A 72,089-nucleotide genomic window follows, 5' to 3' on the forward strand; every position below is an offset into this window, starting at 1 on the left:
ATCATTAGAACAGAATAGAGGTCCCAGATGTAAGTCTGTGTAGCTACAGCCACATGATCTTTGACAAAAATACCAAAAATACTCACTGGAGAAAAGACAGCTTCTTCAAGAAATGGTGCTGGGAAAAATGGATATCTATATGTAGAAGGATGAAAATAGATCTTTATCTCTCTCCATGCATAAGAATTAAGTCCAAATGGATCAAAGACCATAATATCAGACCTCAAACTCTGAAACTGTTAGATGAAAACATAGAGGAAACCCTTCAACATATTGGTATATGCAAAGACTTTCTGAATATAACCCCAGTTGCTCAGGAAATAAAACTGCTGGGACCTCATGAAATTACAAAGCTTTTGTAAGCAAAGGTCACTGTGAATAGAGCAAAGAGGGAACCTACAGAAGGGGAGAAAATCTTTGCCAGCTATACATCTGACAGAGTATTAATATCCTGAATAGACAAAGGGTTCCCCCCCCCGAAAACTAAATAAGAAATCAAACAACCCAATTAAATAGTGGGTTTGGAACTAAATAGAGAGTGCTCAAAAGGAGAAATACAGATGACATATAAACTTCTAAAAAATGTTCTGGGCTGGAGAGATGGCGTAGCGGTTAAGCGCTTGCCTGTGAAGCCTAAGGACCCCGGTTCGAGGCTCAGTTCCCCAGGTCCCACGTTAGCCAGATGCACAAGGTGGCGCACGCGTCTGGAGTTCGTTTGCAGAGGCTGGAAGCCCTGGCGCGCCCATTCTCTCTCTCTCCCTCTATCTGTCTTTCTCTTTGTGTCTGTCGCTCTCAAATAAATAAATAAATAAAAATAAAAAATAAAAAATGTTCTACATCCTTAGCCATCAGGGAAATGCAAATTAAAACTACTTTGAGATTCCATCTCACTCCTGTCAAACTGGCTACCTTTGCAGTCAGGTTCCCATTGCTGGCAGAAATCACCTGACCAAGAGCAGCTTGTGGGGAAAAAGGTTTATTTTGGCTTACAGCCTCGAAGGGAAGCTCCATGATGACAGGGGAAAACGATGGCATGAGCACAGGGTGGACAACAACAACAGGAGAGTGTGTTAAACACTGGCAAGGGGAAACTGGCTATAACACCCATAACCCTGCCCCTAATACACTGCCTCCAAGAGGCACGATTTCCCAAATCTACACCAGCTGGGAACCTAGCATTTGGAACACTTAAGTTTATGGGTGACACCTGAATCAAATGACCACAGCTCCCATCATGAAAACAAATGGCAATAAATTCTGGGGAGCATGCAGAAAAAGAGGAACCCTTCTATACTCTTGGTGGGAATGCAATCTGGTCCAGCCATTATGGAAATCAGTGTGAGGTTCCTGAGACAGCTAGAGTTACCATATGACCCAGTTATAGCACTTCTACACATATATCCTAAGGACTTGTCTCACTACCTTAGAGATACTTGCTCAACCATGTTTGTTGCTACTCTATTCACAATAGCTAGGAAATGGAACCAGCCTAGATGTCCTTCAACTGATGAGTGCATAATGAAGATGTGGCACATTTATACAATGGAGTTCTACTCAGTGGTAAAGAAAAATGAAGTTATGAAATTTGAAGGCAAATGGATGGATCTGGACAGGATTATACTTAGTGAGGTAACCCAGGCCTAGAAAGCCAAGTGTTGCATGTTCTCTCTCATATGTGGATCCTACCTACAGATTATTGGACTTCTACATGAGTAGGAGTAAAACTCAGAGGCAGGGGCCCGTAAGCTAGAAAGGGGATGTAACGGGAATAGAAAGGGAGATGGGGAGGCTTAATAGATGGTAGTATATATGTATATATGTAAGTAGAAGAACATATTAATGGGGGTAAAAAGGCTTAAGTAAAGTCAGGGGAAGAGGTTGAGTAAAGAAAAAGGTGTGTGTGTAGGGGGGTAATCAAAATCTAAGAGGGTGTTGCAGTCAGGTTCACATTGCTGACAGAAATCACCCAACCAAGAGCAGCTTTTGGGGGAAAAAGGGTTTATTTTGGCTTATAGATTTGAGGGGAAGCTCCATGATGGCAGGGGAAAATGATGGCATGAACAGAGGGTGGACATACCCCCCCTGGCCAACATCAGGTGGACAATAGTAACAGGAGATTGTGCCAAACACTGGTAAGGGGAAACTAATACCCATAAGCCCGGTCCCAAAATACAGCGCCCAAAATACAGCGCCTCCAGGAGGCTTTAATTCCTAAATCTCAGTCAGCTGGGAACCTAGCATTCAGAACACCTGTGTTTATGGGGAACTCCTGAATCAAATCACCACATTCCACCCCAGTCCCCCACAAACTGATAACCATACATGATAGAAAATACAATGCATTCAGTCCAACTTTCAAAGTCCCCACATTTTTAATGAATCCTAATGATGTTCAAACATCTCTGTATTAGTCAGGGTTCTCCAGAGGAACAGAATGAGTGGAATTAATTGCATTAAAAGGGAATTTATTGGATTAGTTTATGGCAGTCCAACAGTAGCAGGTTGCAGGCCTGAGAGTCAAGGAACCCGAGGTAGCTGCTCAGTCCACAAGGCCTCATGCTTTAGCAGTCCTAATCTTGCACTGAAGGCCTGGAGGCATCCTGAGGAGATGCTGCTCTTTAGTCCACGCTGGTCTTCAGTCCACACTAGAAAGCAGCAAGCAGCACTGGCAGCCAGGTGGGAGGAGGGGATCCTTTCCTTCCTAGAGCTTCTTTAGAGAAAGCTCCCCTCCCCCAAGAGGGGCTTCCCACTCTGGCAGAAGGGCTCATTTGTGGTAAGGATTCCTCCTAGAAGCAACCCCACTTATGAGGAATGCCTGTGGATTCCTAAACAGATCAAGTTGACACAAACTTAACCATCACAAGTCCACCCCTTGACACCAAACCCTATCTCCTGATATCATACTTAATTTCCAAATGAAGACAGTAATAAGGCCATCATTCTGCCTAACATGATATAGTTATCCCCCATACAACCAGAAACTCATAATCTCCCCCGCCCCATACTAAGAAAGGTTCCTTGAGGAAGGCTTAGTCTCTACTATAATAAGTCAAATATAAATTCAACAGTGGATAACTAGCTATATGATATTAATCAGTATTAATTACCTAATAGAGAAATAGAGGAAGAACAAAAGCATCTTAATATTGGTGTAGATATATACAAACACTCTTAACAAGGTAGGACAGAAACATGGCAATTACAGTCCTCAGTTTTGTAACTGGTCACATGGCCTTAGCTGGTATTTGTAACTATCATCTTCTACTACTCATTCTGCATTTCCTCCACCTTCAGCAAGCACCTCAGCAGGTCTTGGTTTTTTTCCTGGAGGGGAGACCCATGCCTACATTCCTGAAGGATCTGGGCCATTTATCACACTGCCTTGTTCATTGACTTTGATAACAGGGCATGGTAACACCAAGAGACGCCCTAAAGGATCTCTTGCACTCCACACATACTCTTCCTTACCTCCATTGTGGAGGAGCAGTCCAATTTCTCCCTGGTAGTTGGGATCAATCACTCCTGCTACCACTGTAACTCCTTTCTCAGCCTGTTCTCTCAAGGGCATCAGGATCCCAAAGTGGACAGGAAGAAGTCTTAGCTTCCAGTTCAATGGAATGTTCTCTGTGCCTCCTGGCAAAAGCACTCCCCCCTCTAGAACCAAGACCTCTAGGCCAGCAGAGCATAAGGTTGTGAGAACAGGAAGTAAAAATTTAGCTAATAGGTCACTTGGGGTGATGGTAAGCAGGAGCATTCCCATTTCCACCCCTTGATTCCTGGACCTGTGAATCTGGGCTATAGGAGAAACAGTACCATATGTAAGATGCTGATTCAGAGCATATATAGCCGGCTGGAGGACATTCCCGCAGCTGTCCAAGATATTGCCACCTAGTTGGCACTGTAGCTGTTTTTTTTTAAAAGAACATTCCACTGTTCCATCAAGCCAGCTGCTTCAGGGTGGTGAGACACATGGTAAGACCAGTGAATTCCATGATCATGAGCCCCCTGCCTTACATCCTTGGCTGTGAAGTGAGTTCCTTGTTCAGAAGCAATGCTGTGTGCAATACAATGATGGTGGATAAGGCATTCTGTAAGCCCACAGATAGTAGTTTTGGCAGAGACATTACGTGCAGGAAAAGCAAATGCATACCCAGAATAAGTGTCTATTCCAGTAAGGACAAAACGCTGCTCTTTCCCTGATGGAAGAGGTCTAATGTAGTCAACTTGCCACCAAGTTGCTGGCTTGTCACCCCAAGGAATGCTACAATATTGGGGACTCAGAGTTGGTCTCTGCTGCTGGCAGATTTGTTTCGCAGCAGCAGCCATAGCCAGGTCAGCCTTAGTTAGTGGCAGTCCATGTTTTTGGGCCCATGTATAACCTGCATCCCTGCCACCATGGCCACTTTGTTCATGGACCCACTGGGCAATGACAGGGATGGCTGAGGAAAGAGGTTGATCACTATTCACAGAATGGGTCAGCTTATCTACTTGATTATTAATGTCACTTTCTGATGAGGTCGCCTTCTGATGAGCATTAACATGGGACACAAGTATCTTTATATCCTTTGCCCATTCAGAGAGTTCTAGCCACATACACCTTCCCCAAATGTCCATCTCACCAATTTTCCAACTGTGCTCCTTCCAAGTCCTGGGCCATCCAGCCAAAACATTGGCCACAGCCCATGAATCAGTGTATAACTGCACATCTGGCCATTTTTTCTTCAAAGTAAAATTCACAACGTGTGTACTGCCTATAGTTCTGCCCATTGTGAAGACTTCCCTTCACCACAGTCCTTCAGAGTTGTCCCCAAAAGGGCTGTAATGCTGCAGCTGTCCACTTCTGGGAGGTACCTGCATAATATGCTGAATCATCTGTAATCCATGTCCCAATCCTCTCCTCAATCAGTTGATCATAGGACACATCTCATGATGCCATAGGGGCATGCTTGGAGACAGAAAGCATTATAACAGAAGTAGCAACCATAGGCATTTGGGCAACTTCCTCATGTAATTTACTTGTACCTTCAGGGCCTGCTCAAGCCTGATTATGGGTATACCACTTCCAGTTGATGATGGACTGCTGCTATGCACATCCAACTTTATGGCCTGGTGGATCAGATGATACCCAGCTCATAATAGGCAGCTCGGGTCACCTAGTAACTTGATGGCTCATTGTCAAGTGTTCAGTTTCTACTAAGGCCCAATAGCAAGCCAAGAGCTGTCTCTCAAAGGGAGAATAATTGTCTGCAGATGATAGCAGGGCCTTGCTCCAGAATCCCAAGGGCCTCTGCTGTGATTCATCTATTAGGGGCCTGCCAAAGGCTCCAAATAGCATCCCTCTTTGCCACTGACACCTTAAGAACCATCAGATCTCCTGGGTCATATGGCGAAAGTGGTGGAGCAGCCTGCACAGCAGCCTGGACCTATTGAAGAGCCTTTTCTTGTTCTGGACCCCACTGAAAACTAGTAGATTTTGGAGCCTCTTGGTATATGGGACAGAGTAACACACCCAAGTGAGGAATGTGCTGTTTTCAAAATCCAAATAGGCCCATTAGACATTGTGCTTCTTTTGTAGTGGTAGGAAGGGCCAGGTGTAACAACTTATCTTTCACCTTGGAATATCCCTGCATACCCCACACCACTGAACTCCTAGAAACTTCACCGAGGTGGAAGGTTCTTGAATTTTGGATGGACTTATTTCCCATCCCCTGATGTGCATGTGCTGTACCAGCAACTCCATAGTGGCTGCCACCTCCTGCTCATTCAATCCAAGCATAATGTCATTGATATAATGGACCAATGTGACACCTTGTGGAAGGGACAGGCGATCAAGATCCCTGTGAACTAAGCTATGACACAGGGCTGGAGAGTTAATATAACCTTGAGTTAAAACAGCAAAGGTGTACTGCTAACCTTTCCAGCTGAAGGCAAATTGCTCATGGTGGCCCTTATGGACAGGTATGGAGAAGAAGGCATTTTCAAGATCAATAGCTGCAAACCAGGTGCCAGGAGACATGTTAATCTGCTCAAGTAAAGAAACCACATCTGGTACAGCAGCTGCAATTGGAGTCACCATCTGATTAAGTTTCTGATAATCCACTATCATTCTCCAGGATCTGTCTATCTTCTGAACAGGCCAAATAGAAGAGTTAAAGGGAGATGTGGTGGGAACCACCACCCCTGCAGCCTTCAAGTCATTTATGATGGCATTAATTTCTGCAATTCTTCCAGGGATGTGATACTGCTTTCGGTTCACTATTTTCCCTGGTGGAGGGAACTCCAATGGCTTCTGTTTGGCCTTTCCAATCATCATAACCCCCACACTACAAGTCAGGGGACCAATGTGGGGGTTCTGTCAACTCCTAAGTATATCTATCTCAATTATGCATTCTGAGACTGGGGAAATAACCACAAGCTGAGTTTGGGGACCCACTGGACCCACTGTGAGTCTAGCATTTGCCAAAACTCCATTGATCACCTGATCTCCATAAGCATCTACTTTAACTGGAGGGCCACGGTGCTGTTTGGGGTTTCCTGGAATCAATGTCAACTCAGAGCCAATGTCCAGTAAGCCCTAAAAGGTGTGATTATTTCCTTTCCACCAATGTACAGTTACCCTAGCAAAAGGCCAGAGATCCATCTGAGGAAGGATAGGACTAAGCTTAATATTGAAACTTTTGGGGACTGTGGGAGGGTCCTTCCTTCAACAATCTGTATTAGTCAGGGGTCTCTAGAGGAACAGAACCAATAAGAATGAATGGTATTAAAAAGAAATTTATTAGATTAGCTTATGGCTATTGCAGGTTGCAAGTCTGAGAGTCAAGGTAACTGCTCAGTCCACAAGGCTGGATATTTTAGCAGTCTTAATCCAGCACTGAAGGCCTGGAGGCATCCTGGAGAGATGCTGCTCTTCAGTCCACTCTAGAAAACAGCAAGCAGCACTGGCAGTCAGGTGGGAGGAGGGGACCCTTTCTTTCCCAGAGCTTCTTTAGATAAAATCTCCCCCCAAGAGGGGCCACCCACTTTGGGTGAAGGGGTCACCCTGGGGGAAGGATTCCTCCTTTAGTTAATCCTTCCTGGAAGCAACCTCAGAGACCCATTTATGAAGAATGTCTGTGGATTCCTAAACAGATCAAGTTGACACAAACTTAACCATCACAATCCTCATAATCCAATGTCTTTTAGCTGATCCATAATACCAAAAAATCCCCAAACAATCCATAATGGTACAAAATAAACATTCACACTGCAAAAGATGGCATTGGGCATAGCAAAGAAATATTCAACCAATACAAGATTTAAAACAACCAGGAAAAACATCAAACTCTGTATATCCAAAACCAACACCTCTAGTAAATGACAAATCTCTAAGTCCAATAATTCTAACCAGCAACAAGTCTCTGGAGTTCCAATTTCTTCCCTCAAGCTAGGCTTCTCACAGTCCTGGAAAACTTTATCCGTTGCCTGCAGCTTTCCTTAGCAGTCATCTCATGGTCCTGACATCTCCACTGGAGCTCCACTGAAATCCATGGTTCACCCTCATGGCTCCATCTGGCCTCCATGGAGACAATCCTGCTTCACACTGCACATGGCCATTTCCAAAACACAAGACCACATTGCAAACTCAATGAGCCTCTCTTTCCTACATTTCTTATACTCCACAATACCAGGTATGGTGCCAATTTGTTAATCCGGGGGTGAGGAGGGAATAAAGCAGACTTTGAAAAACCGGATATTCCTTGAGTACTCAGGCCCCTTAGAAAGAGTCTACATTCTTCCTGTTGCCCAGTGCAGATCAGCTGGCCCAATCTCAAAGACTGTAATCTCTCAATTGCAGCTGAATGGGCAGCAGCTCACTCAAAGATTTCTTTCTCTGCCATATCATTCCAATCCATTTCTATGCAAAGCAACCCTGCACAGCTTTTCAGGACATGGCCATAGCAGCAAGCTTCTCACACAAACTGCCTCTAACCCAGTCCAGGCAAAGCTCCTTTTCACTCTCAGAAGCCAAACCTCAGTCCATAGTTCTTATTGCATTCAGGTTTTGCAACTCTGACCAGAAGAATCTACCAAGCTGTACTTATAGCACTGCAAGTTGTCTCTTAGGCTAAGGTTTCAAATCCTTCCACATTCCTCTTGAAAATCAGCTCCAAAAGGCCAAAGCCACACAGTCATGTGTCTAGCAGTAACCCCACTCTTGGTACCCACCTTACTGTTGCAGTCAGGTTCATGTTGCTGGTAGAAACCACCCAGCCAAGAACAGCTTTTTGGAAAAAAGGATTTATTTTGGCTTATAGACTTGAGGGGAAGCTCCATGATGGCAGGGGAAAATAATGGCATGAGCAGAGGGTAGACATCACCCCCTGGCCAACGTCAGGTGGACAATAGCAACAGGAGAGTGTGGCAAACAATGGCAATGGGAAACTGGCTATAATTACCCATAATCCCACTGCCAACAATACACTGCCTCCAGCAGGCTTTAATTCCCAAATCTCTATCAGCTGGGAACCTAGCATTCAAAACACCTATGTTTAGGGGGGGGACACCTGAATCAAACCACAACAGAGGGTATGAAGAAGTCATATGGAAACCTACTTTTTTGGACAATGGCACACACAGAAGCCATAGATTGTTACTAGAAAATTTTCAGTGCCAGGGATGGGATACCTTCCAGGAAGTTGTTGGCCAGGGAGGTCCTTGATGCCCTCCAAACAATACAGACCATTGCTGAGGCTCTTAGTTTCTCACCAGGAATATATGGCAAGACCCATTGCTGAAGACTCCACATACTTGTACCACAAGGTCACTGAGAAATCCTGCTGGGACTGAGCTAAAAACTTCCTCTGTATAAACCAGCTGACAGAAAGCTGGAGAAAGCTATGCTGCATGCAGGTCCATGGAAGAGAGAGAAATCATTAGTGTAGATAAACAACACTGGACACTGCAAGCTTTAAATTTGGCCAGCCAGGCCAAATGAGCCAATGGGTGCAATAGTGGCATGTCTGTTATGGGAGAAACTAACCACTCTCTTATTGTACTGGAGGCCTGATCCAGAGGAGGGAATACATGCTTGATACTGAAATCCTATGATGGGGAAGTCATGAGCCCTTGGGGTGTAACGTCTGTTGGTGTCTGCCTAAATGTATATACTATGCTCACCAAACTGCCCAGTAAGCACTTCTCTTAATGTTCATACCCATATATTAATGCTACTCTCATTTTTGGTTAGAGCTTCTCTTATCAGATGTCACTGACCCCTGGGATAACTCAGAAGGCGCCATGCTGCAGAGTAGAAGTGACAGAGGAGTGCTTAGCACTGAAACATCTCTTTTAAAAATATTTTTGGTTATTTTTATTTATTTGAGAGTGACAGAGAGAAAAGAGAGAGAGTGAGAGAGAGAGAAAGAGGCAGAGATAGAGAATGGGCATGCCAGGGTCTCCAGCCACTGCAAATGAACTCTGGACGCGTGCGCCCCCTTGTGCATCTGGCTAACATGGGTCCTGGGGAATCGAGCCTTGAACTGGGGTCCTTAGGCTTTACAGGCAAGCACTTAACCACTAAGACATCTCTCCAGCACACTGAAACATCTCTTGTGAGTTTGTTTGGAGGTTCTAGCAGGGGAGTGCAGCTACTTGTATACCCTTGACCAAAGATCAGTCCTCCCCTTTTTGGGGAAGGTCTTCCTCTTTGACCAAGCATGCAGCTTTGGGAGGGAATGCGCATGGAGTGGTGAGGGAGGAAGGGGACACCTGCCTAGCCAGCCATATCAGCTGAATCAACCATGGTAATCAATGGGATGACAGATGTTGCAGCCAGATCACCCTCACATCCCATTGAAACATCTTTATCACACCTTCCAAGGCTCAGGGTCCATTGCAGAAAAGGTGGCAGAAAGTGTGTAATTTCCAGAGGAAGGGCAGGACTGCTTACAATGCAATCTTCCAGACACAAAATGGCCTGGTTATCCATGACCTAGCAGTGCCTGATACTACCTACACAAGACCATCATAATAGGAGGAAAAGACGATTACATAAAAATAAAAGTGATACTAACTGAGAGGGGGAGGGTATATGATGGAGAATGGAGTTGCAAAGGGAAAGTGATGAGGGAGGGAATTACCATGGTTTATTGTCTATAATTATGGAAGCTGTCAACAAAAAATAATGAAACAAAAGAAGTAGTAACAGACAAAAATATTTTTATTGGGCTCTCTCAAATAAATAAATGAAAATTAAAAAAGTAAAAATTACTTTTATTTATTTGAGAAGGGTGGGGAAAGAGAGAGAGAAGGAATGGGCATGCAAAGTCCTTTTGCTGCTGCAAACAAACTCGAGACACTTGTGCCACTTTGTGCATCTGGCTTTATGTGGGTAACTGAGGAACTGAACATGGGCTGACAGACTTTGTAAGCAAACACCTTTAACTGCTGAACTATCTCCCCAGACCTCCAATATTGTTTTAAATAGGTTTTCTTGAGCTGGAGAGATGGCTTACAGGTTAAGGAACTTGCCTGTGAAGCCTAGGGTTCCAGGTTTGATTCCCCAGAACCCACATAAGCCAGATGCACATGGTGGCACATGTAGCTGGAGTTTGTTAGCAGTGGCTAGAGGCCCTGGCATGCCCATTCTCTCCCTACCTCCTTCCTTCCCTGTCTAGCTCTCTCTAATAAATAAGAAATTGAAAAAAATATTTTTATTTATTTATTTAGTTAGTTTTTCAAGGTAGGGTCTTGCTCTAGCTCAGGCTGGCCTGGAATTCACTATGTAGGATGGCCCCGAACTCACAGCAATCCTCCTATCTCTGCCTCCAGAGTGCTCAATTAAAGGCATGCGCCACCATGCCAGGCCTTGAAAACATTTTTTATAAGAACAGGAAATGCAAGTCTAAAGGATATATATATATATATATATATATATATATATATATATATATATATATATAGGTCTTGGCATCACAGGTGATTATTCTCCAAAGTTTTTGCAAGAAATATGCATTATTTTTGTACCCAGGTGGAACAAAAATGTTACAAGAGAGGCTGTTATCTCCAGAGTAATCAATTTTTGCTCATCGTTCTGTGCATTGCAAATTGTCCATTAGACTATAACTATCATGTGGGCAGAAATTAGTTTTTTTTTTTAAATTTCCCTTGGCACTTTCTGCTACATAGTGTTCTGCATTCAATAAATGTTGACTAACTCCACTCGTGCATATGCATACATATAAGCCTATGTACCTATGTGGGCATGCATATTTAACTATGACAACCTCTTTCTCATCAGTAATGAGAAAAAAAGTGAAAGGCAGATTTTTTGAAAAGTACTATCCACCTTTTGATGCCCGTTGTGTGTGTGTGTGTGGGGGGGGTTGGTCAGTGCTCTGTTTGACAAGGTTAAGGGTACAGAGTGACCAGTACAAATTTGGGGATCACACCAGTCAAATTTGTCCATTTCAACCAACACACTAATTTTCTTGTATTACCTCTGGGTGATCTTGGGTCTAGTTCTTCTCTGGTTATATTAATTAGCCTACCTAGGCCCTTGGCTGAAAAGGTTTAGTGGCTGTACACCACTGCAAGTGGTAAATGGGCTGTCAGTACTCACTCTGGGCTAGTTGTTGCAGCCAGTGTTTAATCAGCTGAAGCTACAAGGACCTGGTCCCATTTAGAGGCTGGCAAGCCAGGTAGGTTCATAGGTCTTTAAACACGTCTCATTTACTGTTTTCAGAATTCCATACTCTTCATCAAAACTGAGATAAGGGTACAAAGTTTGTACTTTAGGTTATCAGCAGGTACCTAAGAGAGAATGAGTGTAAAAACCCTCAGATCACTAAATTATTAAAAAGCCCTTTTCAGAATCAGACAGCAGAGCTGAAGGATTTACACATTTGATATCAGAAATAGGACAGGATAAAGACCCAATTTGAGCCCTTGATGATTTGACTTTTTAAAATAGTTGCAGCTGTGCAGGGAAGGCATGGAAAGTGGAGGACATTTTAAAGGCAGATTATGGCTTATCCTTAATTGTGGCTGCTGCTGAGCTGAGAAGATGGGTTGGGGCCTGACGGTGACTTCGCCTTCCCTAAGAGACCCAGCAAACACTAGGTAGCGCTTCTTTTGATTCCTCAAAGCCTCTGATGAGGAATTATTGATTCTGAAATCTCCTGTAGGAAATTTTTACACAGTAAATGGAGGAGTTTAGAAATGTGGGCAGATTGGCAAACTGTGAATTTATACTGCCTCATTATGTTAACCCATTGGAGGCTGCATCTGGGGACACACTAGTGCCACTGTCTTCTTACATATTTATTGGGCTGTCAAGGCATAAAATGCCACCATCCAAATCAAAAGCACTATTCAGCAGACCTTGACTTAATATTCCCTCTGCTAATCAGGAAGGCCTCTATGTCTCTCAGACCAAAGTCCTTGCAGTAGTATCTCCACACTCAGTAAAGATTGATTAGAGTGCACCAGTGTGCCCTCCAGTGGCCCAACTTTACTTGCATTTCAAATTTACCAGAAAGTATCATTTGTAAATCACTAAAAGTCTAACCAACTTTGAGATCACTCAACCACATCAGATCCTACCTTGTTAGTGACATCAGCAAAAACAAAACAAAACAAAACAAAAACATTTCTACTTTGTATTTTGTGGGGAGCTGCAAAAAGTACTCTTGGGATGAAGAAAAGGGAGTGACAAAAAAAGTCATGAAGTCTAGGAAGTTGTTTTTTTCTTTTTTGAGTTAGGGCCTCATGTAGCCCAGGCTGGCCTCAAACTGGTTATGCAGCTGAAGATGACTGTGAATTTCTGATCATCCTGCCTCTCCTCCTGAATGCTGGGAATACAAGCAAGTGCTACCTTGCCTGGTTTATGCAGAGCAGGCAATTGAACCCAGGGCTTTGTGCATGTTAAAAAAAATCCTCTTCCAAGTGAGCTCGTTATATCCACAGCTCTGAGAAGTCTAGAATTTCTTAAAAATACATTTACAAGTAAAAAAATTACTTTCTAGTTTGGATGGGGTCAGGGGAGAGGAGTGGAGGAGAGGAAGAGGTGAGGAAAAGGTTAACTAAAACTAAAGACATTATGGAAAAGCCATATGGAAACCTACTTCTTTGTTAGCTAATCCAAAAAATACAATTAAACAAAGAGAGGGCTGGAGAGAGGGCTTAGTGGTTAAGGCACTTGCTGGCAAAGCCAAAGGACCAAGGTTTGATTCCCCACTTCCCATGTAAACCAGATGCACAAGGTGTTACGTGCATCTGCAGTTTGTTTGCAGAGGATAGAGGCCCTGGTGTGCAGATTCTCTGTGTGTCTCTTTCTCTCTCTCTCAAATAAATAAATAAAAATATTTTTAAGCCAAGCCTGGTGGCGCACACCTTTAATCCTAGCACTAGAGAGGCAGAAGTAGGAGGATCGCCATGAGTTAGAGGCCATCCTAAAATTACATAGTGAATTGCAGGTCATCCTGGACTAGAGTGAAACCCTACCTCAAAAAACAACAAAAAAATTGTTTTAAAATAAGAGAGAGAATTACCCCACAGATGTGGGTAATACTGCTCTCAGAAGCCATAGGTTGTTATAGGAAAGTCCCAGTGCCAGGGGTGGAATACCTACCTCCCAATGATTAGTAGATCCCCTCCCCAACAATATATGGTATTGCTCTTGGTCATTAGCCAGAACTAGATGGTAAGATCCTGCTGCTGAAGACACCGCATGCTTTGGTTGTAGGACATAGTGGCAGCAGTGGACCCTGTGAGCTATACAAATGATATATCTGGCAAGATAGGCTCATTGAAACAATAGCAGTATGACTGTTATGAAGGCAATCACCTGCTCTCTGATTGGGATTTGAGGCCCATTCTATGGGCCACAATTCATGCTTGTTACTGAAAATCTAATCAAAAGCCCATGGCGAGAAAGGCTATAGGCCCTAGGAGAGAAGCTGCTCCTGTTGTTGGGCTAAATGGATGTGTGGAATCCATCAAATTGTCCTCTAAATATTTATGTCTATACTAATAGATTAGTGCTGCTCTCACCTTTGGTCAGACATGGGGCAAATATTATGCAGGTCGTATGCAGGTAATGATGGTGGCTCATAAATAAAATGGTTTCTTCATGTCCAGAAGTCAGTATTTCAAAGCACTCCTCCTCATTCTGACGTTTACATTCTTTCAGCACTCTCTTCCACAATGTTCCCAGAGACTTGAAGAGCATGTTAGACATTTCTCATTTAGCACTGAGCACTCGACAGTCACTTATTCTCAGCATTTTGATGAGTTTTGAGTCTCCCCAGTAGTCACCACCATGTGCACAAATGAAGCTTCTCAGCCACCTAAGCATCTTGTCATAGCTATTGTTATTTCTTAATTGTAAATAAATTATTCAGTAAGGAAGGGATTTTCTTTTACCTCATGAGTTAAATAAATTATATAATTTTGTATTCCATATATGCTACCCACTGGAGCTGGCTCAAAATAATCCCTCAAGGGATGTCAGGTAAGTGATGCTCAAGTTTGGTAGAGACAAAGAGATGTCATATGGATGTCAAATTTAAATTGACCTGGAAAATTCCACAATACTTCTGCCTTTAAGATTGTGAGTCTAGAGAGAGAGAGCCCTGTGGTAGAATGCTTAACTAGTATATGCCAGATCTTGGGTTTGATTTCTAGCACCATAAAAAAGATTTCAAAGGAAAAAATTCTCTTAAGTGCTAGGATTATAGGCATATACGAGCATGCCTTGCCTAAAGGCTATTGTTTGTTTCTTTTTTTTTTTTAATTTTTTTTTAAATTTATTTATTTGAGAGCGACAGACACAGAGAGAAAGACAGAGGGAGAGAGAGAGAATGGGCGCGCCAGGGCTTCCAGCCTCTGCAAACGAACTCCAGACGCGTGCGCCCCCTTGTGCATCTGGCTAACGTGGGACCTGGGGAACCAAGCCTCGAACCGGGGTCCTTAGGCTTCACAGGCAAGCGCTTAACTGCTAAGCCATCTCCCCAGCCCTGTTTGTTTCTTTATTATTGTGATGCTGAGATCAATCCCAGGGCCTTGCATATGCTAGGCAAAACCTCTAGTACTAAGCCACACCTCCCCAGGCCCCTCTCTTTCATATATATTTTTTCTTTTTCTTTTCTTTTTTTTTTTTTTTGAGACAATCTCACTATGCAGCCTAGGCTGGCATGGGATTTGATAAGTGGGCCTCACAACCATGATTCTCCTATCTCAGAATCTTGACTCTTAGAATTGTGGGCATGTGCCACCACACCCTGCCTGTGACTTTCATTTCTAACACAAAACTGAAAGTATAGAGAAACAAATGAGTCCATCTTCTTCTCTTTCAATCCCATCCCTTAGATTTATGATAGCTTTTTCATTTTTCTTTTCTCCAGTTTTCAAAGATATAATTATATATTATATATACCTACATATATTATATACATAATATTATATATATTATATATAATTACTTTCCTGTCAAAGGCATTCTAGAAAATTTGGCAAGTACAGAAAAGTATATATAAAAACTAAACTATCCATTATTCATCCACCAAGTGGCCACAAGAAGCAATAGCAACAGTGATAAAGAAGTGCTATGCTAGTTGCGGGTGTTGAGAAACCAACTACTTGTCTCTCCATCCTACATTCATTGATCAGCCTGGTAATTACAAGCTAATTTCATTTCCATATGCATTACAGTCATGTGGGAGGGAGAGAAGAATAAAGGAATGGGGGAAGGAGGAAGGAAGGGAGAGAGATACAAAATGATCAAGGGATGAACAATGAATGAGAAGGGTTCTATGACACGTTTTAAGTAGATACTAGAAAACAATTATTAGTGATGTTGGTTTCAGAGAAAAACCCCATTTTACCTAACTTCTAGTGTTACTTGACAATGTCATAGATGGGGTTAGTCCTATAAGCCTAGGACTAGGGTATACTAGCTATTTTTTTTTTTTCTTCTGGTTGCTGTAACAGAATACCTAGCAGGAACAAATTAGGCAGAAAAGATTTATCATGGTTCACAGTTTCGAAGATTACAGTCCATCATGGGAGGGAAGTTTTGGCAGCAGGAATGTGAGGCTGTTGGCTCAAATCTGGTAGGATCAGAAAGCAGCAAAGGAGACATTTTCCTTTTTATTCAGTTTAGGACCCCAGCCCTTGGGATGATACTGCCCACATTTAAGGTAGGCCTTACCCTCTCAACTAGTCTTCTCTACAAATGTATTGACAGATACAATCAGAGGTGTGCCTCACTAATGACCAACTGTCAGTTCAACTGACAATCAAAATCAAACATTACATAGGGCATTGGTTTATTTTTTTATTTTCCAAGGTAGCATCTCATTCTAGCCCAGGCTGACCTGAAATTCACTATGTAGTCTCAGGGTGGCCTTGAAATCATGGTGATCCTCCTACCTCTGCCTCCTGAGTGCTGGGATTAAAGGCATGTGCCACCATGCTAAGCTCTGTGCATGGTTATTTTTGGTGGTAATAACTTGATTTTATGGGCAAGAACTGAGGAGTATATACTTATTCCTGTTGCCTTTCCCATGGAAGGTTGACAGAACATACACACAAAGGCAATGGATGGATAGAAATCAAAATACCGCTTTGTGGGACCTGGAGAAGTTGCTCAATGGGATCCATTTGCATTGAATTTAATTCCCCAGTGCCCACGTAAAGAGCTAGGTAGGGAGACTAGAGAATTGTTTATGCCCACTGGTCAGGCAGTATAACTGAAATCAGCAGGACAGGGTTCAGGAAGAGACTCCTCAAGGAAATGAAACAGAAAGGTGCCTGAAATTTTTCTGTGACCTCTGCACACATACACATGTATACACTACATATACACATACCACACCAAACCACACATACTATACATATACATGCTACAAGAAAAAAGAAAACATTTCTCCAGTGCAAAGTTCTCTATAAAAAGTTAGGTATCAGTGAATAACTAACTCAGTGTCAAGGTCCAAAAAAAAAATTGTTACCTCTGTAATAGTTGGGAATTTTGTTTATCTAGATAGCTCAGGTTGGCTTTGAACTGATGAAGATCCTCCCTTCTCATCCTCCCCAGTGCTGGGATTATAAGCATGGACCACCACACCTGGCTATACTTTCAATTTTGAGTGTCCTCTAAGGGCCCATGTGGTAAAGGCTTTATCCTCAAGGTGGCGTTATTAGGAAGTGGTGGGGCCCTGTGAAAGTCTATTAGGTCATTGTATGTATATGTGTGTATGCATGCCAGGGTCTGTTATTGCATGCCACCACACATGGCTGTCACTGCAAATGAATACCAGATATTTGCACTACTTTATGTGGGTACTGGGGAATTGAACTTGGGCTGGCAGGCTTTGCTAGCAAGTGCCTTTAGCCACTGAGTAAACTCTAACTATCATATTTTTTTCTTTTCAAATCTTTTTAAATAACAACTTCCATGATTATAAAAAATATTCCATGATAATACCCTCCATCCCCCCACTTTCCCCTTTGAAACTCCATTCTCCATGATATCCCCTCCCCATCTCAATCAGTCCCCCTTTTATTTTGATGTCATGATCTTTTTCTCCTATTATGATGGTCTTGTGTAGGCAGTGTCAGGCACTGTGAGGTCATGGATATCCAGGCCATTTTGTGTCGGGGGTGGAGGAGCACTTTGTAAGGAGTCCTACTCTTCCTTTTACTCTTATATACTTTCTGCCACCTCTTCCACATAGACCCTGAGCCTTGGAAGCTGTGATAGAGATATTGCAGTACTGAGCACTCCTGTTACTTCTTACCAGCACCATATGCCTTCTGAGTCATGCCAAGGTCACTGCCATCTGAAAAGAGAAGATTCTCTACCCAAAGTGGAGAGTAGCATTAATATAAGGGTATGAACATTAAGCAAAGTGCTTACTGGGCAGTTTGATAAGCATAGTATATTCATTTAGCCAGACAGCAGCAAACATTACAACCCTAGGGCTCCTGACTACCTCTGTTTTAAGTTTTCAGTATCAGGGATGTATTCCCTCCCATGGAGTGGGCCTCCAATCCAATTAGAGGACAGTTGGATTCCACCATGACAGATGTACCGCTATTGCAATTGTTGGCTCATTTGGCCTGGCTGGCCAAATATAAGGCTTGCAGTGTCCACTGTTGAGTATCTTCACTGGTGATTTCTCTCTCTCCCTTTGAACTGCATGCAGAAGGACTATTTCCAGATTTCTTTCAGCTGGTCTACATGGAGGAGGTTATCAGCTCAGTTCCAGCAGGATTTCTCAGTGGTTTTGCAGCCCAAGTATGTTGAGTATTCAGCAATAGGGTCTTATCGTCTATTCCTCGTGAGAAACCAAGGGCCTTGGCAATGGCCTATAATGTTTTGGGGGCATCAGGGACCTCTCTGTCCAGCAACTCACTGGAAGGTATCCATACCTGACACTGAAAATTTTTTAGCAAAAATATATGGCTCCTGAATGTTCCTTTGTCCAAAAAAGTAGGTTTCCATATGATTTATTTATATCCTCTTAGATTTTGATTAGCCCTCCCTCCACCTTTCCTTGACCTCACTTTGGGCTTTTCACCCCCATTAATCTATTCTTCTACTTATGTATATATGATACCGTACTATTAAGTACCCCCTTATCTTCCTTTCTCTTCCTTTATATCTCTTTTCTAGATTACTGGCCTTTGCTACTGAGTTTTCTTCCTACTCACACAGAGGTCCAATCATCTGTAGCTAGGATTCACATATGAGAGAGAACATGCGACGCTTGGCTTTCTGGGCCTAGGTGACCTCACTTAGTATAATACTTTCCAGATACATCCATTTTCCTGTAAATTTCATAGCTTCATTTTTCTCTACCACTGAGAAGAACTCCATTGTATAAATGTGCCATATCTTCATTATCCACTCATCAGTTGAGGGACATCTAGTCTGGTTCCATTTCACAGCTATTGTGAATTGAGCGGCAATAAACAAGGTTGAGCAAGTATCTCTAAGGTAATGAGATGAGCCCTTAAGATATATGCTGAGGAGTGTTATAGCTGGGTCATATGGTAAATCTATTTTTAGCTGCCTTAGGAACTTCCACACTGATTTTCACAAAGGCTGGACTGGATTGCATTCCCATCAACAGTTTAGAAGGGTTCCTCTCTTTCCACATCCTCACCAGCATTTATGGTCATTTGTTTTCATTATGGTAGCCAATCTCACAGGAGTGAGATGGAATCTCAATGTACTTTTAATCTGCATTTCCCTGATGACTAGGGATTTTGAATACTTTTTTAGATGCTTATATGCCATTCATATTTCTTCTTTTGAGAACTCTCTATTTAGCTCCATAGCCAATTTTTTATTTGGCTTGTTTGATTTCTTATTTAATTTTTCAAGTTTTTTACATATCCTAGATATTAATCCTCTATCATCTGGCAAAGATTTTTTCCCATTCTGTAGGTTGCCTCTTTGCTTTATTCACAGTATCTTTTGCAGTACAAAATCTTTGTAATTTCATGAGGTCCCAAAGGATAATCTGTGGTTTTATTGCCAGAGAAATTGGAGTTAAATTTAGGAAGTCTGTGCCAAAACCAATATGTTGAAGGGTTTCCCCTACTTTTTCCTCTAGCAGTTTCAGAGTTTCAGGTCTGATATTAAGGTCTTCAATCCATTTGGACCTAATTCTTGTGCATGGTGAGAGAGAAGAATCTATTTTTATCCTCCTACAGATACATATCCAGTTTTCCCAGAACCATTTGCTAAAGAGGTTATCTTTTCTCCAATGAGTATTTTTGGCATTTTTATCGAATATCAGGTGGCTATAGCTACCCGGGCTTACATCTGGGTCCTTATTCTGTTCCATTGATATACATGTCAGCTTTGTGCCAGTACCATGCTGGTTTTGTATCTATGGCTCTGTAGTATAGGTTGGAATCAGGTATGGTGATACCACCAGCCTTATTTTTGTTGCTTAGTGTTGTTTTACATATTCAAGATTTTTTTTGTGATCCCAAATGAATTTCTATATCCATGAAGAATGCCATTGGTATTTTGGTGGAGATTGCATTAAATGTGTAGATTGCTTTTGGTATGATTTCCATTTTCACAATATTTACTCTTGCCATCCAGGAACAAGGAATGTTTCTCCACTTCCTAGTGCCTTCTGCAATTTCTCACTTGAGTGTTTTAAACTTTTCATTGTAGAGGTCCTTCACTTCTTTGGTTACATTTATTCCAAGGTACTTTATTTTCTTTGATGCAATTGTGAATGGGAGTGATTCTTTGATTTCATCCTCTTGTCTGTTTGTTGTTAGCATATAAGAAGGCTAATGATTTCTGTGTATTTATTTTGTATCCTGCTACATGGCTGTAGGTGTTTATTAGTTCTAACAGTTTGCTGCTAGAGTCTTTAGGGTCCTTTATGTATAGAATCATGTCATCTGCAAATAATGATAACTTAATCTCTTCTTTTCTAATTTGTATCTCTTTTATGTGCATTTCTTGCCTTATTGCTATGGCTAAGACTTCCAGTACTATATTAAATAAAAGTGGGGACAGGGGCCACCCTTATCTTGTTCCTGATTTTAGTGGAAAAGCTTCCAGATTTTCCCGATTTAGTAATATGTTGGCTGTAGGCTTGTCATAAGTAGCCTTTATTATATTGAGATATGTTCCTTCTATTCCAAGTCTCTGTAGGACTTTTATCATGAAGGGATGTTGGATTTTGTCAAATGCTTTCTCTGCATCTAATAAGATGATCATGTGATTTTTGTCCTTCAGTCCATCTATATAATGCATTACATTTATTTTTCATGTATGTTGAACCAACCTTGCATCTCTGGGATAAAGCCTAGTTGGTTAGGGTGAATGATCTTTCTGATATATTATTGTATTCTGTTTGCAAATATTTTGTTGGGAATTTGTGCATCTATGTTCATGAGGGAGATTGGTCTGTAATTGTCTTTTTTTGTTCTATCTTTGCCTGGTTTTGGTATCACGGTGATGCTGGCTTCATAGAAGGAGTTTGGTGGAATTCCTTCTTTTTCTATTTTATGGAAAAGCTTAAGAAGCAATGGTGTTAGTACTTCCCTGAAGGTCTGGTAAAAGTCAGCAGTGAATCCATCTGGGAGTGAGCTTTTTTTTAGTTGGGAGATTTTTGATAACTGTTCGGATTTCCATGATTGTTATAGGTCTATTTAAGTGATTAATCTCATCTTGATTTAATTTAGGTAGGTCATATAAATCAAGGAAATCATCCATTTCTTTCAGATTTTCATACATAGTGGAGTATATGTTTTTATAGTATGTCCCTATGATTTTTTGAATGTCTCTGGAATCTGTTGTGATGTTGCCTTTTTCATCTCTAATTTTATTAATTTGTGTCTCTTCTCTCTTTCTTTTAGTCAGATTTGCTAAGGGTTTATCAATATTGTTTATCCTTTCAAAGAACCAACTTTTTGTTTCATTGATTCTTTGGACTGTTTTTTTTTTTGTTGTTGTTTCTATTTCATTATTTTCTGCCCTAATATTTATTATTTCTTCCCATCTACTGATTTTTGGTTTGCATTTTTCTTCCTTTTCCAAGCCTTTAAGGTGAAGCATTAGGTCGTTTACCTGTGACCTTTCTAATTTCTTATTATAGGCACTTAGAGCTATAAATTTACCTCTTAGGACTGCCTTCATTGTGTCCCAAAGGTTTTGGTATGTTGTGTTCTCATTATCATTTGACTCTAGTTATTTTTAAAAAAATTTTTTGTTAATTTTTTATTTATTTGAGAATAACAGTCAGAGAGAAAGAGACAGATATATTTATAGAGAGAGAATAGGCATGCCAGGGCCTCCAGCCACTGCAGAAGAACTCCAGACAAGTGCGCCCCCTTGTGCATCTGGCTAACATGGGTCCTGGGGAATTGAGCCTCGAACCGGGGTCCTTAGGCTTCACAGGCAAGCGCTTAACTGCTAAGCAATCTCTCTGGTCCTGACTCTATGTATTTTTTGATATCTTTCTTGATTTCTTCATTGACCCATTCATCATTTAGTAGTGTATTGTTTAATTTCCATGATTTTGTGTATGCTCTATAGCTTTTCTTGGTGTTGATATGTATAGTTTGATTCCATTATTGTCAGATAGAATGCAAGGAATTATTTCAATTTTTCTGTATTTGTTAAGATTTACTTTGTGTTCTAATATATGGTCCCTTTTAGAGAGTGTTCATGTGCTTCCAAAAAGAATGTGTATTCTGCAGCATTTGGATGAAATATCCTATATATATCTGTTAGGTCCCTTTCTTCTATGACCTCCTTTAATCCAGATGCCTTTCTGTTTATTTTTTGCTGGGATGACCTGTGAATTGATGAGAGTGGTGTGTTGAAGTCACCCACCACCACTGTGTTTGGTGTTATCTGTGACCTTATTTCTAATAGCATTTGTTTGAAGAAGTTGGGAGTCCCCATGTTAGGTGCATATATGTTTAGGATTGTAATATCCTCCTGTTGGAGTGTGCCCTTAATCAATATAAAGTGACCTTCCTTATCTTTCCTAACTAATGTTGGACTGAAGTCTACCTTGTCAGATATGAGGATAGCAACCCCTGCTTGTTTTCTAGTCCCATTTTCTTGAAACACCATTTTCCACCCTAAGATAGTGTCCATCCTTTATAGAATGGTGAGTTTCTTGGAGGCAACAACCTGAAGGATCCTGATTTTTTGACGCAGTCTGCAAGCTTATGTTTTTTGGTTGAGGGATTGAGGCCATTGATATTAAGAGATGTTATTGAAAGGTGTGTGTTTATTTTTTGCCATTTTTTTGTAGTTCTTCCCGTTTTACCTTTGCTTTCTTGTATTAACTAGTATTTGAGTATGGCTTGCTTTTTTCAGGTTCCTTTTATGTGTGCTTTTCTTTCTCTTCAGCATGGAGGATTCTTTCAATTATTTTCTGTAGAGCTGGTTTTGTCTTCAAATATTCCTTTAGCCTGCTTTTCTTGTTGAATGTCCTTATTTCTCCATCTATTTGAATGTATACCTTTGCAGGATAAATTAACCTTGTTTAGCAGTTATTATCTTTCAGAACTTGGAATACATTACTCCAAGCCCTTCTGGCTTTAAAAGTTTGTGTTGATTAATTTGCTGTGATTCTGATGGGCTTGCCTTTGTAGGTAACTTGATTTTTCTCTCTAACTGCTTTCAATATATTTTCTCTGGTTTGTATGTTTGGTAGTTTAATTGTAATATGACGTGGAGAGGTTCTTTCCAGGTTTTGTCTGGTTGATGTTCTAAAGGATTCCTGTATCTGCATTTGCATCTCTTTCCCAATTTGGGTGAAGTTTTTTTTCTATGATTTTGTTGAAAATGCCTACTATGCCTTTAGAGTGAAATTCTTCTCCTTCTACTATATCCTGAATTCTTATGTTTGATCTTTTCATAGTGTCCTGAATATCTTGAAATTCCCATTCATTCTTTCTTATTAGTTTGTCCTTCTTTTTGTTGGACTATATTAGATCTGTCACCTGGTCTTCTAGTTTAGATATTCTGTCCTCTTCTTCATCCATTCTGCTGTTGAGATTTTCTACAGAGTTTTTTTTTTTTTATTTCATTAACTGTGTTCTTCATTGCTAGTAATTCTGACTGGTTTTTCTTTATTATTTTTCTTTCCTTATTTATGTCTGGTGTTGCTTTCTTTATTTCATTAAATCCTGTGTCTTCTTTGTATCCTTTGATTTCCTCTTTGACTTCTTTGAGCATATTTATAATCATTCTTTTGAAATCTTTCTCAGGCATTTCCTCTAACTCATTCTCACAGAGTGTCATTTCTGAAGCATTAATACTTTTTGGTGGGTTTATATTTTGTTGATTTTTGGTGTTTCTTGTGTTATAATGTATATATTTTTGAATCTTGGGTTAATGTAATGCTTGGATTTTCTAGTTAGCTGCAGTATTATTAGATGTATCAATCAATCTGATGTTATATTTCTTCAGGATAGGAGCTTAAGGTGCTAGGTTTGGCTCTCAAGACTCTCATTGTATTTACAAAAGTGACCCTAGGTGTTGGGTTTGCCTGCTATGAGAGTATTCACGTAGGCTGAGTGGAACAATATATAGGCAGATTCTAAAATTTAACTAAACAATGTACATTTTCAGTGAAAAACAGCACAGAGTATTTATGCAAGAGTAGGTATTATGACAACTAGATCCTCTAACAATATCACTATTCCTTAGGGCGTGTGGTGCCCCACATCCTTAATCCTGCCAACAAGGAGGAAGATTTCTGGTCTATTGAGGGTTCCAAGTTAGTTCGTGACCAAATGAGACACTTCCCTAATGCACAACAAAAGAGGAAGCAAAGTTACTATAAATCAAGAAGCAACAAATAACAAGCCCAAAATATAGCTTATTTAAGAATTGCAAATCCAACTATTCATCAGATTTAACATATAATTTATCCTGATATGGAAGGTGCAATTAGCACTTCCAGTTCAGGTATATATACCAGGCTTATTTGGTGGGTACTGACCTGATATAATCCCAGTTACCTTTTGGGATGATTTTGGTCTCAGTTATTCTGCGCTCCTGCTTGGGTCCCTCTTTGGTACACTGTGGGTTCAAGTAGGCTGGCTGGGTCATTGGATTGCTGCTTTGGTCGCTGGTGTTGGGTGCTGTGACTCCCTTCCCCTGGTCTCTGGTGCTTGCTGGTGCTTGTGCTGGCAGTGGGGGAGGGAAGGCTGTGCATGGTGGTTTTAGTTCTCCTGCTGGTCCACTTTACCTCATGATCTGCTCCTTCGTTGTTCTTTGTGGTTCTCCGCATTTCTTGAGTTTGCCAAGAGCTCCAGTGTGAGTGGAAAATCCCTCACTTGGCTTTTCATGTGGTTCAAGCTGAACCTTGCAGCTGTGGCCCCACGGATCTGGTGCCACTACTGCTGGAGCCACTTCTGCCTGCCTATGTGCACTCTGGGTGCTCTGGATCTCTCTTACTTCTCTCCTGCCATTGGTAATTTCTTATACACCTCACTTTTTAGTAGATGAGTGCATTTTGCTGTTTTTTTTTCCTTTTTTCTCCCCTAGGCTGCTTTGGCATAGTTCCTATGCCACCATCTTCACCAGTGTTTCTTTCTTTCTTTCTTTTTTAACAGCAAGGGAAAGCTAAGCAACACAGAAAACTGGTAATGATATGCAAAGTCATTGATATAACTATATATGTGACAACATAATGGAGCTTTTGGAATTGGTTTACACAGAGTTTGGAGGAGCGTGGTAGAAAATTGTACAATGCTATCAGTAGAGTATTGTAATCATCTGTACATTACTGAAAACATCCAACCAGACACATTTTATGGAAGGAGTGGATTTATTTCAGACTCACAGTGTCTAGGAGAGCACCATGAATGGCAGAAGAAACTGGCTCCCTTTAATAGATTCAAGCAGAAACAGCAGTTAGTGCTACCAGCAAGCAAGAACTTTGGGGCTTGAATTCAGATCTGCCCTCAAACACGCCTTAGGGCTGTAATTTAAGATCAGCAGCCAGTGGCATTCCCCCCCACACCACCCCACCAAGCAGGAATCTACCTGCTAGGTGCTGAAGTTTCAAGCCCAATTTTAATAAAACACTGGGTCTATGGGGTTATATATTCAAAATATCATATTCAAACTACCATATAGAGTTTAATGATTCTAATGGGGGCTCAGAAGATAAGAACGCTGATGAGATGATAAGTGAAGTCCATATCAATGAAGTTTCAGATGGAAGTTAAGATTGTGTTTCTAATTGGACTAGAGGCCAAGCTTGTTAAACCATGGCAAAAAATCTGCCTTCGTCTATGACCTAAGACTCTATAGGAGGCTAACCTTAAAAGTGATAGATTAGTCTACCTTGTGAGGGGATTTGAAGGCAGTAAAACACATAGGTTTCTGCATGAATATTGCTATCTGCTTTTAGACAAATTCACAGTATGAATTGGCAACAAAAAAAGTAGAGAAGAAATATTTGAAAATTTTATAAGTTGACCAGAAAAGGAGCATATAATAAAGGTATAGCCAAAGAGGGTTAGGTTGTTAGCACTGATAAAATAAGCCCAGTTCTTTTTACTGGGACAAATAAAAAAGGTACTTCTAGAAATGGTATCACACACCTTGAATCTCAGCATTCAGGAGTCTGAGGGAGGAAGATCACCATTTGTTTGAAGCCAGCCTTGGCTACATAGTGAGTTCCAGGTCAGCCTTGGCTAGAGCCAGACCTTGCCTCAAAATAACAAAACCAAGCCAAAAAGGTCCCCCTAGAGGTCATCTCAGGAATTGGTACAGCCTTAGCCATCACAAACTCAGAGATGTGGAAATGCAAACTTGTTTCAAAGATAGTCCAGGTCAGAATCACTGGTTGTATTTCTGTTATAGTCCTAGTGTGCTCTGCATGCCTGGAAATGCCTACAGAATAATTTCCCATGTCCAGTGGTCATTGCAGCCATAGTTCAAGCAAGCTCTTCCTCTTGGCAGACCACATGATTCTGGTTTAGGGGGCATGCAGAATGCAAAGGTTATAGAGTCATGGAGGCTTCCATTGAGATTTCAAATCCAAACCTGAGAGGTTAGGCAGTGTGTCCCTAGAAGCACTTCTGACAGGGCGAAAAATGGAATGAAGCTGAAGCATAATGAGACCTGAGGATGCCTGCAATGTACAATGCCTGGTGAAGGAAGCTGCAGCTAGTATAGAAAGCCAGCCCAAGAGTGTGGCCACATTATGCACAGTCAGCAAAGTCACAGTTGCAGCCCCTTTCCCCTTATAGTGTTCCCATATCCCAAACATGGAGTTGTAAGATGTAATGTTTGTCAGACTAAACTTCACTTTCTTTCAGTCAGTCTTTTTTTTCTATTTTCCTATTCCTCCCTTTTGGATTAGAAATGCTTACTTTATGCCTAGCTCAACATTGTATCATGCAAGTATGTAATTATTTTACTGTATTTCTTTTTCAATTTTATTTTCTTTTTGATATTTTCATATATGTATATAATGTATTTTGTCCATATTCACCTCCATTATCTTTTCTTGTCACCTCCTTCTCCCATGAAAACTTTTTTCTTCCCAACCAGTCCCTCTTCTATTTATTTTTATATTTTATTTATGTATTTATTTGAGAGAGAGAGAGAGAGGAGGAGGCAGAGAGAATGGGCACGCCAGGGCCTCCAGCCATTGCAAAGGAACTCCAGATGCATGAGCCCACTTGTGCATCTGGCTTCGTGGGTCCTGGGGAATCAAACTGGGATTCTTAGGTTTCACAGATAAACGCCTTAACCACTAAGCCATTTCTTCAGCCTCCTCTTCTATTTTGATGTCTCTTTTTGTGATCCACTGAGGCTAATTAGGGTTGTTTGCATAAGCAGTGTGGGGTGGTGTTATTTATTAGAGCATGAGAAATTTATCAGTCGCTACACCACTAAAAAAGTCTTTTCCAAAAAAGACCCCCTAAAATTAAAAAAAATGAGCCAGATGTGGTGGCACACACTTTTAATCCCAGCACTTGGGTGGCAGAGGTAGGATGATCACCATGAGTTTGAGGTCAGCCTGAAACAACATGGTGAATTCCAGGTCAGCTTGGGTTAAAATGAAACCCTACTTCAAAAAAAAAAAAAATAGCTGGGCGTGGTGGTGCACACCTTTAATCCCAGCACTCGGGAGGCAGAGGTAGGAGGATTGCCATGAGTTCGAGGCCACCCTGAGACTCCATAGTGAATTCCAGGTCAGCCTGGGCTATAGTGAGACCCTACCTCGAAAAATCAAAAAAACAAAACAAACAAACAAAAAAACCACAAGTCTTCTCCCCCAGCAACCACTACCCTCAGGGAGGGGTAGAGCCTCTTGAGCACCTTCCCTATCCATGATAGAATGTTGTCAGGTTCGGTCTTGTGAGTTCATGAGTGCAATGTCATGTCATGTCCAGAAGACAGTGGACAGTGTACTATATAGCACTCTGCTCCCCATCCTCTGACTTTTAAATTCTTTCCACTCTCTCTTCTGTCATGTTTCCTGAGTCTTGCAGAGGTTGGTATAGATGATCCACTAAGGGCTGCACTTTTAAATTAATTAACCACTTAATTAATTTATTTGTGTTGACTTTATTTTTAAATTTATAACCTCTATACATATATACAATGTATCTTGATAATAATCTCTCACCATAATTCTACATCTCCCCTCTCCCAGCCCCCTCCACTGAACCCCTTCTTTCCAACTAGTCCCTCTTCTCTTTTGATGACTTTTTTTTTCTTTCTGTTTTGGGAGGTAAGGTCTTACTATAGCCCAGGCTGACCTGGAATTCATTCTGTCGTCCGAGGCTGACCTTGAACTCACAGTGATCCTCCTACCTCTGTTTCCCAAGTACTAGGATTAAAGGTACATGCCACCATGCCCAGCTCGATGATATTTTTTTACTCTCCTCGATCATCCATGACATGTTCATAAGCCCAATATTATGCAGGACTTGTGTAGGTAATGATAGTCATTGTGAAGTTACAAATGCATTGGCAATTTTGTGTCTGGATGACACTGTTCCAAATACTCCTATCCATCCTTTGGCTCTTACAATCCTTCTGCTACTCCTTACAATGGTCCCTGAGCCTTGGAAAGTGTGCTAGAGATATTTTATTTAGTGCCGAATATTTAACTATCACTTATTCTCAGCGCCTTGATGAGCTTTGAGTCTCCCCAGAAGTCATTGAATTAAACATTTCTAACTAAAAGAGAGAACTGCACTAATATTTGGGCATAAATAGAAATATTTAGGGGGCAAATTGGCAGGCATAATATATACATTTAACCAAACAATAGTAGTAGCTTCCACTCTAGGGCTTACAAACTTCCCAGTTATAGGCTTTTAACTAGATTCTCAGTACCAGGCATGAATTCCTTCCTGTGGAGCAGATGTCAAATCTAGTCAGAGAGCAGTTGGTTACCCACATAAAATACATATTTCTATTGTACTAGTGTGTACATCTTGTCTGTCTTGCTAGTTGAACAACTCACAGGGTTCACTGCCTGGTAAGACTGTTGATGACTTGTATGATGGTTTGAATGGATGTCCCCTAATTGATTTATGAATTTATTAAAAACTTGTAGTTTGGAACCCTAGCCTCCTGGTTGTGTCACTGTGGGCAGGTCTTAGGGTCCAGCCCTAATGTGTGGGGGTGGATTTGGGATTCCAGTCTAAAGATATGTAAAGTGCTTAGATTTTGCTTGGAATCCCTGAAGTGTGTTTGCTTGTGCTGGTGTGTTGGTGATGGTTTTTCTCTCTCTCTGCTTGGTCCTGTAAAAGGGGGGCAACTTCTGCCATTATGGAATTTCCCCTGGATCTGTAAACTTCAAATAAATTTCCTTCCTCCCATAACTATGTCTGGTTTGGAAGTTCATTCCAGGGACGTGAGGCTATCTACTACAACTTGTCTCCGCTGGCAGGCTATACAGCACTTTCCAGTACTGTGACAGCTAATCAATAAGGAGGAGGTTTGCAGCTCAGTCTCAGCTTGATTTCTCAGTTCAAGCATATAGTGCCTACAGAAATAGAGTCCTACCATCTAGTTCTGGTAGTGTAAGCCTTTAATCCCAGCACTCAGGAGACAGAGGTAGGAGGATCACCATGAGTTCACCAAGAGCCTTGGCAATAGTCTGCATTGGTTGGGAGGGGGGAACCTCAGGGGGTTCCATATTCAACAACACTCTGGGAGGTATCCCACCCCTTGCACTGGTATTTTTCTTTAATAACCTATGGTTTCTGGGTGCATCATTATCCACATCACAAGCTACTTCTGTTTCAGTTCCTTTTTTCCCCCATATTTATTTCCTAAGGTCCTATGTCTTTTATACCTGTGGAAGGTTAACACTATATGCTGGTTCACACTGTGTTTTGTAACTTCTTTTTCTTCTTTCTTTCTTGCTTTGTAGCACTGAAATTTGTTTTCTTGACACTATCCTACAAGTTTTGTCATATGGACTCCTTCTCTTGGTGAGTGCTATAAGAAAAGAAACTCAAGGACTACTGAAAGCATCCACTTATTCTAATAAAACATCTTTACCTATTTTTACATTTCTATGTGGGGCAATTTCTTCTGGGAGATTTCTGCATCATTCTATCATGTAACCCAGACCAGACCCACATTTGTTAAGATCATGTTTTAGTGAGTTTCTTTTTCTCTCTCCTTCTCTTTGGGGTCCAAATTCTCTATGTCATAGATATATTTTCACTCCTGGCCCAGGTTGTCTTGCTTCCCAAATGACAATTACTATATAACCTGAAACTTACCAATAATGCCTGGCTTATCTTAAGCTGCTCATCATGACTATCTCCCCTTTTCTTTCTAAATGTTTTGTAATCAGTCAACAAGAGAAGTATGGTAATTTGCTATTATGATTACTATTTTTTTTTGTTTTGGAGACAGAGTCTCATGTAGCTCAGGCTGGTTTCAAACTCACTATGTAGCCAAGGATGGCCTTGAGCTCTGAACCTTCCTGCCTCCACCCACAACATACAGGTCATTGCCACCACACTTGGCAATGCTCTTTTTAATGGCACCTTTTTTCTTGTAGTTTACAGAGGTCACCTAAGTAGCTTTCTGTATCTGGGTTTCCTTATGGGAAGAGGTGGGACAGTGAGAAGTCATTTTAGTTTATATTCATATATTTTCCTTTTCCATTATGTCTGAGTCTCAGTTACCTTCGTGGGATTAATAATAGAAAATATACTCTTCTTTTTCCTAGTTCCTATCAAAACATCATTTGTAGGCCTTAAACAAAACAAATATATTTAAATCTGTAGTAAATGTATTTATAATCACATAGCAAATGTAATAACAATCTCAGTATACACACCACTGTTTTTAGGATTAGAGCTATCTTTAGGGGTACATCCCCCTATCCTCTTTCATGTAGTGAGAGTTTGACTTCTAACATCTTAAGCTTTTTCTACCTTTATTGCCAGATAATCCTTTGGTTTGCCCTGTGACATCTCTAAAACAAAAAGACAGTTTCCTGGGCTGTGGTTCTCTGTTCATTAAAACATACTATAGTTGCTCTGCCTTCTGCCAAGGTCCTTACACTGTTGCTGTGCCAACCAGATTCTCAAGGCCAAGGTATTATTGCCACAGTCCTGTTTAGTGCAATTTTTTTATTCTAACATTTTCCTTTAGATTAGCTGTAATTTTTTTTTTTTGGTTCTTTTTCTGTCACTTCAATCCTAGAAGCAGCCACATTCCCCCACGTATTCAGGGCTTTCAAGCTTCTTGATCTGGTTTCTAATAAAATCTGTCACCTTTTGGGTCTTTAGATCTACAGCTTGAATCAAGGTCTACCTGAGGACCTTGATTCAGACTGATTCAAGAGGTTGTAGTAGGAGAAAGAGGGCCTTAGAAGCAAGGCAAACAAGCCGGCCACATCTCCAAGTGAGTCACACTATATTACCCTCTTTGACAGTGAATGTTTTTCAGGATAAAGTAAAGAACAACATAATATGGGCAGCTAGTGCCACTTGGTTAACACTTAAGCACTAATAAGCTCCTTATCCATCAAAACTCAATCTGCATCCACAATAGAAGTAGAAATAGAAGTAAGATGGTAAGAGGCGGGGGGAAATAAGCTGTGGTATGTGAAATCATGTTACTGTATTAAAGAGGTAGGTGTGTTTTTACAGATTCAGCTTAATAGAAAAAATGGAAAGATAAATTGTTAGATTTTATTACATGGAAAGTTTCTCAGCAAAAAATCCTGGTTAAACAGTCTTTTAGGGTTCAACATTTTTGGCAAGAATATTTCATAGATATTGTAGTATACATCATGTTGTATCACATAAAGGAACGTCATAATGTAAGGCTCTCCTAATGACTGCTGGCAACTTTGATCATTTGGTTAATATTTGTCCAGGAACAAAAATACCTTTCCTGGGCTGGAGAGATGGCTTAGAGGTAAAGGCGCTTACCTGTGAAGTCTAAGAACCAAGGTTCAATTCTCCAGGTCCCACATAAGCCAGATGCACATAGTGGCACATGCATCTGGAGTTAGTTTGCAGTGGCTGGAGGTCCTGGCATGCCCATTCATTCTCTCTCTCGTTAAAAAATAAATTTAGCCGGGCATGGTGGGACATGCCTTTAATCCCAGCACTCGGGAGGCAGAGGTAGGAGGATTGCCATGAGTTCAAGGCCACCCTGAGACTCCATAGTGAATTCCAGATCAACCTGGGCTAGAGTGAGGCCCTACCTCGAAAAAGCAAAAATAAATAAATAAATAAAAATAAATAAATAAATTTAAAAAGAATACCCTTCCTCTTACAATCAGTATATTCATGGGGTGAAACTTGGAGACTTTATTCTACCTTTTTTCTCTAATAAATTTTCATCCAATAATTTTGATGATCCTAACCTAAGTAACTATTACATTGGATTGAAACAAAATGATTATTTTTTAAACCTATTATTCTTCTTCATGTCTTAGCTACCATTTATCCTGAAAAGAACTTTCCTTTGAAAGTGTTTTTGCGAATTGAGTCATTCTTAAGGAATTAGCAATATACAAATATTTGCATGCTATTACACTGTTTTACAATCGTTTTTAAAATTTTTATTAACATTTTCCATGATTATAAAAAAAATATATCATGCTAATTCCCTCCCTCCCAACCCCACACTTTCCCCTTTGAAATTCCATTCTCCATCATATTACCGCCCCATCTCAATCATTACTTACATATATACAATATCAACCTATTAAGTACCCTCTTCCCTTCCTTTCTCTTCCCTTTATATCTCCTTTTTTAAAATTTTTATTAGCATTTTCCATGATTATAAAAAAAATACCCCATGGTAATCCCCCCCCAAACTTTCCCCTTTGAAACTCCATTCTCCATCATTTTACTGCCCCATCACAATCATTGTACTTACATATATACAATATCAACCTATTAAGTACCCTCCTCCCTTCCTTTCTCTTCCCTTTATGTATCCTTTTTAACTTAATGGCCTCTGCTACTAAGTATTTTCCTCCTCACGCAGAAGCCCAGTCATCTGTAGCTAGGATCCACATATGAGAGAGAACATGTGGCGCTTGGCTCTCTGGGCCTGGGTTACCTCACTTAGTATAATCCTTTCCAGGTCCATCCATTTTTCTGCAAATTTCATAACTTCATTTTTCTTAACTGCTGAGTAGAACTCCATTGTATAAATGTGCCACATCTTCATTATCCACTCATCAGTTGAGGGACATTTAGGCTGGTTCCATTTCCCAGCTATTATAAATTGAGCAGCAATAAACATGGTTGAGCATGTACGTCTAAGGAAATGAGATGATTCCTTGGATATATGCCTAAGAGTGCTACAGCTGGGTCATATGGTAGATAAATCTTTAGCTGTTTTAGGAACCTCCACACTGATTTCCACAATGGCTGGACCAGATTGCATTCCCACCAAGAGTGTAGAAGGGTTCCTCTTTTTTGACATCCCCACAAACATTTATGATCCTTTGTTTTCATGATGGTAGCCAATCTGACAGGAGTGAGATGGAATCTCAGTGTAGTTTTACTCTGCATTTCCCTGATGACTAGTGACGTAGAACATTTTTTTAGATGCTTATATGCCATTTGTATTTCTTCCCTTGAGAATGTTCTATTTAGCTCCATAGCCCATTTTTTGATTGGCTTGTTTGATTCCTTATTATTTAACTTTTTGAGTTCTTTGTATATCCTAGATATTAATCCTCTATCACATATATAGCTGGCAAAGATTTTTTCCCATTCTGTAGGTTGCCTCTTTGCTTTTTTCACTGTGTCCTTTGCAGTGCAAAATCTTTGTAATTTCATGAGGTCCCAGTGATTAATCTATGGTTTTATTGCCTGAGCAATTAGGGTTGTATTTAGAAAGTCTTTGCCAAGACCAATATGTTGAAGGGTTTCCCCTGCTTTTTCCTCTAGCAGTTGCAGAGTTTCTGGTCTGATGTTAAGGTCTCTAACCCATTCGGACTTAATTCTTGTGCATGGCAAGAGAGAAGAATCTATTTTCATCCTTCTGCAGATATATATCCAGTTTTCCCAACACCATTTGCTGAAGAGGCTGTCTGTTCTCCAATGAGTATTTTTGGCATTTTTATCGAATATCAGGTGGCTATAGCTACTTGGGCTTACATCTGGGTCCTCTATTCTGTTCCACTGATCTACATGTCGGTTTTTGTGCCAGTACCACGCTATTTTTGTTACTATGGCTCTGTAGCATAGGTTAAAATCAGGTATGGTGATACCACCAGCCTTATTTTTGTTGCTCAGTATTATTTTAGATATTCAAGGTTTTTTGTGATTCCAAATGAATTTTTGGATTGTTTTTTCTATTTCCATGAAGAATGCTTGATTTTTCTCTCTAACTGCTTTTAATATATATATATATATATTTCGTTTGTGTGTTTGGAAGTTTGATTGTAATATGGCGAGGAGAGGTTATTTCCAGGTTTTGTCTGGCTGGGGTTCTAAAGGCTTCCTGTATCTGCATTGGCACCTCTTTCGTAATTTGGGGGCTTAACTTTTCTTCTATGATTTTGTTGAAGACGCCTACCATGCCTTTGGAGTGGAATTCTTCTCCTACTATGCCCTGAATTCTTACATTTGATCTTTTCATAGTGTCCCAAATATCTTGAAATTCCCACTCATACTTTTCTATAATTTTGTCTTTCTCTTTGTTGGACTGTATTAGATCTGCCACCTGGTCTTCTAGCTTAGATATTCTGTCCTCTCCTTCATCCATTCTACTGGTGAGATTATCTACAGAGTTTTTTATTTCATTAACTGTGTTCTTCATTGCTAGTAATTCTGCCTGGTTTCTCTTTATTATTTCTGTTTCCTTATTTATGTCTTGTATTGCCTTCTTTATTTCATTAAATTGGTGTCCTGCATCTTCTTTGATTCCTTTGATTTCCTCTTTGATTTTTTCTTTGATTCCTTTGATTTCTTCTGTGACCTCTTTGAACATATTTACAATCATTCTTTTGAAATCTTTCTCAGGCATTTTCTCTAACTTGTTCTCACTGGAGGTCATTTCTGATGCATTAATACTTTTAGGTGGATTTATATCATCTTGATTTTTAGTGTTTCTTGTGTTATAATGTATATATTTTTGCATCTTGGATTAAGTTAAAACTTGGATTTTCTAGTTATCTAGGTATTCTTAGCTGTATCAATTGATTTGATGTTATATATTTTCAGGGTAGGAGCTTAAGGTGTTAGGTGTGGCTCTTAAGACTCTCAGAGTATCTACAAAGGGTGTTCCTAGGGGTTGAGTTTCCCTGCTATGGGAGTATTCAAGTAGGCTGAATATAATAAAATACAGGTAGATTCTAAAGGTTAACTAAACACTGTACATATTCAATCAAAAACAGCCCCAAGTATGTATGCAAGAGTAGTTATTATAATGACCAGATCCTCTATCAACAAAGAGGTTAAGATTTCTGGTCTGTTGAGGGATCCAAGTCAGCTTGTGACCAAGTGAGACCCTTCCCTGGTGCAATCCCAGTTACCTTGGATGAGTTTGGTCTCAGTCAAGTTGCTGCCTGGGTCATCAGGCTGCTGTTCTGATTTCTGGAGCTGGACACTGGCTTTTCCTGTGGGGCAAACCGAGCCTGGCAACTGTGGCTCTGCAGATCAGCACATCTGCTGCTGGAACTGCTGCTGCTAAAGCTGCCGCTACTGGGTCTGTTGCCGCTGCTGCTGAAGCTGCTCCTTCTGGGTCCACCACCGCTCCTGCCACTGAGGCTGCTGCTGCTGCTGGATCTGCTGCTGCTGCCTCTGAAGCTGCTGCTGCTGCCATTACTGGATCTGCTGCTGCTGGGGCCGCTGTTACCGGTGCCGGAGCCGCTGATGTTGCTGCCGGACTCTACTCCTGCTTGGGTCCCGCTGTCAGCTCAAGTTGGCATGGCCGGGTCCTGGGCCACTGCTCTGTTCGCTGGAGCTTGGCACAGGCGGTGGGGGAGGGGAGAGAGCTGCAGCTGCTCTGGTTCTCTGGCTGTTCCACGTGTTCTTCTACCTCGTGGTCTGCTCCTCCGTTGCTCACTGCTGCTCTCCCTTCACGTTTCCTGAGTTGCAGAGAGCTCCGGTGTGAGTGGAAGCTCCCTGCACCTTGCTTTTCCTGCAGCTGGAGCCGAGTCTGGCGGCTTTCTGGTGCACCGCTGCCGCCGTTGGCGGAGCTGCCGAGGCCGCTTTTGCCGGCCTGTGCGGGCTCTGGATGCTCTGGATCTCTTCTACTTCTCTGCTGCTGCTTCAATTTACTATACACCTCACTTTTTAGTCAAAGTGTGTATTTTGCTGAGTTTTTTTTGGTCTTTTTCCCCCCTAGGCTGCTTAGTCGTGGTACCTATGCCACCATCTTAACTGGAAGTCTCTCTGTTTTACAATCTTATAAAATAACTTCTGTGAGTCTAATATATGACTGGATGACAACAATTAACAATACTGGCCAGGCATGGTGGTGCATGCCTTTAATCCCAGCACTTGGGAGGCAGAGGTAGGAGGATGGCTGTGAGTTCAAGGACACCTTGAGACTACATAGTGAATCCCAGGTCAGCCTGAGCTAGAGTGAAACCCTACCTTGAAAAAACCAAAAATAAATAAATAAATAAATAAATAAATAAAAACAAAAAAACAACAACAAAAAACCACAATACTTACTTATCTGGGCACTGTGTCTCATTTCTATAATCCCAAGACTTGAAAGGCTGAGGTAGGAGGATCCCCATAAGATTGAATCCAACCAGGGCTATAGAATGAATTCCAGGTCATCCTGGGCTAGTGTGAGATCCTGTGTCAAAAACAAAAACAAAACTTCATTATATACTTGAAATTTTCTAGGAGGTTAGATGGTAAGTGTCCTTACCCCACTCCCATACACATATGGTAACTGTGGTGATAGATATGCTTATTTCTTTGTTTTTTCAGGCTGGGTCTCATTGTAGCCCAGGCTGACCTGGAACTTACATTGTAGCTACAGGCTACAGGCTATTCTCACTTTTTCTTTCTTTCTTTCTTTCTTTCTTTCTTTCTTTCTTTCTTTCTTTATTTCGTTCGTTCTTTTTTTCATTTGTTCTTTCGTTCTTTCCTTCCTTCCTCCCTCCCTCCCTCCCTTTTTTCCTTTCTTTCCTTTTTACAAAAGGGCTGGAGAGATTGCTCAGTAGTTAAGGCACAATCCTGCAATGCCTAAAGACCCGCGTTTGATTCCCCAGTACCCATGTAGAGCCAGATGCACAATATGGGACATGTTTCTGAGTTCATTTGCATTGGCTAGAGGACATGACACACCCATTCTCTGTCTTTCTTTCAAATAAATAAATAAATAATATCAAAATGACATACTCATTAATTTCCTTCACTTTCTATAGGTAACTTGATATTAGCTAATACCTCTCTTCCACTTATATGCATCCAAACACATTATTCAGTGTTTTATTGGTCCCATGGTTCCAGAAACAAAATCTTGTGAATGAATTTTCTGAATTGTTTTTGGAATTTTTGAAATTGTGTCTCTGACCTTATTAAAATTGAATATACCTAGAGACTCTTTTTTTTTTGAGACAGTGTTATGCTATGTAGCCTATGATGGCATTTTATAATCCTCCTTTAATAGGTCCCAAGTTCTGGAATTGCAGGTATGTGCCATCATACCTAGTACTAATGACTCTATTTTCAGTGCTAAATAGGATATAGTGGAAATGGAAATAGAACTACGGGACATTGCTAAACACTAGTTCTGAGTTGGCACTAATTGTAGGAGACCCAAAATGTCACTGTGGTCCACCAATCAGAATAGAGGGCATGGAGATTATATGATCAATGATGATTTTGCTCAGGTCTGCCTCACAGTGCATCTAATCAGTTCCTGAGCCCACCCTATTGTTACTGTCCCATTCTGATATGCATACTATCAAGTGGCAGAGTCTCAACATTTATTATGTGACTTGTGTAATGAAAACTACTGTGGTTCAAGAAGCCAAGTAGAAGCCACTAGAGATAGATGCCTATATGTAGGAAAATAGAAGCCAAAACTAATACTGCATTCTTGGGGGGACTGAAAAGATTACTGTCACCCAGGCATTGTAGCTCACACCTGTAATACTAGCACTTGGGAGGTTGAGGTTGAGAGTTTAGTGTCAGTCTGAGCTAATATAGTGAGGTCTAGGCCAGGATACTCTGCCTCAAAAAACAAACCAAACAAAAAGAACTCATGGGTCTTCCCTGTAGTGAAATTTCTATAGCTCCAGTACTATGAGGTATATTGAGATATGCTTTCTTAGGAGAACACTAACTTGTTCCATCTGCTCCTTCCTACAGCCAAAAAAAAAAAAAGAAAGAAAAAAAAAGACACATGACATCTTGTGGGCCTTAGGACTTTGGAAGCAACATATCTCAAATTTGGGTGCACAATTCTGACCCATTTACCAAGTGACCTAGTTTTAAGTGGGCCTTAGAACAAGAGAAGACTTTGTAACTGGCCCAAGTTGCTATGGAAGCTTCTCTGCTGCTTGGGCTATGCGCTCCAGCACATTCTATAATACTTGAAGTTTCGGTGGCAGACAAGCATGCAGATTGGACTATTTGGTAGGTCCTTATAGGTGAACCACAGCACAGGTCCTTAGAAATTTGGAACAAAGTCCTGCAATTCTCTGCAGATAACTGCTTTGCTTTTGAGAAACAGCCTTTGGCTTGATGCTGGGCCTTAGTAGAGATTGAACTTCACCACATGACCTGAGTTGCTCATTGTGAACTGGGTATTGTCTGATCCACCAAGCCATAAAGTTGAGTATGCACTCTGCCATCAAGTGGGAGAGGTCTATGATGTTGGGTTTGAGTAGGCCCTCAGGCACAAGTTAAGGGAAGAAGTGGCCCAAATGCTTACGATCCCACTCCTGATATATATTTTTCTCTCAGCTTGCATTTATAGTTTCCCAGGAATTAAAAAAAATAACTTATTTTCAAGGGGAGAGAGAGAATGAGAACAAATGGGCATTTCAGGGCCTGTTGCCACTGCAAACAAACTCCAGATGCACATGCCACTTTGTGCATATGGCTTTACATGGAAACGGGGAATCAACTGGGTCATCAGGCTGTGCCTTTAACTTCTGAGCAATCTCTCCAGTCCACAGGAATTTCTTTTTAAAAATGTTTATTTGCAAAGAGAAAGGGGAGGGATGAGCATGCCAGGATTTTCTGCCACTGCAAATGAACTCCAGTCACATGCACCACTTGGTGAGTACTAGGGAATTAAACCTTGACAGTTAGGCTTAGCGAGTAAGTGTCTTTAACTGCTGAGACATCTTTTCAGCCCCCTGGAATTTATTTTATTTTTTTGAGAAATTAAGTTTTTATTAACCACAAAGGTTTTAAATTCATGTAAGTTCACTTAAATAGGGTTAAGATGCTCAAGGCTGCATTGAAAATGTAATTTGAAATCTTCAGTGAGTTCGTTTGTGTATTTATATTTTACCAGTTTACAGAATTTCATCACTACATCAAATTAAAAAAAGTATAGGACTTTTCCAGAAATATTCATTAGATTATACCTTTTTCAGAACACAGAAATTATACAACTCACTTTTTGTACAATAATATTTGGCAATGTTAAGATGCAATGGCATTTCATTTATAAAAACCATCTTCAATTACAACACACACACACACACACACACACTCCCAAAACAAAACCAAAACCAAAAACCCTCAGAAACTCCATTGGCTTTAATCTGCTTTTATAACTAGCCAAAGATTCCCTCCCTCTTAGATTCTTTAACTAATATTTTAAGAAAACCACAAATTAAAAAAATTTAGTAATACTTTTTCTGGCCATATGTATACATATTAACTAGTATCTAGTAGGAAAACCCACCTGAGATTGGTCACATTAAGCACTGTAAAAATAAAGGTGAGAACCAATCACCTTTTGACAAAAAAAAAAAAAATACAACTCTAGTATCAGAGATCTCACTCAGAATGATCTCTTGCTTAAACATGGAACAGATACATTTTCTGGGTTTGTACTTTGTAGCGCAGAGAACCTGGACTGCAGCTATTGCTGGGGTTCCCCTACCCCACTATTGTTTCCTCCCAGCAACACACCCCATAGTGGCACCATCACTAGGGGGACCTTGCTTTGAATCAAGACTGCATCAAGCAATCTCACATGACATAGTTCGCATGTAAAAAAGATGCTTTGTGGTCAGTTACCTCAAACAGTAATCACATTCCCATAACTGAAGCACACGTGCCTGACTGGGGACACATGGCTCGACTTTCTACGGAGCACGTGAAGTGCAACAAGAACAAGCACAACTCTGCCACCGAACTCACTCGAGGAAGGACTTCATTTTCTGGGTGCCCCCACCCCGGCAGCATGCTCAGTGAACATGGACAAGTCCAAGAAAGGTGAGAATTTTACTAAGTTACAAAACTTTGGTAAATCAATACAGTACTCTTTAATACAACAAAATGTTTTTCTTGGAGTCATATATACGTTAATGCTAATTTACACTCCAAAAATATTACTTAAGTACCAAATCAAAATACCATGGTTCTTAGCAGAGCAAGTTATTTTATACAAATTACTATCATCTGAAACTACACAAGTTCTCCTCACACATGCCGTTCTAGCTACCGCAGTAAGGCAACTGTGTGGACCAAAGGGGGCCTGCTTCATCGTGAGCTTGGTCCGCAGCCAGGCGGAGTGCCAATGCCTGAAGAGTACCTCCTGGAGACTCAAGATCAGTATCGATTTCTTACAAGTGCTTTAGAAAAGCTGTTAATTGTTCACATGAGCACCATGGCCCTCAAAACCAGTTGCTTCAAGCCACACTAGCCTCACATGACCCTTTTGATTTCAAAGCCCCACATCTCTTTATCTTCATCAAGTCACAGCCTTACCCCACCTCATTTAAACAAACAAAAAAAATTCTACCTAAAATGCTGGAATTTTTTAAAATAACAAGTAAATATGCTGTCAGCTTGGAGAGCCCGGGGACTGGCCGCTGCGCACCCACTCTCGCGGTCACTCTTCGCCCAGCGCAGCCACCGCTATAGAAGCCCTCATGCTTCCTCTTGCCGAAGCGGCCAGTGCTTCAACCTCGGCGTTTAACTTACGGATCACCCACTCCATTGCTTCTCGGCCTTTCCTCGCGTTGGAAGATATGGTGCTGGCCATCAGTCCTTTGAGGGAGCTGCTCAAGTTGACGCCTTTCACAGTGATGATGGCTTCCTGGGACAAAACAGTCTTTTCTGGGTCCTGAGGATGTGGCTTGTATGTAAGTCTCTCATCTACGGAAACCATATTAGTGAATGAAATGTTGGTAGATCTCAGCTCCATTGTCTTTTTCACAGGGTCAACCACAGATTGCTCCTGCACATACGTTTTGGTTCTTTCTGCACCAATAAGAGACTTCACAATGGAGGGCAGTCCCCACTCAGTGCTGAGAAGCCTGTGGCTGTGCAGCTTTCCAGAAGGATCTATATGTCGGTGGAGCACATCAACGCCAAGCACGCTTGGGTTCATCGGGTTTGGGTTTTTCTGCATGGCAGCTGTAGTAACAGTTTCCCATGGGTGGTCAAAAAGGTGCTCGGGGGCTGGAGAGATGGCTTAGCGGTTAAGCGCTTGCCTGTGAAGCCTAAGGACTCTGGTTCGAGGCTCGGTTCCCCAGGTCCCACATTAGCCAGATGCACAAGGGGGCGCACGCGTCTGGAGTTCGTTTGCAGAGGCTGGAAGCCCTGGCGCGCCCATTCTCTCTCTCTCCCTCTATCTGTCTTTCTCTCTATGTCTGTCGTTCTCAAATAAATAAAATTAAAAATTAAAAAAAGAAAAACGTGCTCGGACGCCCAGATCTTCAAGGTGCCGTGGCCTGCCCGGTGTCTGGTGGCGTGAGGGAACTAAGAGGAACACAAGTTCACTTGTCCAGGTCCCGCCCCGTCTCTCCCAGCCAGCTTCGAAGAGCACAGGAGCCCTGGAATTTCTTATGATCAATTGACAGAGGAAAAGTGGATTTGAACCTGATTTACAGATGGTTCTGCATGATGTATAACCACTACCTGACAGCAAACAGTGGGCAAAAAGTTGGAAATTTTACTTCATTCTTCATTTTACTTAAAAGGAGAAATGATTTGAAGTATGAATGTTTATTTGTGGACTGTGACCAATGGTAGATGGATGGTAACGGATGTGGAAAAAACATGACTTGAAAACTGGTAACAAGAAGGTCTAGGGGAAAGGCATATGCATGGATTACCCTGAATGGGTAAAATAATTAAAGACATTTGTATCTCATATGAATTCTTACCAAGCAGTAACCACCTCAGAGGAAAAAGTTAATTTTATATTTAGTTATTTGTGTGTGTGTGTGCATCAGAGCCTCTTCCTGCTGCAAATGAACACCAGCTGCTTGCACCACTTTTTGTATAGCTTATGTGAGTGGCTTGGGAATTGAACCCAAGACAGCAGGTTGTACAAGTAAGTACCTTTAATCATTGAGCCATGTGGCCAGCCCCCACCAGAGGAACAATTTTGTAATCAGGTATATAGGATGGCATTTGTGCATATTGACCAGCTATTTTTCTTTGCTACTCTTGTCATTTTTATTTATTTGAGACACACACACACACACACACACACACACACGGGGGGGGGGGGGGGAGAGGGAAAGAGGGATGCTCCAGGGCTTCTAGCCACTGCAAACAAATTCCAGATGCATGTACCACCTTGTGCATCTGGCTTACACAGGACTTAAAGAATCCAACCTGGGTCCTTAGGCTTCATAATGAAGTGCCTTAACCATTAAGCAAGCCATTTCTCCAGCCTGGACCTGGCTATTTTCACTGATGGGTGCCCAATCTGTGCACAGCAGAGACTGTAACTGAAGCATTCTCTGACTTGATTCATGTTAAGTAGATAATTTCAACCACTTCCATCATAAAAGGGATTCTTCAGGAGGCTGAATATGCTCTAAATCAGTGTTCAACATACAGTGCTCTTTTCACTATATTCAGGATCCACAGATTCAGGAATCCAGGAGCAGGAATGGAAGTGGCATCCCACTCTAAGATTATATATGTAAGACATGAAAGTAGAAGTGGGGACTATTTGGGGAACAGAAAGAGAACCAGGAGGAGGGGAGAAAGGGTACAAATGAAGGTAAAAGGAGTGCGTATAACAAAGTATATAATATACATTATTAAAATGTCTTAATTGAATTATTTTATACTGCATATATGCTAAAAATAAAGAATGCTGGCATGATGGCTCAGTGGGTAAAAGTACCTGTTGCACAAGCATGAGGACTTGAGTTTGAGCACCAGCACACATGTTAAAAGTCAGCTGTGGGGCTCACTTGTCAGCTCGCCTAACCAGAAACCAAAACCAAAAATGAAACAACAAAAATAATGAGATCCTCTGCTTATGTCACCAGCATCATTGCCCACACTGGGATATGATTCCGCCATCTTAGCACCCCTGAGGCCCTCTTGCTGGCTGAGTGTGTCTTTGCCTTCACCAGGTATGTGCAGCTGGAGCCCTACTGAACTACACTGGAACAGAAAATACCCGGTCAGGAGAGTTGCATGTTTGTGAGGGAGGCCAGCAGCCTGAATACACGGCATTAGGTAGTGGCAGGGACTTGAAGGGAAGGGAGGCAGGCACTGAAGTCCACAAGTGCCAGGAACTGATCCTGTGGTAGATGGTTCCTGTGGGTCTGTGAAAGGCTTGCCAATCTATTGTCCAAGCATTCTCTACCCTACCACCTTATTGGCCAGTCAGTCCCTTGGGCTTTGTTGTGGGTACTGTAGATGATTCAGAGCCAAGTAGCTGGTAAGGAGGAAGAGAAGGAAGTTGTCCCCATGCTAACAGACATGAGACTGTAGCCTTCGGAGAATGCTTGCTGGCACTACCATCTCAGCTGCCACCCTTATAGTTTTTGCCTGCAGCATCTCACTGGGACCTCTGCCCATATGAGAGGCTTCTGCCTACATTTCATCTCCAAGGAATTCTGCCCACTTGAGAGCCTTTGGCCTGTCTCTCATCTCTAGGGAGCTCTGTCCACCTGAGAGCCCTGGGCCTGCCCTTCATCTCGAGGGCTCTCTGAACATCTGATGGTCCTCCATCCTTGGGGAACTAGGTCCAGCTGTGAGCTTCCAGTCTGCAACTCCAAGGACATGGGTGCACCTGAGAGTATTTGGCCTACTCTTATCTTTGGAAAGCTCTGAATACTCAGCAGTGTTCAGCCTACCTGTCATCTTTGGCTAGCTGATAACACCTAAGAGCCTTCAGCCTCTTCATGGAGCAGGTGAAAAGTAAACATGAAGAATATTGGAGATCAAGTCTGGTGTCCTGAACACTAATGTCAGGATATGACCCTATAACCCCACATTAATTTGCTCCCACTAGATCTATACAAGACATAACTCTGAAAGAATAATGGGTGAATTAAAATGAATAAATAGGGCTGGTGAGATGGCTTAGTGGATAAGACATTTGCCTGTGAAGCTTCCTCAGTACTCACATTAGCCAGATGCACAAGATGTTGCATGCATCTGGAGCTTGTTTGCAGTGGCTGGATACCCTGGTGCACCCCACCTCTCTCTCTAATAAATAAAATAAACTTAAAAATGAATAAATACATAAATAAACAAACAAATAAAACTTAAATAAATTAAACTAATAACCAAGCTCCAGATCCATCAGTTTCAAGGCAAGAGCATAAGTAACATGAAAATACCAAGGCAACATAACCTCTTCAAAAGTGATCTTTAGTAATGGTCTCTACTGTGATTGAAGTTTAAATTCCAGAAACAGCATTCAGAAGAATGATTGTAAGTATGTTCAAAGAAAATAATAAACTGAATGGATCCAATGAGAACATAAAAAATAGTTGATTAAGTTGGGCATGGTGGCACACACCTTGAATCCCAGCACTAGGGAGGCAGAGGTAGGAGGATTGCCATGAGTTTGATGCCACCCTGAGACTACAAAGTGAATTCCAGGTCAGTCTGGGCCATAGTGAGACCCTACCTTGAAACCCCCCCCCAAAAAAAAGTTGATTAAAATAAAGGAGATAAAAATCTGTAAGATGAATTCAATGAAAGGATAGAAATTTTGAAGAGAAATCAAACTGAAATACTGAAAATGAAAAAGGCTTAAGTTAAACAAAATGCTCTATGGAAAACCTTACCAATAGAATGAATTAAGGAGAGTAAAGAATATCTGAGCTAGAAGACAAGGTAGAAAAATTGGAACATTCCAACAAGGACAAGGATACATTAATAAGACATAAGAAGGATTTTCAAGATGTTTGGGACCATGAAAAGACAAAACTTAGGTTGGAGAAATGGCTCAACAGCTAGACACTTGCTTGCAAAGCATGGTGGCCTAAATTTGATTCCCTAGTACTCACATAAAGCCAGATGTACAAAGTGGCACATTTATCTGGAGTTTTTTTTGCAATAATATAAGGTCTTGGTGTGCCCATACTCACTCTTTCTGTGTCTTTCTCTCTCTGTGTCTGTATTTCCCTCTAAAATAAATAAATAAAAAAATATATTTTAAATATTTTTGGTTTTATTTATTTGTGTGTGAGTGTGTGTGTGTGTGTGTGTGTGTGAGAGAGAGAGAGAGATACTGAGAGAGAATGAATTGGTGCCAGTGCTTCAAGCCACTGCAAATGAACTCCAGATGCATGAGATACCTTGTGCATCTGGCTTATGTAGGTACTTGAGAATCCATCTTGGGTCCTTAGGCTTCGTAGGCAAATGCTTTAACCACTAAGCAATCTCTCTAACCCCAAAATGATTTTTTAAAAGAAAAGACTGGCACATGCCTTTAATCCTAGCATTTTGGATGCAGAGGTAGGAGGATTGCTGTGAGTTTGAGGCCAGCTTGAGACTACATAGTGAGTTCCAGGTAAGCCCAGGCTAGAGTAAGATACTACCAAGAAAAAAAAAAAAAAAAAAAAAAGAGGAAGCCTAAGTAGCACTATTCTAAGTAGCATTATTTTGGGTTTTATATCTTCCTAGGCATTTGTCCCTTAAGTAAAATGAGAAAATGCTCATGAATATGAAAATTTTAGCATTCTGAAACCAAGCATCCTTCCATTACATCTTTATTTTCAAAACAATCAGATCAAGATATCTGCTGCTGCTGCCATCACCTAAAAAAAGAGACCAAACTTAAAAATCATGAGCATAAAAAAAATATGAAGAGTTACATTCTAAAAGCAGGGAAAATATTTTGAATAAATTGACAGTAGAAAATTTTCCTAAATTACAAAGATACCAGTCCAGTTACAGGAGACATTTAGAACAGCAAACAGACAAAACCAGAAAAGAACTTTCCCTTGTAATATCATAATTAAACCACTAAATACAGAGCAAAGAGTATATTAATAGCAATAAACAAGAAACACCAAGTCACATATAAATGCAAGTACATCAGAATAACAGTAGATTTTTCAACAGAAACTTTAAAAGCTAAGAGGGTTTGGAATGATGTGTTTCAAATTGTGAAAGACAACTACTGCCAACCAAAAGTACTATATCCTGAAAAGCTGTCCATCACAATTGAATATCAAAGGAAAATATCTCATGATAAATATAGGAAAGTTGAATTAACTTCTTATATTGTGTGGAAGTTTGAATGTAATGTCTTCCTTAGCCTTAAGTGTTTGTGTTTAAGCTTTCTGTTTAGTTCCCAGCTGCTGGAGCCTTTGGGAGGTGGAGCCTTGCTAAAGGAGGTATATCACTAAGGGCTGACTTTGACATTGCTTAGTCTAGCCCACTGGATGTACAGAGCCAGATGTCTCAGAGTAATTTTTTCTCTTTGCTATAGATATATGGTGAGGTAGGCCATCTTCCTCTGCCTTGATGAAGCTTTCCCTCAAAATTATAATCCTGAAATAAACCCTTTTCTTCTATAAGTTACTTTTGTTAGGTGGGTTTGTTCCAGTAATGATGAGGTAACTGCTATATATTATGGCATATCACAATTTAAAAAAAACTAGAAATCAACACCAAGAGAAACTATAGAACATATACAGACTCATGTAGATTAAACAATACACTATTGAATGTTGAATGGGTCATTAAAGAAATCAAAAAGGAAATCAAGAAATTCCTAGAAATGAATGAAAATGAAAACACAACATAGCAAAACTTATTGGATACAATGAAAGTCGTTATAAGAGGAAAGTTTATATCTCTAAGTGAAAATATTAAGAAATCTGAGCCTGGTGTGGTGGTGTACACCTTTAATCTCAGCACTCATAAGGCAGAGGTAAGAGGATCGCTGTGACTTCAAGGCCACCCTAGACTACATAGTGAATTCCAGGTCATCCTGAGCTAGAGTGGGACTCTCCCTCAAAAGAGAGAGAGAGAGAGAGAGAGAGAGAGAGAGAGAGAGAGAGAGAGAGGGAGAAAATCTGAATGATATCAAAATAAGAAATACAAATTGCCATTAAACACTTTGAAAAAGGTGTTCAATAGCCTTAGTCATTGGGGCAATAAAAATTACAACTACATTAAGATTCTATCTCATCTTGTTCAGAATGGCTTTCATTAAGAAAACAAAGAACAACAGATACTGGCAAGGATATAGGTAAAGAGAAACCCTTAGTCATGGTTGGTGGGAATATAAACTAGGGAAGCCACTATGGATAACAGTGTGGAAGTTTTTTTTGTTTTTTTTTTGGTTCATTTTTTATTTATCTATTCGAGAGCGACAGACACAGAGAGAAAGCCACATAGAGGGAAAGAGAAAGAATGGGCGCGCCAGGGCATCCAGCCTCTGCAAACGAACTCCAGACGCGTGCGCTCCCTTGTGCATCTGGCTAACGTGGGACCTGGGGAACCGAGCCTCGAACCGGGGTCCTTAGGCTTCACAGGCAAGCGCTTAACCACTAAGCCATCTCTCCAGCCCTGTTTTTCAAAAAACTAAAACCAGGACTATCATATATCTCAGCTATACCACTCCTGAGGATATCCCCAAATAATTCTGTACTCTACTACAGAGCTTCTTGTTCATCAATGTCCATTGCTAGTCTATTTATTATAGCTAGGAAATGGAATCAGCCTAGATGTCCATCAACTGATGAATTGATAATGAAAATGTGATGTATATGGAATTCTATTCGCCCATACATAAAAATGAAAGTATGAAAAGTTTTGGAAATGGGTAGAACTAAAAATGTTATATTGTGAGCTAACTCAGGCACAGGAAGACAAACCCACATGTTCTCTTTCATATGTGCATCCTAATCTCCAAATTTGTGTTTATGGTGCATCTTTGCACATACATGTAAATACTTCATGCATCCCCTGCCCCCACAACATACTACACATACATACACAAACATGCACCAAATAAAGAAAAGCATAAATAGGAGTGGTATTATTCAATATACTCTAGATATTCACTAGCTAAATTTTTGCTTTATTTATCAGGATTCTCTAGGGAAACAAAACTGATAGAACGTGTATGTGTGTATGGTTATTTATATGTATATATTATTAAAGAGGATTCACTACAATGGCTTACACAATATGGGTTGAATATATGTTTTTAAATATATATATTTTGCATTTTTATTTAATATTATTTTTTATTTTATTTTTATTGATTTGAGAGTGAAGCAGATAGAGAATGGGTGCACCAGGGCCTCTAGACACTGCAAACAAACTTCAAATTCATGCTCCAGCTTGTACATCTGGCTTATGTGGTTACTGGGAAATTGAACCTGGGTCCTTAGGCTTCATATGTAAGCATCTTAACTGCTAATCCTTCTCTCCAGCCCTGGGCTGAATATTTTAATGAGGGCCATTTTCATGCTGGAGTGGCTAAGATCCTGGTAGTTTATCAGTACACAAAGTTGGATGTCTCAGCAGTCCCAGTCTTGGGCTGAAGGCCTAAAGGATTCACAGAGCCACTGATCTTCAGTCCATACTGGAGGGCTGACGGAGCTGGAGTTTTATGCCAGCAAAAGATGGTGATGGTGATGGTGATGGCAGCAGCAGCAGCAGCAGCATTAACAAGCAGGAGATGCACTAGCAGGAAGCAAAGGTAGATAGGTAGACAACACTGCTTTTTCCTGGGACCACTTTGTACTTTACTGCCCGTTTAAAGGTGCTGTCTACTCTGATGGAGGTTTTTTTCCCCTTGCTAATTCATTTTTTTCATTTTATTTTAGAGAGAGCAAGTGACAAAAAGAGAATTGATGCCACCAGGGCCTCAGGTACTGCAATTGAACTCCAGTGGGTATGTGTGACCTTGTGCTTGCCTCACTTTTGTGCAACTGGCTAATGTGGGATCTGGAGAATGGGCTTTGCAGGCAAGTGCCTTAACTGCCAAGCCATGTCTCCAGACCTCCCCTTGCCAATTCTTTATGGAAATGTACTCACAAATGTGCCCAGGAGCTTGCCTATTTGTTGAATTCAGATTCCATTAAGTTGACAATGAAGATAATCCATCCCAGTGACGTTATGCTTTCTGGTTTAGAGGTCTTAATTTTAAAGAATAGAATGCTTCTACTATGACATAAACTAGTGATTCCATTAAAAGAGACACAAGACTGGCTTCTCATGCTTCCAAATAACCAGCAACAAAATGAATTCCTTTACTGAATGTGGTGATTGATCTTGAGCACCACAAGGACAGCTTGCAGCTCATTAGATCCCTACTCCACGATGGAGGCAAGGAAGAATATGTCTGGAACACAATAGATCTCTTAAAGCATCTATTATTTCTGTCATCCTCCATAAAAACTACAATAGAAATGTCAAACTAGCTGGGTGTGGTGGTGCATGCCTATAATCCCAGCACTTGGAAGAAGGAGGTAGGAAGAAGATTGCTGGGAGCTCCAGGCCAGTCTGGGGCTACGGAGTAAGTTTCAGGTAAGCCTGGGCTAGAGTGAGACCTTGCACTAAAAAATAATGAGGAGGGGCTGGAGAGATGGCTTAGGGGTTAAGCACTTGCCTGTGAAGCCAAAGGACCCTGGTTCGAGGCTCGATTCTCCAGGACCCATGTTAGCCAGATGCACAAGAGGGCGCACACGTCTGGAGTTCGTTTGCAGTGTCTGGAAGCCCTGGCATGCCCATTCTTTCTCTCTCTCTATCTGCCCCTTTCTCTCTCTGTCATTCTCAAATAAATAAATAAAAATGAACAAAAAAATTTTTTTAAAAATAATGAGGAGATAAAAACGAGAAACTGCATTAGACAATAGAATCCAATTAAACAGGGCTACAGACATACCTCAGAGACAGTGTGCTTATTTCCAGATCACTGCTATAAATTGCATATCAAAGTAAAGAAAGCCACAGGGGCTGGGAGGATGGCTCAGCAGTTAACCACACTTGCTTGCAAAACCTGCTGGCCGGGGTTAAATTCCCAAGCCATCCATGTAAGCTTGGTGCAAAAAGTGGTGCAAGTGTCTCATCTGGTGTTCATATATCACAGCAGTAGGCCCTAGTGTGGCACCCCTCACTATGTAAAAACTTAAAAACCGAAATAAAGGAAGCCACATAAAGTTTGTAATTTTCCAGTGCATATAAAGGTTTTGCTTATACTATAGTCTATTAAGTGTGACTAGCATTATGTATAAAAATGTATAGACCTTAAAAATCCAAGACAGTGATAAGGCCCTGGGTTCAATCCCCAGCACTACAAAAATATTATTGTCCCATCTATTCACTCTCTCACAATCATCACCTTGTTAGGTTAGCAGCCATCAACAGGGATACAAGACCTCCTGTGAACAAAATGATTACAAGTTTCAGAAGGTGCTAGAGTTTGGGTGGCTGCAGTGATTTTATTTTTTTAGTAGTAGTGCTGGGGATTGAACCCAGAGCCTTGTCACTGATCTATTTCTCCATTCTAGTGATTTCTTAAAGTAAGGCAAGAATGAAGTTTGATGCGTTTATTAACTCTTCTTTTTATGAAAGATTACTCTTTGGCATACCAAAGAACTTTCTTCAAAGTTGGAGCCAATCCCCTCAAACCATGCAACTACTTTACCTACAAAGTTTATGCAATATTCGAAAACCTTTGCTATTATTTCGACAATGATCACAGCATCTTCACCAGAAGCAGATTCTATTTCAAGAAATCACTAGTTATCCCTAAACAGCAACCCCTTACTCATGTGAGCTTTATTTATTTATTTTATTTATTTTTTTGAGGTAGGGTCTCACTCTAGCGCAGGCTGACCTGGAATTCACTATGTAGTCTCAGGGTGGCCTTGAACTCATGGCAATCCTCCTACCTCTGCTTCCTGAGTGCTGGGATTAAAGGCATGTGCCACCATGCCCAGCTCATGAAATTATACCAATTCAATCACATCCCAGGCTCCATTTTTTTTTTTTATCGAAGTAAGGTTTTACTCTAGCCCAGGCTGACCTGGCATTTACTATGTAGTCTCAGGATGGCTTCAAACTTGTGGCAACCCTCTTACCTTTGCCTCCCTAGTGCTGGGAATAAAGGCATGCACCACCATGCCCAGCTCTCTAATTTTTATTATTTATTGCTTTTGTATAAAGTAACTATACACTTAGACCCCTGCCTCCCACACCCCAATTCTGCTGAGGGTCTTCTTTGGTGAGTTAGCGGTATTCATTATGGAGACCAAGAGGCCTCAGTCTCTGCAGGGGTGGAGGGAACAGGGTGCCTGATGGCTATTCCCACCACCGTGAAGCTCTTACAATCTTTCTGTTTCTCCAGACTCCACTTTTGATTCTAGTTTTCTTGATTTTTTTTTTTTTTTTTGCCACATCTGCACTTAATTTGGCCATTCAAGTCTTGAACCTTTAAAAGTAATCCATGGGTCTTGGGATCAACTTTCAAATCCCTGCTAATGTTGCTATTTTGATCTCCTCCCGTAAGTTGCAAATCTTCTTAATGCCACCTAGAGTGGTGAATCTTATCCAGAAGGTTTCAATTTCGTTCACCCAGACCAAAATAATCACTATTGCCTGGCATGGTGACACTCATCTTTAACCCCAGCACTTGGGAGGCAGTGGTATGAGGATTGCTGTGAGTTCAAGGTCACTACATAGTGAATTCCAGGCCAGCCTGGGCTAGAGTGAGACCTTATCTTGAAAAACATGTTTATATATACTTATTATTAATAATAGCCACAGCCTTATTATATATATATTGGTTTTGCAAAGTAGGGCTTTGCTTTAGCCCAGGCTGATATGGAATTCACTATGTAGTCTCAGGGTGGCCTTGAACTCCAGCAATCATCCTACCTCTGCTTCTGAGTGCTGTAATTAAAGGTGTGCATCACCATGCCTGGCTCTTTTTAAAAAAATATTTTATTTTTATTTATTTGAGAGAGAAAGAGGAAGGGGGGGGAGAATGGGTGCACCAGGGCCTTCAGCTTCTGCAAATGAACTCCAGATGAATGTGCCACTTTGTGCATGTCGCTTTATGTGGGTAATGGGGAATGAAACCTGAGTAATCAGGCTTTGCAGGCAAGTGCCTTAACTGCCATATCTCCTGCCCTGATTTATTATAATTCTTAAAGGGTTTCAGATTGTAGGAATGATAAAAGGGGTTGGCTTCAGCTTAAAGTCATCAGCTGCATTTGATTCCAACAAAATACTCAGTCTGACCTTGGAAACTTTTGAAGCCAAGCATGTACTTTTCTCTCCATCCATACAAGTTGTAGATGGCAGGTTGTCCCAACAAAAGGCTGTTTCATCCACATCAAAAATTTGTTGAGGCATATGTCTGTATTTTTCATATCCAGGAGGCCAAGGCAAGAGGATCATGAGTTTGAGGTCAGCCTGGCTACATAGTGAGTTTCAAGCCAGCGTGGGCCACATAGCAAGACCATCATCTTAAAAGCAAACTAACTACAAAATCCAAGGACTGGGATGTATTTTAGTGGTAGAGCATTTGTCTAATATCTGCAAGGCACTGTGTTCCATCTTTAGCACTGTGTGTTTATGTGGAAGCAAGAGGAAAAACTTCAAGTGTCATTCTTCATGCACTGTCCATTAAAGTAATTGTTTGCATGTGTGTGTGTGAGTGTGTGTGTGTGTGTGTGTGTGTGTGTGTGTGTGTGTGTACATGCATGTGTATGTGTGTCTGGACATGCCAGGGCCTCATGCCACTACAAGTAAATGCCAGATATATGTGCCACTTTTTGGGTCCAGCTTCACTTGGGTGGTTGGGGAATTGAACCCAGGCCATTAGGCTATGTAAGCAAGCACCTTCAACTGTTGAGCCATCTCCCCAGCTCCTGTCATATATATGTATATAAAATCGTTGGAGGGAGAGTGAGAGAAGGCATCTCAGTGCAGCACGGCCTTCTGTCACTGCAAATGAACTCCAGATGCATGTGCCACTTTATGCATCTGGCTTTATGTGGGTACTGGGGAATTAAGCCAGTGTCATCAGGCACTTTAACCACTGAGCCATTACTCCAGACCCTCTGTTCATCTTTTTTGAGAATGGGTCTTTTACTGGCGTGGAATGTGTCAAGTAGGTTATATTGACTGGCCAGAAAGCCTTAGCAATGCTCCTGTCTCTGTCTCCGAATAATGGAATTACAAATGCACACCAACATGCTTGGATTTTTTAAGGGTATTTTTGATTGATTTGTTGTGGTTTTGTTTTATTTTCTTTTTATTTATTTATTTCATATTTTATTTTATTTAGAGGGTTTCTTTTACTCTCTGTTTTTTTTTTTAATTTTTATTTATTTGAGAGCGACAGACACAGAGAGAAAGACAGATAGAGGGAGAGAGAGAGAGAGAATGGGCGCGCCAGGGCTTCCAGCCTCTGCAAACGAACTCGTGTGCCCCCTTGTGCATCTGGCTAACGTGGGACCTGGGGAACCGAGCCTCGAACCGGGGTCCTTAGGCTTCACAGGCAAGCGCTTAACTGCTAAGCCAACTCTCCAGCCCTACTCTCTGTTTTTAAAGAGTACTTTTGGTTTTTATTTTATTATTTTTTTAAATTTTTTTTCCGTTTTATTTATTTATTTGAGAGGGACACACAGAGAGAGAATGAAGCCGAGAGAGAGAGAGAGAGAGAGAGAGAGAGAGAGAGAGAGAGAGAGAGAGAACGGGCGCGCCAGGGGCTCCAGCCACTGCGAACACACTCCAGACGCGTGTGCGCCCCCTTGTGCATCTGGCTAACGTGGGTCCTGGGGAATCGAGCCACGAACCTGGGTCCTTAGGCTTCACAGGCAAGCACTTAACTGCTAAGCCATCTCTCCGGCCCTTATTTTATTTTTTTTCTTCTCCATTTTTTTTTATTAACAACTTCCATGATTGTAAACAATATCCCATGGTAATGCCCTCCCTACCTCTCCTTCCCTGTTTGAAACTCCACTCTCCTCATATCCCCTCCCCCTCTCAATCAGTCTCTATTTTATTTTGATGTCATGATCTTTTCCTCCTATTATGATGGTCTTGTGTAGGTAGTGTCAGGCATTGTGAGGTCATGGATATCCAGGCCATTTTGTGTCTGGGGAGAGCATGTTGTAAGGAGTCCTACCCTTCCTTTGGCTCTTACATTCTTTCCACCACCTCTTCCACATCAGACCCTGAGCCTTGGAAGGTGTGGTGTGGTAGAGATATTGCAGTACTGAGCGCTCCTGTTACTTCTTACCAGTTCCATTATGCCTTCTGAGTCATCCCAAGGTCACTGCCATCGGAAAAAAGAAGGTTCTCTACAAAAAGTGAGAGTAGCATTAATATAAGGGTATGAACATTAAGCGAAGTGCTTACTGGGCAGTTTGATAAGCATAGTATATTCATTTAGCCAGACAGTAGCAAACATTACAACCCTAGGGCTCCTGACTACCCCTGTTTTAAGTTTTCAGTATCAGGGATGTATTCCCTCCCATGGAGCGGTCCTCCAGTCCAATTAGAGGGCAGTTCGTTCCCACCATGACAGACGTGGCACTATTGTACCTGTTGGCTCATTTGGCCTGGCTGGATGAATATAAGACTTGCAGTGTCCACTGTTGAGTATCTTCACTGGTGATTTCTCTCTCTCCCATTGAACTTCATGCAGAAGGGCTATTTCCAACTTTCTGTCCACTGGTTTACATGGAGGAGGTTATCAGCTCAGTTCCAGCAGGATTTCTCAGTGGCCTTGCAGCCCAAGTATGTGGAGTCTTCAGCAATAGGGTCTTACCATCTATTCCTAGTGGGAAACCAAGGGCCTCGAAAATGGCCTATACTGTTTTGGGGGCATCAGGGATCTCCCTGGCCAACAACTCACTGGAAGATATTCATCCCTGGCGCTGAAAATTTTCTAGCAACAATCTACAACTCCTGGGTGTTTCATTGTCCAAAAAAGTAGCCTTCTGTATGATTTATTTATATCCTCTTAGATTTTGATTAGCCCTCCTTCCACCTTTCCTTGAGTAACAACCTCTTCCCCTGACCTCACCTGGACCTTTGCACCCCTGTTAAACTATTCTTCTACATATATATATATGTGTATATATATATATATATATATATATATATATATATATATATATATACACATATACAATACCATCCTATTAAAGACCCCACTCCCTTCCTCCCTTCCTTTCTCGACCCTTTTTATCTTTTTTCTAGCTTACTGGCCTTTGCTACTGAGTTTTCTTCCTACTCACACAGAAGGCCAATCATCTAGCTAGATCCATACATGAGAGAGAGCATGCAACGCTTGGCTTTCTGGGCCTGAATGACCTAACTTAGTATAATCCTTTCCAAATCATCCATTTTCCTGCAAATTTCATAACTTCAGTTTTCTTTACCACTGAGTAGAACTCCATTGTATAAATGTGCCATATCTTCATTATCCACTCATCAGTTGGTTCCATTTCCCAGCTATTGTAAATTGAGCGGCAATAAACATGGTTGAGCAAGTATCTCTGAGGTAATGGGATGAGTCCTTAGGATATATGCCGAGGAGTGTTATAGCTGGGTCATATGGTAAATCTATTTTTGGCTGTCTTAGGAACCTCCACACTGATTTCCACAATGGCTGGACCAGATTTCATTTCCACCAACAGTGTAAAAGGGTTCCTCTTTTTCCATATCTTCTCCAGCATCTCTGGACATTTGTTTTCATGATGTATAGCTAATCTCACAAGGGTGATATGGAATCTCAATGTATATTTAATCTGCATTTTCCTGATGACTAGGGATGTAGAACATTTTTTAAGCTACTTATATGCCATCGTATTCCTTCTTTTAAGAACTCTCTATTTAGTTCCAAAGCCTATTTTTTAAATGGTTTGTTCGATACCTTATTATTTAATTTTTTGAGTTCTTTGTATATCCTAGATATTAACCCTCTATCAGATATATAGCTGGCAAAGATTTTTCCCATTCTGTAGGTTGCCTCTTTGCCTTATTCACAGTGTCCTTGGCCATACAAAATCTTTGCAATTTCATGAGTTCCCAATGGTTAATCTGTGGTTGTATTGACTGAGCAATTGGAGTTATATTTAGGAAGTCTTTGCCAAGACTAATATATATTGAAGGGTTCCCCTACCTTTTCCTCTAGCAGTTTCAGAGTTTCAGGTCTGATGTTAAGGTGTTTAATCCATTTTTACTTAATTCTTGTGCATGGAGAGAGAGAGAAGAATCTATTTTCATCCTTCTGCAGATATATATACAGTTTCCTCAACACCATTTACTGAAGAGGCTGTCTTTTCTCCAATGAGTATTTTTGGCATTTTTAGCGAATATCAGGTGGCAATAGCTGCCCGAGCTACCTGGACTTACATCTGTGTCCTCTATTCTGTTCCACTGATCTACATGTCTGTTTTTGTGCCAGTACCATGCTGTTTTTGTTACTATGGCTCTATAGTATAGGTTAAAATCAGGTATGGTGATACCACCAGGCTTATTTTTGTTGCTCAGTATTGTTTTAGATATTTGAGATATTTTGTGATTCCAAATGAATTTGTGGATTGTTTTTTATATTTCCATGAAGAATGCCTTTGAAATTTTGATAGGGATTGCATTAAATGTGTAGATTGCTTTTGGTGATATTGCCATTTTCACAATATTGATTCTTCTGATCCAAGAACAAGGGATGTCTTTCCATTTCCTAGTATCTTCTGCAATTTCTCGCTTTAGTGTTTTAAAGTTTTCAGTGTAGAGATCCTTCACTTCTTAGTTAGGTTTATTCCAAGGTACTTTATTTTTTTTGATGCAATTGTGAATGGGAGTGATTCTCTGATTTCATCCTCTATGTGTTTGTTGTTAGCATATATGAAGGCTACTGAGTTCTGTGTATTTATTTTGTATACTGCTACATGGCTGTAGGTTTTGATCAGCTCTAACAATTTGCTAGTAGAGTCTTTAGTGTCCTTTATGTATAGAATCATGTCTTCTGCAAATAATGATAACTTGATTTCTTCCTTTCCAATTTGTATCCCTTTTATGTGTGTCTCTTGCCTTATTGCTATGGTAAAACTTCCAGTACTATATTAAATAAAAGTGGGGACAGTGGACACCCTTGTCTTGTTCCTGATTTTAGTGGAAAAGCTCCCAGTTTTCCTCCATTTAGTAATATGTTGGCTGTAGGCTTGTCATAAATAGCTTTTAATATATTGAGATATGTTCCTTCTATTCCCAGTCTCTGTAGGACTTTTATCATGAAGGGATGTTGGAATTTGTCAAATGCTTTCTCTGCATCTAATGAGATGATCATGTGATTTTTGTCCTTCAGTCCATTTATATAATGTATTACATTTATCGATTTGCATATGTTGAACCATCCTTGCATCTCTGGGATAAAGCCTACTTGGTTGTGGTGAATGATCTTTCTGATATATTCTTGTATTCTGTTTGCCAGTATTTTGTTGAGAATTTGTGCATCTATGTTCATGAGGGAGATTGGTCTGTAATTTTCTTTTTTTGTTCTATCTTTGCCTGGTTTTGGTATCACGGTGATGCTGGCTTCATAGAAGGAGTTTGGTAGGATTCCTTCTTTTGATATTTTATGGAAAATCTTTTTTTTTCTTTTTAGATGTGTGTTTATTGATTGATTATATTTGCAAGCAGAGAAAAACAGAGACATGAGAGATAGACAGAAAGAGAATGGATACACCCATCCTCCAGCCACTGCAAACTCCAGATGCAGGCACTACCTTGTGCATCTGTCTTTATGGGTCCTGGGGAATTGAACGTGGTTTTTTTTGTGTGCAAGAAAAGCACCTTCACTGCTAAGCCATCTTTCCAGCCCCCCCTTTCCTCAAATATTTTATTTATTTGAGAAAAAGAGGGGGGAGGAGAGAGAGAATGGGCACGCCAGGGCATCCAGCCACTGCAGAGGAACTCCAGATGCATGTGCTCCCTTATGTATCTGGCTTATGTGGGTCCTGGGGAATTGATCCTGGGTCCTTTGGCTTTGCAGGCAAACACCTTAATCACTCAGCAATCTCCAGCTCTCCAGCCCCTTTTTGTTTTCAATTTTTTCATTTATTTTATTTGCAAGCAACAAAGCAAATAGATAGGAGACAGGCACACAATTTATCCTTGAGTCCATTTTTACCAATTCTTTTTTTAAAATATGACAGGCCCAAAACTGAGGTTCATAAACTTGAAGAACCCCCAAACTTTACATCACTTCCTCCCCTTCCTTCACTTGTTTATTCATGTCTACACTAGCCAACATTTCTGAGTAAAGGTGAGGTAAGTTGCAAAGAGGATTTTAAATGAACAAGAATTTATTCAATGTAATTAAGTGGGAAGAGATAAGAAAAAGGGATTTTATACCACAATTTATAATTCCTTAAGCAGGAGCAAGGAGTCTTGATACCTTCTTTTGAACTTAAAACTTAGTTGTTGATACTTTTTTCAAGGTACCTGAAAATATGAATAGTTTAATGATTCTGCTCCTTTTATTAAGCAGTGTTTTTTCAAGAAGGCCAAAAATTAGCTGCTTTTTTGTTTTTTTATTATTGTTTCTAAATTCTAGGGCCCAGAGGGATTAGATGTTTGCTCTAGACAAAGAAGTAAAGCACAGGGAGTTGAGATTCAAATGCAAATCCAACTAAGTCCACATTCCAAAGCCTTGTTTTCCTATCTCTCACAGTGACTCCTCAGTACTGTATTATTCACTCCACAGGTCCTTGCTCTCTCTTCAAGAAAAGCTTGATGATTCATTCATTTTTATAATGTCACCAATTTTATTTATGGACGTCATCTGCAGCTTGGAGCCACTCAATGCTTTTCTTTTTAAATAAATGTATCTGCAAAGCCCAAGGATCCAGGTTCAGTTCCCCAGTACCCATGGAAACCAGATGCACAACGTGGCATGTGCTTCTGGAGTTCATTTGCAGTGGCTAGAGGTTCTGATGTGCACCCATTCTCTCTCAATCTCTCCCATTTTTTAGATTTTGACAATAGTTTGTATTTGCTGTAGTTTACACGCCATTCAAGAACTTCTTTACACCACTGACATACTCCATCATGAAGTGTTGCATTAATTTTCTTGTTCTGAACACTCTTATAAAACTTGTCATTTTTGAAGGAAAATGTATTCTGGTACTTCTGAGGTCTGGAACGAGCCACATTGCCTTTCTGGGAACTCATAGCCGTGACCAGCATCCAGGCGGAGAAAGAAGTGCAGGGAAGAGCAAGGAGCAAAGCACTTGAGGCACGAGGAGGAGGAGTGGAAAATCTTAAGAAGCAATGGTGTTAGTTCTTCCTGGAAGGTCTGGTAAAATTCACCAGCGAATCCATATGGGCCTGGACTTTTTTCAATTGGGAGACTTTTTATAACTGCTTGGATCTCTGTACTTGTTATAGGTTTACTTAAATGGTTTATCTTATCTTGATTTAGTTTTTGTAGGTCATATGAATGAAGGAAATCATCCATTTCTTTCAGATTTTCAAAATTAGAGGCATATATATTCTTCAAGTATGTCCTTATAATTGTCTGAATTTATTTGGTATCTGTTGTAACAGTGCCTTTTTCATATCTAATTTTATTAATGTTTGTCTCTTCTCTTTTTCTTCTGGTCACATTTGCTACAGGTTTATCAATCTTGTTTATCCTTTCAAAGAATCAACTTTTTGTTTCATTGATTCTTTGGATTGTTTTGTGGTTTCTACTTCATTAATTTCTGCCCTAATTTTTATGATTTCTTCTCGTCTACTAATTTTGGTTTGCCTTGTTCTTCTTTTTCCAAGACCTTAAGGTGAAGCATTAAGTTTTTTTTTTTAATTTGTGAACTATGTTCATAATATATGCACTTACAGCTATAAATTTCCCTCTTAGGGTTGCCTTCATTGTGTTCCAATGGTTTTGGTATGCTGTATTATCATCATCATTTGATTCTATGAATTTATTGATTTCTTTTGTGATTCTTCAATGATCCATGATCATTCACTAGTGTACTCTTTAGTCTCCATGATTTTCTGTATGCTCTGTAGCTTTTCTTGTTGCTGATTTGCAGTTTAATCCCATTGTGTTCAGATAGAATACAAGGGATTTTTTCTATTTTCTATTTCTATTTTCCTATGTTTGTGAGATTTGCTTTGTGTCCTAATATATGGCCTATTTTGGAGAATGTTCCATGTTTTGCTGAGAAAAAATGTATATTCTACAGCATTTGGGTGGAAAGTTCTATAGATATCTGTTAGGTCCATTTGTTCTATGACATCATTTCATTCAGATGTTTCTCTGTTTATTTTTTGCCAGGATGACCTGTCAATTAATGAGAGTGTGGTCTCCCACTACAATTGTGTTTGATGTTACCTGTGACCTTAAGTCTAATAGTGTTTGTTTGATGAAACTGGGAGCCCCCATGTTAGGTGCATACATGTTTAGGATTGTAATGTTCTCCTGCCGGAGTGTTCCTTTAATCAGCATAAAATGACCTTTTTTTAAATCTTTCCTCACTAATGTTAGTTTGAAGTCTATCCTGTCAGATATTAGGATAGCAACCCCTGCTTGTTTCTTAGGCCTGTTTGCTTGAAACACTGTTTTTTCACCTTAAGTTAGTGTCTATCTTTTATTGAGAAATGAGTTTCCTTGGGGAACAAATGGCAGGATCCTGCCTTTAAATCCAATCTGCAAGCCTTTGTCTTTTGGATGGTGTGTTGATGCCATTGATATTAAGAGTTATTATTGAAAGGTATGCATTTATTCTCAGCATTCTTATTATTTTGTAGTGTTTCCTGTTTTCCCTTTAGTCATTTGTTTTAACTGCTATTTGAGTATGGTTTATTTTTTCCCATTTCCTCCTGTGTGTGTATTGCTTTCTCCTTGACATTAAGAATTCCTTCAAGTATTTTATGTAGAGCTGGTTTGGTTGTCACAAATTCCTTTAGGTTGTTTTTGTTGTGGAGTGTCCTTATTTCTCCATCCGTTTGGATAGACAGTTTTGCAGGATAAAGTAATCTTGGTTGACCATTATTATCTCTCAGCACTTAGGATACATCATTCCAAGCCCTTCTGGCTTTAAAAGTTTGTGTTGAGTAATCTGCTGTTATCCTGATGGCTTTCCTTTGTAGATGACTTGCTTTTCCTCTCTAACTGCTTTCAATATATTTTCTTTAGTTTGTGTGTTTAATAGCTTAAATATAATATGGCGAAGAGAGGTTCTTTCTAGATTTTGCCTGTTTGATGTTCTAAAAGCTTCTTGAATCTGCATTGCATTTCTTTCCCAATTTGGGGAAGATTTTCTTCTGTGATTTTGTTGAAAATGCCTACTAAGCCTCTGGATTGAAATTTTTATCCTTCTACTATACCCTGAATTTTTATGTTTGATCTTTACATGGTGTCCTGGATATCTTGAAGTTCCCATTCATACCTTGCTATTAGCTTGTCTTTCTCTTTGTTGGACTGTATTAGATCTGCCACCTGTTCTTCTAGTTTAGATATTTTGTTCTCTCCTTCATTCATTCTACTAGTGAGACTTTCCACAGAGTTTTTTATTTCATTGATTGTATTCTTCAGAGCCAGGATTTCAGCCTGCTTTTTCTTCAGTATTTCTTTTTCCTTACTCATTTCTTGTAATGACCTCTTTATTTCATTAAGCTGGCTTCCTGTGTTCTCTTTCAGAGGTTTGTTTTCTTCTTTAATTCCTTTGTTTTCTTCTTTGATTCCCTTCATTTCTTCTCTGATTTCTTTGAGCATAGATACCATCATTTTCTTGAAATCTTTCTCAGGCATTTAATCTAAAACAGTCTCTTTGGTGATCATTTCTGATGGATTTATGGTTTTTGTGGGACTGTATTGTCTTGATTCTTTGAGTTTCTTGTATTATTTTGTAGTGACTTTTGCATCCTGAATTGATTTGATGTTTGGGTTTTCTACTTATCTGCAGTGTTCCCAGATGTGGCAATCCTCTATATACCCTCAGGATATGAGTTCAAAGTGCCAGGTGTAGCTCTTGTCCCACAATCAAGCCACAGAAGCAATCCTAGGTGTTTAGTTTGCTTGTTAAGCAAGTATTCTAGTGGGATGGGTGGAATAATTTACTGACAGCTTCTAACCAAGTAACATACACAATAAAAACCAGCACAAACTATGCAATTGTGGGGATTAGAACAGATTGTCATATAAAGCCAAAATCCCTAAGGGTGTGTGTTGTTCTACACCCTAATCTTGCCAGCTGGGTGGTAGAGGTTGCTGTTCTGAATTGGATTCCAGGTCAGCCTGCTTCTGGATCAGACCCTACCCCCAATAAGGACAGAAGCAAAAAACAAAGGCCCTATATATATGAAAGCACCAAAGGCAACAATATTCTACCCCAAAGTAGAGGTTATTTGAAAATGGAAAAGCCAACCAAGAATATATACCCCATAACCTGCCCTGACAAGGAAAGAGAGATTAGCTCTTGCAGCGCAGGTCTGTGTACCTGTTTTTTTTTTTTTTTTGATCAGTCAGCTTCATTACCTTTTGGGGTGGCTTCCAATCTTGCCAATGCTGAGTGCCTGCCTTGATCCCTCTGTGTTGTGCTGTGCAGTTTGCCTCTGATCAACTCTGCTGGCTGTGCTATCACTGGGGGATTTATGCTGAAGGTTCAGGGCTCTGATGGTGGAGGATGTGAGAGTTCAGACTTCTGGCGTTGCTTGCAACTTCAGTAGATCTTTAGTTGATCTCAGTTGTCTTTCCTTCAGATTTTGTCACTTTGCAAGAAGGCTGATGAAGTTGAAAAGGCTGCTGCTTAGTCTCTGCTGCTGCTGCCACCTGGCATGCCTGGCAGGGTGGTGCGCCTGGCAGGTGTGCATTGTGGGCTGCGAGCTCCACAGTGGGACTCCAGCTGTTTTCCTCCTTTATGGTGGATCTTAGCCTCTCCAGCTTCTCTTCTGTGTCTAAGAATAACCCATGCTCCTTCATTTTGAGTGTATTTTGCTTAAATCCCTCTCTAGGCTTGTTTGGCATGGCTCCTATGCCACTATCTTACCTGGAAGTTAGGTCCTCTTTTTTTCTCTCTCCTTCAGAACATTTAACTGTCTTTAGATCCCTTCCTGGCTCCTTTCTATTAGGTCTAATATAGTGAGGACATCATTCATACAATTATTTGGCCCTTTGTTGATTTTCTGAAAGTTCTACTATTTGCTTGGTCAGGGTTTCATAACTTGTTTCTTCATTTTGGGGTTCTGATCCTATTGTGTCTTCTATGTTTTGATTAGAGACATCCATTGTGGGACTGGACAATCTTGTTGGATTTACTTGCATTTGATTTTTCATGTTATTCCTTTTGTGCTGTGGTCTGCCCATAACAATGTAGGAGTTTTACTTACTTTAGGAGGAAGCTGTAATCTACCCTTGAAGTGTCTTCAGTGATTATTCCCTTTTATGTTTGCTTCCACTAAGCTTCTGATGGCAATGGGGTCTGCCTGCTCAGAGGTAAGGAGCCTGTAAGACTGGGGGGGGGGCAGGGACATGATGAAGGGGCTTGTTCTGTGGTCCAGAATATGGGACTGCATGGTCAGGTGGCCCCAGGAGATAGGAGGTAGACAGGAACGGGACAAAGCCGATTGGTTTGGGGCCTGGGCTGCGGAGGGGGCCACAATGGGAATGCGTGGTGGTTCCGAGATGCTGAGGGGTGAGGGGATGGGACTCAGGCCCCTTGGGACCTTGTACCAGGGGATGGATGGGACTGCTGTGTCCTATGACAAGGCAGGATGGGGATATGGGGATATGATGTGTGTGGAGGGACCCTGGGGGATCACTAGCCTGCTGCCATGGATCCACACACAAGGGTGGGGGGAAGCACTCACATGTGGAGCTCCATGGTGGTGGGAACACTGAGGGCAGGGTGGGAACCCTAGCCTGCTGGCTTGGGTCCAGGAACAGAGAGTGCAGGGGGTGGCAAGTGCATCCACGTTCATGTGGAGTCTTCAGCAATAGGGTCTTACCATTTATTCTTGGTGGGAAACCAAGAGCCTTGGCAATGGCCTGTAATGTTTTGGGGGCATCAGTCACCTCCCTGGCCAACAACTTACTGGAAGTATCCAATCTGTGGCACTGAAAATTTTCTAGTAACAATCTGTGGCTTCTGAGCATTCCATTGTCCAAAAACAGGTTATCATATGACTTATTCATACCCTGTTAGATTTTATTAGCCCTCCCCCACCTTTCCTTTACTCAATGTCTTCCCCTGACCTCACTTAGGCATTTTAACTCATATTAATGTGTTCTTCTACTTACATATATACAATACCATTCTATTAAGTCCCCGCTTCCTCCCTGTATATCCCCTTTCTAGCTTACTGGCCTTACTACTGAGTTTTACAATTTTTTTTTATTAACATCTTCCATTATTGTAGGCAATCACCCATGGTAATTTCCTTCCTCATCCAACCTTCCCCCTTGAAAGTCCATTCTTCATTATATCCTCTCCCCCTCTCAATCAGTCTCTCTTTTATTTTGATATTATCTTTCCTCCTATTATGATGGTCTTATGTAGTTAGTGTCAGGTACTGTGAGGTCATAGATATCCAAGCCATTTTATTCCTTGGGGATCATGTAGTAAGCAGTCCTACCATTCCTTTAGCTCTTACATTATTTCCACCGTCTCTTCCACAATGGGCCATGAGCATTGTAAGATGTGAGAGAGATATTTCAGTGCTGAGCACTCCTCTGTCATTTATTCTCAGCAATATGGTACCTTCTGAGCCATCCCAATGTCACTGTCATCTGTAAAGAGAAGCTTCTCTAACCAAAAGTGAGAGTACCATTAATATATGGGTAAGAACATAAGAGAAGTGCTTACTGGGCAGTCTGGTGACCACAGTATATACATTTGGCCAGACACCAGCAGATATTACACCCCTAGGGCTCATGACTACCCCTGTTGTAGATTTTCAGTATCAGGGATATATTCCCTCCCATAGAGTGGGCCTGTAGTCCAATAAGAGTATGGTTGGTTTCCTGCATAACACACATGCCACTATTGTACCTATTGATTCATTGGACATGGATGGCAAAATTTAGGGCTTCTAGTGTCCACATTTGAGTATCTCCACTGGCTATTTCTCTCTCTACCATTGATTTGCATGCAGCATAGCTCTGGTCTAAATGGAGAAGGTTTTTCAGCTCAGCCCCAGCAGGATTTCTCAGTGAACTTGCAGACCAACTATGTGGAGTCTTCAGCAATAGGGTCCTACCATCTATTCCTGGTGGGAAACCAAGAGCCTTAGCAATGGCCTGTAATGTTTTCTGGGTGTCAGTGACCTTCCTGGCCAACAACTCACTGGAAAGTATCCCATCCCTGGCACGGAAAATTTTCTAGTAACAATCTATGGCTTCTGAGTGTTACATTATCCCAAAACAAAACTTGTCATTCAACATATTTATATCCTCTTAGACTATGCTTATCGCCCCCTCCACCTTTACTTTACTCAATCCCTTCCCCTGACCTCACTTAGGCCTTTTTACCCACATTAATCTGTTCTTCTGCTTACATATATACAATACCATCCTACTAAGTCCCACCTCCCACCCTTTCTATTCCGTTTCTAGCTTAGTGGCCTTTGCTGTTAAGTTTTATTCTTACTCACATAGAATTCAAATCATTTGTAGCAAGGATCCACATATGAGAGAGAACATGTGATGTTTGGCATTCTGAGCCTGAGTTACCTCACTAAGTATAGTCCTTTCCAGATCTATCCATTTTCCTGAAAATTTCATAATTTCATTTTTCTTTACCACTGAGTAGAACTCCATTGTATAAATGTGCCACATCTTCATTATCCTCTCAAAAGTTGAGGTACATCTAGGCTAGTTGCATTTCCTAGCTATTGTGACTAGAGTGGCAATAAACATCATTGAGCAAGTATCTCTAACTTAATGAGATATGTCCTTAGGATATATGCCTAGGAGTAGTATAGATGGGTCCTGTGATAAATGTATTTTTAGCTCACTTAGGAACCTCCACACTGAATTCCAGAATGTCTGGACCAGAATGCATTCCCACCAACACTGTAGAAGGATCCTCTTTTTCTACATTCTCACCAGCATTTACTGTTATTTGTTTTCATGAAGGTAGCCATTGTGACAGGAATGAGATGGAATCTCAAAGTAGCTTCAATTTGCAATTCCCTGATTACTAGGGATATAGAAAATTTTTTAGATGTTGGTATGCCATTTGTATTTATTTTTTTAGAACTCTCTATTTAGTTCCATAGACAATTTTATTAAATTTATTTTTTATTGGCTTCCATATTATAGACAATAACCCATGATAAATCCCCCCCTCCCCACTTTCTCCTTTGTAACTCCACTTTCCATCATACCTTTCCCCCCCTCAATCAGTCTCTCTTTTATTTTGATGTCATCATCTTTTCATCCTATTATGATGGCCTTGTGTAGGAAGTGTTAGACACTATGAAGTCATGGATATCCAGGCAATATTGTGTCTGGAAGAGCATGTTGTAAGGAGTCCCATCATTCCTTTGGTTCTTAAATTCTTTCCACCACCTCTTCTGCAATGGACCCTCAGCCTTTGAAGGTGTGATAGAGATATTTCAGTGCTGAGCTCTCCTCTGTCATTTCTTCTCAGCAACATGGTGCCTTTTGAGTCATCCGAAGGTCACCACCATATGTAAAGAGAAGCTTCTATAACCAAAAGTGAGAGTAGCATTAATATATTGTTATGAACATGAATACAAGTTCTTACCAGGCACTTTGGTAAACATAGTATATATGTTTAGCCAGACACCAGCAGAAATTAAACCACTAGGGCTCATGACTACACCTGTTGTAGGTTTTCAGTAGCAGGGATGTATTCTCTCACATAGAGCACACCTCCATTCCAATTAGACAGCAGTGGGTTTTCCTCATTACAGACATGCCACTATTGCACCTATTGATACATTTGGCATGGCTGGCCAAATTTAAGGCTTGCAGTGTCCATTGTTGAGTATCTCCACTGGTAATTTTTCTCTCTTCCATTGAATTGCATGTAGAATTTTTTTCCAAGCTTTCTGTCACCTGGTCTACATGGGGGAGATTTTCAGCTCAGCTTGAGCAGAATTTCTTAGAGTACTAGCAGCCCAAGCATGTGGAGTTTTCATCAATAGGGTCTTACCATCTGTTGCAGTCAGGTTCACATTGCTGGTAGAAATCACCCAACCAAGAGCAGTTTCTGGGAAAAAGAGATTTTTGCTTACAGGCTCAAGGGGAAGCTCCACAATGGCAGGGGAAAACCATGGCATGAGCAGAGGGTGGACAACATAAGGTGGACAATAGCAACAGGAGAGTATGCCAAACACTGGCATGGAGAAACTGGCTGTAACACCCATAAGCCTGACCCCAACAATACACTTCTTCCAGGAGGCGTTAATTCCCAAATCTCCATCAGCTGGGAATCTAGCATTCAGAACACCTAAGTTTATGGGGGACACCTGAAACAAACCACCACATTCTGCACCTGGCCTCCATAAACTGATAACCATACATGATATAAAATAAAATGCATTCATCTACCTTTTAAAGTCCTCATAATTTTTAATCATTTCCAATGATGTTCATACATCCCCATAGTCCAAGATCTTTTAACTGAGCCACAATACCAAAAGATAACCTCAGAAAGACACCACAATGGCACAGAGTAAACATTCACATCGCAGTAGATGGCATTGGGCATAGCAAAGAAACCTTCAAGCAATACATGATTTAAACAGGGCAAATACCAAACTCTGTAGTTCCAAGTCCAACAACTCTAGTTAGTAACAAATCTCCCAGTCTGATAACTCTAAACAGCAACAAGTCTCTGGACTTCCAATTCAGCCCCTCTAGCTAGGCTACTCACAGTTCTGGAAAACTTCATTGGGGCAGGCAGCTTTCCGTAGCAGCCATCTCATGGTCCCGGCATCTCCACTGGGTCTCTACTGCAACCCATGGTTCATCCTCATGGCTTCATGGTGTCTCCTTGCAGGCATCTAGCAAACCTGCTTCACACTGCCCATGGCCATTTCCAAAACACAAGACCATGTTGCAAACTCACTGACCCTCTCTTTCCTGCACTTTTTATACTCCACAGTACCAGGTAGGCTGCCAATTTTTTAATCCAGAGGAGAATAAAGCAGATTTTGAAGAAAAGGACACTCCTTGAGCACTCAGGCTCCTTCAAAAGAGTCTACATTCTTTCTGTTGCCCCAGTGCAGGTTAGATAGCCAAATCTCAAAGGTTATAATCTCTCAAACAATTTGTAGGTGAGTGGGCAGCAGTTTAGACCCACAGATTTCATTTTTTCTGTGCCATATCCCTCTGCTCACACTAGTTCATTTCTATGCACAGCAACCCTGCACAAATTCTCTGGACCCAGGCATAACAGCAAGCTTCCCACACAAACTGCTAGCCCAGTCCAGGGACAGCTCTTTTTCACCCCATAAGACAAACCTCACAGTCCATAGTTATTACTGCATTCAGGTCTTTCAACTATGGCCAGAATATCAAGCTGTACTTACAGCACTGCAAGGCATCTCTTGGGCAAAGGTTTCAAATCCTCCCACATTCCTCTTGAAAATCAGCTCCAAAAGGCCAAAGCCACACAGCGAGGTGTTTAGCAGCAACCCCACTCTCAGTACCACTTTACTGTTGTAGTCTGGTTCACATTGCTGGGCTGGTAGAAATCACCCAATCAAGACAAGCTTCTGGGAAAAAGAGGTTTATTTTGGCTTACAGGCTCGAGGTGAAGATCCATGATGGAAGGAGAAAATGATGGCAAGAGCAGAGAGTGGACATCACCCCCTGGCCAACATAAGGTGGACAATAGCAACAGGAGAATGTTCCAAACTCTGGCATGGGGAAACTGGCTATAATACCCATAGGCCCGCCTCCAATAATACACTGCCTCCAGAAGGCATTAATTCCCAAATCTCCATCAGCTTGGAATCTAGCAGCCAGAACACCTAAGTTTACGGGGGACACCTCAACCAAACCACCACACCATCTATTCCTGGTAGGAAACCAAGAGCCTTGACAGTGGCCTGTACTGTTTTGTGGGTATCAGTGACCTCCCTGGCCAATAACTCACTGTAAGGTATCCCCTTCCTGGTACTAAATAATTTCTAGTTACAGTCGATGGCTTCTGAGTGTTCCTTTGTCCAAAATAGGTTTCCATAAAGTAGGTTTCCATATAAATTATTTATATCATCTTAGATTTTGATTATCCTTCCCTCCACCTTTACTCAATCTCTTCCCCTGAACTCACTTAGGCCTTTTCACCCCCATTAATCTGTTCTTCTACTTACATATATACAATACCATTCTACTAAGTCCCACCTCCCACACTTTCTATTCCCTTCATATCCCCTTTCTAGCTTACTGACCTCTCCTACTGAGTGCTATTCCTACACACATAGAAGTCCACATATGAGAGAGAACATGTGATGTTTGGCTTTCTGGGCCTGAGTTACCTCACTAAGTATAGTCCTTTCTAGATCCATTCATTTTCCTGAAAATTTCATAATTTCTTTTTCTTTACCGCTGAGTAGAACTCCATTGTATAAATGTGCCACATCTCCATTATCCACTCATCAGTTGAGGTACATGTAGGCTGGTTCCATTTCCTTGCTATTGTGCATAGAGCAGCAATAAACATGGTTGAGCAATTAATTATCTCTAAGGTAGTGAGATGAGTCCTTAGGGTATATGTTTTGGAGTTTTATAGCTGGGTCATGTGGTAAATATATTTTTAGCTGTCTCAGGAACTTCCCTGTTGAATTCCACAATGACTGGACCAGAATGCATTCCCACCAATAGTGTAGAAGGGTTCCTCTTTTTCTGTACTCTTAGCAGTATTGATTGTGATTTGTTTTCAGGATGGTAGCCATTCTGACAGGAGTGAGATGGAATCTCAATGTGGTTTTAATTTGCATTTCCCTCATGGCTAGGGATGTAGAACCTTTTCTTAGATGCTTATATGCCATCTGTATTTCTTCTTCCTCTTCTCCTCCTCCTCCTCCTCCTCCTCCCCCCTCTTCCTCCCCCCTCCTCTTCCCCCTCCTCCTCCTCCTCCTTCTTTTTGAGTAAGGGTCTCGCTCTAGCCCAGGCTAAACTCTAATTCATTATGTAGTCTCAGGGTGACTCTCAGTGATCCTCCTACCTCAGCCTCCGGAGTGCTGGGATTAAAGGTGTGTGCTACCAAACTGGCTGTATTTCTTCTTTTGAGAACTCCCTATTTAGTTCCATAGACCATTTTATTAAATTTAGTTTTTTATTGACTTCCACAATTTTAGACAATAACCCATGGCCTCCCCCCACTTTCTTCTTTGTAACTCTACTTTTCATCATACCTCTTTCTCCTCTCAACCAGTCTTTCTTTTATTTTGATGTCATCATCTTTTCCTCCTATTATGATGGTCTTGTGTAGGTAGTGTTAGGCACTGAGAGGTCATGGATATCCAGGCAATTTTGTGCCTGGTGGAACATGTTGTAAGGAGTCCCACCCTTCCTTTGGCCCTTACATTCTTTCCACCACCTCTTCCACAATGGACCTTGAGTATTGGAAGGTGTGATAGAGATGTTTCAGTGCTGAGTACTCCTCTGTCATTTCTTCTCAGCACCATGGTGCCTTCTGAGTCAACCCAAGTTCACTGCCATCTGCAAAGACAAGCGTCTCTAACCCAAAGTGAGAGTAGCATTAATATATTGTTATGAACATGAATACAAGTTCTTACCAGGCACTTTGGTAAACATAGTATATATGTATAACCAGACACCAGCAGAAATTAAACCACTAAGGCTCATGACTACTCCTGTTGTAGGTTTTCAGTAGCAGGAATATATTCTTTCCCATAGAGCAGGCTTCTATTCCAATTAGACAGCAGTGGTTTTTCCCCATAACAGACATGCCACTATTGCACCCATTGGATCATTTGGCATGGCTGGCCAAATTTAAGGCTTGCAGTGTCCATTGTTGAGTATCTCCACTGGTGATCTCTCTCTCTTCCGTTGAATTGCCCATAGCATGTTTTTTTCCAGTTTTCTATCAGCTGTTCTACATGTGGGAGGTTTTCAGTTCAACTCCACCAGAATTTCTCAGTGACCTTGCAGCCCAAGTATGTGGAGTTTTCAGCAATAGGGTCTTACCATCTATTTCTGGTGGGAAACCAAGGGCTTCAGCAATGGCCTATAACGTTTTGGGGGCATTAGTGACCTCCCTGGCCATCAACTCATTGGAAGGTACCCCATCCATGGCACTGAAAATTTTCTAGTAACATTCTATGGCTTCTGAGTATTCCATTGTCCAATAACGTAGGTTTCCATATGCCTTATGTGTATGTCCTCTTAGATTTTGATTATCCTTCTCTCCATCTTTCCTTTACTCAGTCTCTTCTTCTGACCTCACTAAGGCCTTTTCACCCATCAATCTCTTCTTCTATTTACATATATAAGTACTATCCTATCAAGTCCCCTCCTCCCACTTTCTCTATGCCTTTTATATCCCCTTTCAAGCTTACTGATCTCTGCTATTTGGTTTTATTCCTACTCACATAGAAGTCCAATCATTTGTAGCTAGGATCCACATATGAGAGAGAACATGTTATGTTTGGCTTTCTGGGCTTGAGTTACCCACTAAGTATAATCCTTTTCAGATCCATCCATTTTCCTGCAAATTTCATTTTTATTTTTACCACTGAGTAGAACGACATTGTTTAAATGTGCCTCATCT

General features: G+C 40.8%; 1 protein-coding gene across 1 annotated transcript; it reads right to left on the minus strand.

The window, feature by feature from the left end:
• Positions 1-41,005: 41,005 nt before the first annotated feature.
• LOC101615289 (PRELI domain containing protein 3B-like) lies at positions 41,006-41,542 on the minus strand. The gene has a single exon (XM_004666988.2). It carries the CDS (start codon positions 41,525-41,527, stop codon positions 41,006-41,008), a length of 522 nt encoding a protein of 173 aa, XP_004667045.2. The 5' UTR covers positions 41,528-41,542.
• Between the last annotated feature and the right edge of the window lie 30,547 nt (positions 41,543-72,089).

The sequence above is a fragment of the Jaculus jaculus genome, chromosome X (genome assembly GCF_020740685.1).
Source record: "Jaculus jaculus isolate mJacJac1 chromosome X, mJacJac1.mat.Y.cur, whole genome shotgun sequence".
NCBI classification, from domain to species: Eukaryota; Metazoa; Chordata; class Mammalia; order Rodentia; family Dipodidae; genus Jaculus; species Jaculus jaculus.

Coding starts and splice junctions, on each gene's coding strand:
- LOC101615289 (XM_004666988.2), bottom strand. CDS start 41,527: ATGCAGAAAAACCCAAACCCGATGAACCCAAGCGTGCTTGGCGTTGAT.